Raw genomic sequence first — 72089 nt, 5'->3', positions numbered from 1 at the left:
TAAAAGCCACATGCATGCTTAATACATTGGTGATAGGTTGATAGGTGCAGCAAACCACCATGGCATACATTTGTCTATTTAAAAAATCTGCACATCCTGCACATGTATCTCAGAAATTAAAATTAAATCAAATTTTAAAAACAAGAAAAGAAAAATCCACAAGCTCATGCATGTTTATAGCAGCACTATTCACAATTGTAAAAATATAGAACCAGCTTAAATGCCCATCAACCAATGAAAATGTGGTATATATACACCAGATAATACTGCTCAGCCATAAAACGGAATGAAATAATGGCCTTTTCAGCAACTTGGATAGAGTTGAAGGCCATTATTCTCAGTAAGTTACTCAGGAATGGAAAAACAAGTATTGTATGTTCTCACTTGTAAGTGGGAGCTAGGCTGTGAGAATGCATAGGCATGAGAAAAATAAAATGGACTTTGGGTACTTGGAGGGGAAGTGTAGAAAGAGGGCAATGGATAAAAGACTACACATTGGGTACAGTTTACACTGCTCAGGTGATGGGTGCACCAAAATCTCAGAATCATCACTAAAGAACTTATCCATGTCACCAAAAGCCACCGTACCCCAAAATCTATTGAAATACAATAAAAAATTTTAAAAGTACCATTAAATGATTATTGAATATAGTCACCCTGTTGGGCTATCGAATATAAGATCTTATTCATTCATCCTATTTTTTTTTTTTGTACCTATTAACCATCTCCATTTTTGAACATCTCCCATTACCCTTCTTAGCCTTGGGTAACCATCATTGCTCTATCTCCATAGGTTCAATTGTTTTAATATTGAGCTCCCACAAATAAGTGAGTATATGTGGTTTGTCCTTCTGTGTTTAGTTTATTTCACTTTAAAAGTTGACTTCCAATTGCATCTATGTGGATGCTAATGGCTGGATTTTATTACTTTTTAGGGTTGAAGAGTACTCCATTGTTTATAGGTACCACATTTTATTTATTCATTCATCTGTTGATAGACATTTAGGTTGCTTACAAATCTTGAACATTGTGAATAGTACTGCCATAAATATGAGCATGCAGATATCATTTTGACACTAATTTTCTTTCTTTTGGGTATATACATAAGAGTACGATTGCTGGATTATATGGTATCTCTATTTTTTAGTTCCTTGAGAAATCTCCAAACTGTTCTCCATAGTGATTGTACTAATTTACATTTCCACAAACAGAGTCCAAGGGTTTCCTTTCATCACATCCTTGTCAGGATTAGTTACTGCCTATCTTTTGGATAAAAGTCGTTTTAACTGGGGTCAGATGATATCTCGTTGTAGTTTTGATTTGCATTTCTCTGATGATCAATAATGTTGAATACGTTTTTATATATCTATTTGCCATTTGTATGTCTTCTTTTGAGAAATGTCTATTCAGATCTTTTGCCCATTTTAATTAGATTATTACTTTGTTTTCTCCTATAGAGTTGTTTGAACATTTTTATATACTGCTTATCAATCCCTTGTCAGAAGGGTAGTTTGCAAATATTTTCTCCCATTCTGTGGGTTGTCTCTTCACTTTGTTGATTGTGTCCTTTGCTGTGTTGAAGCTTTTTAATCTGATGTGATTCTATTTGTCCACGTTCTTTCGGTTGTCTGTGCTTCTGGTATATTACTCAAGAAATCTTTGCTCAGACCAATATCCTGGAGAGTTTTCTCAGTTTTATATTGGCAGATCCATAGTTTGACGACCTAGATTTAAGATTATAATTCGTTTTCATTTGATATATATTTTTTTCTTATTATTATTATTATTATACTTTAAGTTCTGGGGCACATGTGCAGATCATGCAGATTTGTTACATGCGTATACATGTGCCATGGTGGTTTGCTACACCCATCTACCCATCATCTACATTAGGTATTTCTCCTAATGCTATCCCTTCCCCATCCTCCCACCCCCCGACAGGATCAGGTGTGTGATGTTCCCCTCACTGTGCCCATGTGTTTTCATTGTTCAAATCTCACTTATGAGTGAGAACATGTAGTGTTTGGTTTTCTCTTGTTGAGAATGATGGTTTTTAGCTTCATCCATGTCCCTGCAAAGGACATGAAATCATTTTTTTGTGTGTGTGTGGCTGCATAGTATTCCATGGTGTATATGTGCCACAATTTCTTTCTCCAGCCTATCATTGATGGGCATTTGGGTTGGTTTCAAGTCTTTGCCATTGTGAATATTGCCACAATAAACATACATGTGCATGTGTCTTTATAGTAGGATGATTTATAACCACTTGGGTATATATCCAGTAATGGGATTGCTGGGTCAAATGGTATTTCTAGTTCTAGATCCTTGGGGAATCACCACACTGTCTTCCACAATGGTTGAACTAATTTACACTCCCACCAACAGTGTAAAAGCATTTTTATTTCTCCACATCCTCTCCAGCATCTATTGTTTCTTGACTTTTTAATGATCACCATTCTAACTGGTGTGACATCGTATCTCATTGTGGTTTTGATTTGCATTTCTCTAATGACCAGTGATGATGAGCATTTTTTCATATATTTGTTGGTTGCATAAAAGTCTTCTTTTGAGAATCGTATGTTCATATACTTTGCCCACTTTTTGATGGGATTGTTTGTTTGTTTTTTCTTGTAAATTTGTTTAATTCCTTTATAGATTCTGGATATTAGCCCTTTGACAGATGGACAGATTACAAAAATTTTCTCCCGTTGTGTAGGTTGCCTGTTCACTTTGATGATAGTTTCTTTACTGTGCAGAGCTCTTTAGTTTAATTAGATCCCATTTGTCTATTTTGGCTTTTGTTGCTATTACTTTTGGTGTTTTAGTCATGAAGTCTTTGCCCATACCTATGACCTGAATGGTATTGCCTAGGTTTTCTCCTTTATGGTTTTAGGTCTCACATTTAAGTCTTTAATCACTCGAGTTAATTTTTGTGTAAGGTGTACGGAAGGGATCCAGTATCAGCTTTCTGCATATGGCTAGCCAGTTTTCCCAACATCGTTTATTAAATAGGGAATCCTTGCCCCATTGCTTGTTTTTGTCAGGCTACTCAAAGATCAGATCGTTGTAGATGTGTGGTATTATTTCTGAGGCCTCTGTTCTCTGTTCCATTGGTCTATACATCTGTTTTGGTACCAGTACCATGCTGTTTTGGTTGCTGTGGCCTTATAGTATAGTTTGAAGTCAGGTAGCATGATGCCTCCAGTTTTGTTCTTTTTGCTTAGGATTGTCTTGGCTATGAGGGCTCTTTTTTGGTAACATATGAACTTTAAAGCAGTTTTTTCCAATTCTCTGAAGAAACTCGTTGGTAGCTTGATGGGGATGGCATTGAATCTATAAATTACCTTGGGCAGTATGGCCATTTTCACGATATTGATTCTTCCTATCCATGAGCATGGTATGTTCTTCCATTTGTTTGTGTCCTCTTTTATTTCACTGAGCAGTGGTTTGTAGTTCTCCTTGAAGAGGTCCTTTATATTTCTTGTATGTTGTATTCCTAGGTATTTTATTATCCTTGTAGCAACTGTGAATGGGAATTCACTCATGATTTGGTTCTCTGTTTGTCTATTATTGATGTATAGGAATGCCTGTCATTTTTGCCCATTGATTTTGTATCCTGAGGCTCTGCTGAAGTTGCTTATCAGCTTAAGGAGATTTCAGGCTGAGGCAATGGGGTTTTCTAAATATACAATCATGTCATCTGCAAACAGGGACAATTTGACTTCCTCTTTTCCTATTTGAATAATCTTTATTTCTTTCTTTTGTCAGATTGCCCTGGTCAGAACTTCCAATACTATGTTGAGTAGGAGTGGTGAGAGAGGGGCTCCTTGTCTTGTGCTGGTTTCTAAAGGCAATGCTTTCAGCTTTTGCCCATTCATTGTGATGTTGGCTATGGGTTTGTCATAAATAGCTCTTATTTTTTGGAGATATGTTCCATCAATACCCAGTTTATTAAGAGCTTTTATCATGAAGGGATGTTGAATTTTATCAAAGGCTTTTTCTGTGTAAATGAGATAATTATGGGTTTTTTGTCATTGGTTCTGTTTACGTGATGGATTAAATTTATTGATTTGCATATGTTGAACAAGCCTTGCATACCAGGGATGAAGCCGAGTTGATCAAGGTAGATAAGCTTTTTGATGTGCTGTTGTTTTAGGTTTGCCTTTGAGGATTTCTGCATTGATGTTCATCAGGGTTTTTGTCCTAAAACTTTGCTTTTTTGTCGTGTCTCTGCCAGGTTTTGGTTTCAGGATGATTCTGGCATCATAAAATGAGTTTTGGAGAATTTTTCTTTTTCTACAGTTTGAAATACTTTCAGAAGGAATGATACCAGATCCTCTTTGTACCTCTGATAGAATTTGGCTGTGAATCCCTTATGTGCTGGGCTTTTTTGGGGTTGGTAGGCTATTAATTACTGCCTCAATTTCAGAACTTGTTTTTGGCCTATTCAGGAATTTCACTTCTTCCTGGTTTAGTCTTGGGAGGGTGTGTGTGTACAGGAATTTATCTATTTCTTCTAGATTTTCTAGTTTATTTTCATAGAGGTGTTTATAATGTTCTCTGAAGGTAGTTTCTATTTCTGTGGGATTGGTGGTGATATCCTCTTTATCATTTTTTATTGCATCTATTTGATTCTTCTCTCTTTTCTTCTTTATTAGTCTGACTAGTGGTTTATCTATTTTATTGATCTCTGAAAAAAGAAAAAAAAAACAATTCCTGGATTCACTGATTTTTTGAAGGGTTTTTCGTGTCTCTATTACCTTTGGTTCTGCCCTAATCTTCATTATTTCTTTTCTTATGCTAGCTTTTGGCTTCTCTAGTTCTTTTTATTTTGATGTTAAGGTGTTGATTTTAGATCTTTCCGCTTTCTCTTGTGAGCATTAAGTGCTATGAATTTCCATGTACACACTGTTTTAAATGTGTCCCAGAGATTCTGGTATGTTGTGTGTTTGTTCTCATTGGTTTCAAAGAACATCTTTATTTCTGCCTTCATTTCGTTATTTACCCAGTAGTCATTCAGGAGCAGGTTGTACAGTTTCCATGTAATGGTGTGATTTTGAGTGAGTTTCTTACTCCTGAGTTCTACTTTTATTGCACTGTGGTCTGAAAACCTGTTTGTTATTATTTCCATTATTTTGCATTTGCTGGGGAGTGTTTTACTTTCAATTATTCAGTCAATTTTAGAACAAGTCTGATGTAGTGCTGAGAAGAATGTATATTCTATTGATTTGGGGTGGAGAGTTCTGTAGATGTCTATTAGGTCCACTTGGTTTCGAGCTGAGTTCAAGCCCTGGATATCCTTGTTAATTTTCTGTCTCGTTGATCTGTCTAATATTGACAGTGGGGTGTTAAAGTCTCCTATTATTATTCTGTGGGAGTCTAAGTCTTTTTCTAGGTCTTTAAGAACTGGCTTTATGAAACTGGGTGCTCCTGTATTGGATGCATATATATTTAGGATTGTTAGCTCTTCTTGTTGCATTGATCTTTTTACCATTATGTATTGTCCTTCATTTTCTCTTTTGATCTTTGTTGGTTTAGTTTGTTTTATGAGAGACTAGGGTTGCAACTCCTGCCTTTTGCTTTCCATTTGCTTGGTAAATCTTCCTCCATCCCTTTATTTTGAACCCATATGTGTCTTTGTACATGAGATGGGTCTCCTGAATACAGCACATCGAAGGGTTTTGACTCTATCCAATTTGCCAGTCTGTGTCTTTTAATTGGGGCATTTATGGGTTAATATTGTTATGTGTGAATTTGATCCTGTCATTATGATGCTAGCTGGTTATTTTGCCCATTAGTTGATGTAGCTTCTTCATAGCCTCGATGGTACAATTTGGAATTTTTGGCTGTGGCTGGTGCTGGTGGTTCCTTTCCATGTTTAGTGTTTCCTTGAGGAGTTCTTGTAAGGCAGGCCTGGTGGTTACAAAATCTTTCAGTGTTTGCTTGTGTGTAAAGGATTTTATTTCTCCTTCGCTTATGTAACTTAGTTTGGCTGAATATAAAATTCTGGGTTGAAAATTCTTTTCTTTAAGGATGTTGAATATTAGCCCCCACTCTCTTCTGGCTTGTAGGGTTTCTCCAGAGATATCTGCTGTTAGGCTGATGGGCTTCTATTTATGGGTAACCCGACCTTCCTCTCTGATTGGGCTTAATATTTTTTCCTTCATTTCAACCTTGGTGAATCTGACGATTATGTGTCCAGGGGTTGTGCATCTTGAGGAATATCTTTGCGGTGTTCTCTGTATTTCCTGAATTTGAATGTTGGCCTGCCCTCCTAGGTTGGGGAAGTTCTCCTGGATAATATCCTGAAGAGTGTTTTCCAACTGGGTTCCATTCTCACCATCACTTTCAGGTACACCGGTCAAACATAGATTTGGTCTTTTCACATAGTCCTATATTTCTTGGAGGCTTTGTTTGTTTCTTTTCACTCTTTTTTTTTTTTCTCTAATCTTGTCTTCTCACTTCATTTTATTGAGTTGATCTTAAATCTCCAATATCCTTTCTTCCACTTGATTAATTCAGCTATTGATACTTGTGTATGCTTCATGAAGTTCTAGTGCTGTGTTTTTCAGTTCCATCAGGTCATTTATGTTCTTCTCTAAGCTGGTTATTCTAGTTAGCAATTTATCTAACCTCTTTTCATTGTTCTTATCTTCCTTGCATTGGGTTAGAACATGCTTCTTTAGCTCAGAGGAGTTTGTTATTACCCACCTACTGAAGCCAACTTCTGTTAATTCATCAAACTCATTCTCCATCCGTTTTTGTTCCCTTACTGGTGAGGAGTTGTGATCCTTTGGAGGAGAAGAGGGATTCCAGTTTTTGGAATTTTCAGCCTTCTTGTGCTGGCTTCTCCCTATCTTCATGGATTTACTTACCTTTGGTCTTTGATGCTGGTGATGTTGATACTATTCCTTTCTGTTTGTTAGTTTTCTTTTTAACAGTCAGGTCCCTCTGCTGCTGATCTGCTGGAGTTTGCTGGAGGTCCATTCCAGACCCTATTTGCATGGGTTTCACTAGTACAGGCTGCAGAACAACAAAGATTGCTCCCTGTTCCTACCTCTGGAAGCTTCATCCCAGAGGGGCACAGGCCAGATACCAGCCAGAGCTCTCCTGTATGAGGTGTCTGTTTGTCCCTACTGGATTGTGTCTCCCTGTCTGGATATATGAGGGTTCAGGGACCCACTTGAGGAGGTAGTCTGTCCCTTATCAGTGCTCAAACGCTGTGCTGGGAGAAAAACTGCTCTCTTCAGAGCTGTCAGGCAGAGACGTTTAAGTCTCCTGCAGTTGTGCCCACAGCCGCCCCTTCTCCCAGGGGCTCTGTCCCAGAGAGCTGAGGTGGGCTCTGCCCATTTCAAACTTCCCTACCGCTTAGTTTACGCTGTGAGGGTAAAACCGCCTACTTAAGCCTCAGCAATGATGGATGCCCCTTCCCCCACCAACTTGGAGCATCCCAGGTAGACCTCAGACTTCTGTTCTAGCAGCTAGAATTTCAAACCAGTGGATCTTAGCTTGCTGGGCTCTGTGGGGATGATCAAAGATCAGATGGTTGTAGATGTGTCATTATTTCTGAGGCCTCTGTTCTGTTCCATTGGTTTATATATCTGTTTTATTACCAGTACCATGCTGTTTTGGTTACTGTAGCCTTGTAGTATAGTTTGAAGTCAGGTCACATGGTGCCTCCAGCTAGGAAGAATCAATATTGTGAAAATGGCCATACTTCCCAAAGTAATTTATAGATTCAATGCTATCACCATGAAGTTACTCTTGACTTTCTTCACAGAACTAGAAAGAAACTACTTTAAATTTCATATGGAACCAAAAAAGAGCCCATGGTAGCCAAGACAATCCTAAGTATACCATCCTTTCTAAGAAGGCTTTCCAGTTATTTGGAAGGACCTGAGTTTTGTGATCTAAGTTTTTGGTCCCTACAGATGTATCCACATCATGGAGTATCCCAAGTTCAGTAGTGCTGTGGGTCTTGCAGACTCATTGAGATATTACATTGCAGGACTTGGATAAGATCCAGAAGAATTTTCTTGATTTCCAGGCAGAGACCCTTATTCTCTTCCCATACTTTTTTTTTTTTTTTTGAAATAAATGAAATCTCTCTCTCTCTCTCTCTCTGTGATGAGCTGCCTGGAGCTAGGGATAGACTGACACAAGCAATCCTATAGCCACTGTTACTGGGACTAGTCTGGGTGAAACCTGAACCCCGCATGCACTTGGTCTTGCTCAAGGTCTCCTTTGACCACTACCTGGCTACTGCTTATGTTTCTTCAAGGCACTATGGCTTTATAATCAGTAGGTGCCAGTGCCAGGCAGCCATGTGTCCTCCTCTTCAGAGAAGCAAGTTCTCTTCAGCCCTGGGTGGGTCCAAAGATTCTGTCTAGGAGCCATGGCCTAGAGTCAGAAATTTTAGAAATTTACTTGGTTCTCTAGTCTGTTGTGGCTGACCCCACATGTAAACCCCAGGATGAAGTCCTTTCCATTCTTTATGCTCCTTTATACAGGCAGAAGAGTCTCTTCCCATGGCCACCACCACTTCAGGCTCATGGGAAGTAATCCTAGGCTACCACAAATGTTCACTTAAGGCCCAAGACCTGTTCAGTCAGCTTGTGGTGAATGCTTCCAGGTCTGGAACGTGCCCTTCAGAGCAATGGGCTCCCCTATGGCATAGGGCAAGTTCAGAAATGCTTCCCAAGAGCCAAGGCCTGGAACTGGGAACCCCAAGAGCCTGCTTGATGCTTTACCCCATTGTGTTCAAGTTGTTACCTAAGCTTCAAGACAGAATCTCCTTTAATTTTCTCTCTACTTTTCTCAAGGAAAAGATGTCTCTCCCCATAGCCACCATGATTGGGAATGTGCTGAGTCACACATGAAGCCAGCACATCTCAGAGCCTTACCCAAGGCACATGACTTATACTACCTGGACCTCACTGTTGATTATTCAGTGAAAAAGGACTATTTTGTCAGCAAGTAATGAATGTTGCCAGCACTTGGTCCTTTCTCAGTTGATTTCCTGGCCTAGAATATGTCTAGAAATGGCATCCAGGAGCCAGTGCCTAAAATGAAGATCTCCCAACTCTTCCTGGTGCCAAATTTTACTGTGGCTGAGCAGGTATATAAGTTGCAAAACAAGCTTTTTTTCAAAAACATTATTTGTAATATTTATAAATTATTTTAAATTATTCCCTCTCCTTTAGCAGAAATGCCCTGACAGATCATGTGCCCCCTCAAGTTCCCTGGCTCTGAGATCAGCACAGCACTAGGATATACCTAGGAATTGCAGTCTTTGTGGCCTAGACTGAATTTCAGGTTTATTTAGGACCTCGAACTACTTTAGCGTGCAGTGGCTAGGCTTGCAGAAACTTAAGGTCTGACTGCTGAGATAGGCCATTTCCCTCTGGCTAGGGGTCCTATAAATGCTCCCTCTGTGGGCACTGGCTGAGTTCTGACTGGTTTCTTTTCACTGCAACAGGATAGCACTGTGTTCCAATGCAAAGTGTCGCAGTTAGTGTGCTCTCCCTCTCTCACATGCACAGATTCTCTCTCTGAGCCACACGGCTACTGCTGAGTGGGGAAGGAGTGGTGTTAGTAATTCAAGATTGGCTTTCCTACCCTTCTTTGTGCCTCTTTCAGTGATATGAAGTTAAAATCAGGTACAGATTGCTCACCTGATTTTTGGTTCTAATAGCGGTTCCTTTTTTGATGTAGATACTTGTTAATTTTGGTGTTCCTGTGGGGAGGATGATTGGCAGATGCTTCTATTTGGCTATCTTGTTCTGTCCCATAAAAAAATAATTTTTCTAATAGAGAAATTGTTTTGCTAGATACAAGATTATGTCTTCTGCAAAGAGAGACACAAATATTTTCTTGCCTCATTGCCTTAGCTAGAACTTCTAGTACAATGTTGAATAGAAAGGACAATAGAGGGCATTTTTTTCTTATTCCTGATCTTCTTCAGTCTTAGCATGCGAGTTAATTTTGTTGGCTATCAGTTTTTCATAGATACATTTTCCCAAGTTGAGAAATTGTATTTCTTTTTTTTTTTTTAACTTTTAAAACTTAAATTTATTTAAAAAGGAAACGCCACGTTCCTGACATGAATGGAGAAATCCATGCTATTTTTCCTTCTTCTTCTTCCATGAGCATCAGTGATTCTTTTTTTTTAAATTTTTTTATTTTTTAAATTTATTTATTATTATTATACTTTAAGTTGTAGGGTACATGTGCATAACGTGCAGGTTTGTTACATATGTATACTTGTGCCATGTTGGTGTGCTGCACCCATCAACTCGTCATTTACATCAGGTATAACTCCCAATGCAATCCCTCCCCCCTCCCCCCTCCCCATGTTAGGCCCCTGTGTGTGATGTTCCCCTTCCTGAGTCCAAGTGATCTTATTGTTCACTTCCCACCTATGAGTGAGAACATGCGGTGTTTGGTTTTCTGTTCTTGTGATAGTTTGCTAAGAATGATGGTTTCCAGCTGCATCCATGTCCCTACAAAGGACACAAACTCATCCTTTTTGATGGCTGCATAGTATTCCATGGTGTATATGTGCCACATTTTCTTAATCCAATCTGTCACTGATGGACATTTGGGTTGATTCCAAGTCTTTGCTATTGTGAATAGTGCCACAATAAACATACGTGTGCATGTGTCTTTATAGCAGCATAATTTATAATCCTTTGGGTATATACACAGTAATGGGATGGCTGGGTCATATGGTACATCTAGTTCTACATCCTTGAGGAATCGCTATACTGTTTTCCATAATGGTTGAACTAGTTTACAATCCCACCAACAGTGTAACAGTGTTCCTATTTCTCCACATCCTCTCCAGCACCTGTTGTTTCCTGACTTTTTAATGATCGCCATTCTAACTGGTGTGAGATGGTATCTCATTGTGGTTTTGATTTGCATTTCTCTGATGGCCAGTGATGATGAGCATTTTTTCATGTGTCTGTTGGCTGTATGAATGTCTTCTTTTGAGAAATATCTGTTCATATCCTTTGCCCACTTTTTGATGGGGTTGTTTTTTTTTTTTCTTGTAAATTTGTTTGAGTTCTTTGTAGGTTCTGGATATTAGCTCTTTGTCAGATGAGTAGATTGCAAAAATTTTCTCCCATTCTGTAGGTTGCCTGTTCACTCTGCTGGTAGTTTCTTTTGCTGTGCAGAAGCTCTTTAGTTTAATGAGATCCCATTTGTCAATTTTGGCTTTTGCTACTGTTGCTTTTGGTGTTTTAGACATGAAGTCTTTGCTCATGCCTATGTCCTGAATGCTACTACCTAGGTTTTCCTCTAGGATTTTTATGGTATTAGGTCTAACATTTAAGTCTCTAATCCATCTTGAATTAATTTTCGTATAAGGAGTAAGGAAAGGATCCAGTTTCAGCTTTCTACTTATGGCTAGCCAATTTTCCCAGCACCATTTATTAAATAGGGAATCCTTTCCCCATTTCTTGTTTTAGTCAGGTTTGTCAAAGATCAGATGGCTGAAGATGTGTGGTATTATTTCTGAGGACTCTGTTCTGTTCCATTGGTCTATATCTCTGTTTTGGTACCAGTACCATGCTGTTTTGGTTACTGTAGCCTTGTAGTATAGTTTGAAGTCAGGTAGCGTGATGCCTCCAGCTTTGTTCTTTTGACTTAGGATTGTCTTGGAGATGCGGGCTCTTTTTTGGTTCCATATGAACTTTAAAGTAGTTTTTTCCAATTCTGTGAAGAAACTCATTGGTAGCTTGATGGGGATGGCATTGAATCTATAAATTACCTTGGGCAGTATGGCCATTTTCACGATATTGATTCTTCCTATCCATGAGCATGGCATGTTCGTCCATTTGTTTGTGTCCTCTTTTATTTCACTGAGCAGTGGTTTGTAGTTCTCCTTGAAGAGGTCCTTTACATCCCTTGTAAGTTGGATTCCTAGGTATTTGATTCTCTTTGAAGCAATTGTGAATGGAAGTTCATTCCTGATTTGGCTCTCTGTTTGTCTGTTACTTGTGTATAAGAATGCTTGTGATTTTTGCACATTAATTTTGTATCCTGAGACTTTGCTGAAGTTGCTTATCAGCTTAAGGAGATTTTGGGCTGAGACAATGGGGTTTTCTAAATATACAATCATGTCATCTGCAAACAGGGACAGTTTGACTTCTTCTTTTCCTAACTGAATACCCTTGATTTCTTTCTCTTGCCTAATTGCCCTAGCCAGAACTTCCAACACTATGTTGAATAGGAGTGGTGAGAGAGGGCATCCCTGTCTTGTGCCAGTTTTCAAAGGGAATTTTTCCAGTTTTTGCCCATTCAGTATGATAATGGCTGTGGGTTTGTCATAAATAGCTCTTATTATTTTGAGGTACGTTCCATCAATACCGAATTTATTGAGCATTTTTAGCATGAAGGGCTGTTGAATTTTGTCAAAAGCCTTTTCTGCATCTATTGAGATAATCATGTGGTTCTTGTCTTTGGTTCTGTTTATATGCTGGATTATGTTTACTGATTTGCGAATGTTGAACCAGCCTTGCATCCCAGGGATGAAGCCCACTTGATCATGGTGGATAAGCTTTTTGATGTGTTACTGGATCCGGTTTGCCAGTATTTTATTGAGGATTTTTGCATCGATGTTCATCAGGGATATTGGTCTAAAATTCTCTTTTTTTGTTGTGTCTCTGCCAGGCTTTGGTATCAGGATGATGTTGGCCTCATAAAATGAGTTAGGGAGGATTCCCTCTTTTTCTATTGATTGGAATAGTTTCAGAAGGAATGGTACCAACTCCTCCTTGTACCTCTGGTAGAATTCAGCTGTGAATCCATCTGGTCCTGGACTTTTATGGTTGGTAGGCTATTAATTATTGCCTCAATTTCAGAGCCTGCTATTGGTCTATTCAGGGATTCAACTTCTTCCTGGTTTAGTCTTGGAAGAGTGTAAGTGTCCGGGAAATTATCCATTTCTTCTAGATTTTCCAGTTTATTTGCGTAGAGGTGTTTATAGTATTCTCTGATGGTAGTTTGTATTTCTGTGGGGTCGGTGGTGATATCCCCTTTATCATTTTTAATTGCGTCGATTTCATTCTTCTCTCTTTTCTTCTTTATTAGTCTTGCTAGTGGTCTGTCAATTTTGTTGATCTTTTCAGAAAACCAACTCGTGGATTCATTGATTTTTTGGAGAGTTTTTTGTGTCTCTATCTCCTCCAGTTCTGCTCTGATCTTAGTTATTTCTTGCCTTCTGCTAGCTTTCGAATGTGTTTGCTCTTGCTTCTCTAGTTCTTTTAATTGCGATGTTAGAGTGTCAATTTTAGATCTTTCCTGCTTTCTCTTGTGGGCATTTAGTGCTATAAATTTCCCTCTACACACTGCTTTAAATGTGTTCCAGAGATTCTGGTATGTTGTATCTTTGTTCTCATTGGTTTCAAAGAACATCTTTATTTCTGCCTTCATTTCGTGATGTACCCAGTAGTCATTCAGGAGCAGGTTGTTCAGTTTCCAGGTAGTTGAGCGGTTTTGATTGAGTTTCTTAGTCCTGAGTTCTAGTTTGATTGCACTGTGGTCTGAGAGACAGTTTGTTATAATTTCTGTTCTTGTACATTTGCTGAGGAGTGCTTTACTTCCAATTATGTGGTCGATTTTGGAGTAAGTACGATGTGGTGCTGAGAAGAATGTATATTCTGTTGATTTGGGGTGGAGAGTTCTATAGATGTCTATTAGGTCTGCTTGCTGCAGAGATGAGTTCAATTCCTGGATATCCTTGTTAACTTTCTGTCTCGTTGATCTGTCTAATGTTGACAGTGGAGTGTTGAAGTCTCCCATTATTATTGTATGGGAGTCTAAGTCTCTTTGTAAGTCTCTAAGGACTTGCTTTATGAATCTGGGTGCTCCTGTATTGGGTGCATATATATTTAGGATAGTTAGCTCTTCCTGTTGAATTGATCCCTTTACCATTATGTAATGGCCTTCTTTGTCTCTTTTGATCTTTGATGGTTTAAAGTCTGTTTTATCAGAGATTAGTATTGCAACCCCTGCTTTTTTTTGTTCTCCATTTGCTTGGTAAATCTTCCTCCATCCCTTTATTTTGAGCCTATGTATGTCTCTGCGTGTGAGATGGGTCTCCTGAATACAGCAGACTGAAGGGTCTTGACTCTTTATCCAGTTTGCCAGTCTGTGTCTTTTAATTGGAGCATTTAGTCCATTTACATTTAAGGTTAAGATTGTTATGTGTGAACTTGATCCTGCCATTATGATATTAACTGGTTATTTTGCTTGTTCGTTGATGCAGTTTCTTCCTAGCCTCAATGGTCTTTACATTTTGGCATGTTTTTGCAATGGCTAGTACCGGTTGTTCCTTTCCATGTTTAGTGCTTCCTTCAGGGTCTCTTGTAAGGCAGGCCTAGTGGTGACAAAATCTCTAAGCATTTGCTTATCTGTAAAGGATTTTATTTCTCCTTCACTTATGAAACTTAGTTTGGCTGGATATGAAATTCTGGGTTGAAAATTCTTTTCTTTAAGAATGTTGAATATTGGCCCCCACTCTCTTCTGGCTTGTAGAGTTTCTGCCTAGAGATCTGCTGTTAGTCTGATGGGCTTCCGTTTGTGGGTAACCTGACCTTTCTCTCTGGCTGCCCTTAAGACTTTTTCCTTCATTTCAACTTTGGTGAATCTGGCAATTATGTGTCTTGGAGTTGCTTTTCTCGAGGAGTATCTTTGTGGCGTTCTCTGTATTTCCTGGATTTGAATGTTGACCTGCCCTACTAGGTTGGGGAAGTTCTCCTGGATGATATCCTGAAGAGTGTTTTCCAACTTGGTTCCATTTTCCCCCTCACTTTCAGGCACCCCAATCAGACGTAGATTTCATCTTTTTACATAATCCCATACGTCTTGCAGGCTTTGTTCATTTCTTTTTCTTCTTTTTTCTTTTGGTTTCTCTTCTTGCTTCATTTCATTCATTTGATCCTCAATCGCAGATACTCTTTCTTCCAGTTGATCGAGTCGGTTACTGAAGCTTGTGCATTTGTCACGTATTTCTCGTGTCATGGTTTTCATATCATTCATTTCATTTATGACCTTCTCTGCATTAATTACTCTAGCCATCAATTCTTCCACTTTTTTTTCAAGATTTTTAGTTTCTTTGTGCTGGGTACGTAATTCCTCCTTTAGCTCTGAGAAGTTTGATGGACTGAAGCCTTCTTCTCTCATCTAGTCAAAGTCTTTCTCTGTCCAGCTTTGATCCGTTGCTGGCGATGAGCTGCGCTCCTTTGCCAGGGGAGATGCGCTCTTATTTTTTGAATTTCTAGCTTTTCTGCCCTGCTTTTTCCCCATATTTGTGGTTTTATCTGCCTCTGGTCTTGATGATGGTGATGTACTGATGGGGTTTTGGTGTAGGTGTCCTTCCTGTTTGATAGTTTTCCTTCTAACAGTCAGGACCCTCAGCTGTAGGTCTGTTGGAGATTGCTTGAGGTCCACTCCAGACCCTGTTTGCCTGGGTATCAGCAGCAGAGGCTGCAGAAGATAGAATATTTCTGAACAGCGAGTGTACCTGTCTGATTCTTGCTTTGGAAGCTTCCTCTCAGGGGTGTACTCCACCCTTTGAGGTGTGGGGTGTCAGACTGCCCCTAGTGGGGGATGTCTCCCATTTAGGCTACTCAGGGTTCAGGGACCCACTTGAGCAGGGAGTCTGTCCCTTCTCAGATCTCAACCTCCATGTTGGGAGATCCACTGCTCTCTTCAAAGCTGTCAGACAGAGTCGTTTGCGTCTGCAGAGGTTTCGGCTGCGTTTGTTATTGCCCTGTCCCCAGAGGTGGAGTCTACAGAGACAGGCAGTTTTCCTTGAGCTGCTGTGAGCTCCACCCAGTTCGAGCTTCCCAGCAGCTTTGTTTACCTACTTAAGCCTCAGTAATGGCGGGCGCCCCTCCCCCAGCCTCGCTGCTGCCTTGCCGGTAGATCACAGACTGCTGTGCTAGCAATGAGGGAGGCTCCTTGGGTGTGGGACTCTCCCGGCCGGGTTTGAGATATGATTTCCTGTTGTGCCTGTTTGCTTAAAGCACAGTATTGGGGTGGGAGTTACCTGATTTTCCAGGTGTTGTGTGTCTCAGTCCCCCTGGCTAGGAAAAGGGATTCCCTTCCCCCTTGCGCTCCCCAGGTGAGGCAATGCCTCGCCCTGCTTCAGCTCTCGCTGGTTGGGCTGCAGCAGCTGACCAGCACCGATCGTCCGGCACGCCCCAGTGAGATGAACCCAGTACCTCAGTTGAAAATGCAGAAATCACTGGTCTTCTGTGTCGCTCGCGCTGGGAGTTGGAGACTGGAGCTGTTCCTATTCGGCCATCTTGCTCCGCCCCGAGAAATTGTATTTCTATTCACAGTTTAAGGTTTTTTAAAAACTATAAATTATGCAGAGGTATTGGTTTTGGTCAGGTATTTTTCTGCATCTGTTTAGGTGGTTATGTGGTTGTATTCTTTATTCTACTGTTGTAGTGTATTACATTAATTGACTTTTGTATGTTAGTCCAATCTTACCTTCCTAGGATCAACCTCATTTGTCAATGGTGTATAATATTTCAAATAAATTGCTGTATTTAGTTTTGTAATTTAAAAATTTTTTTTCCTCTTCATCAGGAATTGAACTCTGGTCTCCTGTATAGCAAGTTTGCTAGTATTTTTTTTTGAGGATTTCAGGATTTTGGTGTCTATATTCATAAAATATGTTGGTCCTAAATTAGCTATTCTTGTCATGTCTTTGTCTAGATTTAGGATGTATGTAAGATTGGTCTCATTGGGTAAGTTGAGTGGTGTTCTTCCCTTTCTGTATTATGGAAGAGTTTGTGAAGATTGATATTAATTCTTCAAATATTTAATAATAACTTTTTAGCGAATCCACCTGGTTCTGGACTTTTTTGTGTGGTTAAGGTTTTCTAATCACTAATTCAATCTCCTTACTTGTTTCAAGTCTCTTCATGATTGTCAGTTGCTTCTTGAGTCAGTTTTGATACTTGCACCTTTTTAGAATTTGAGAATTTTATTTAAGTTATATAATATGCTAGTATATAGCTAATAGTATTCCCTTATAATTCATTATATTTTTGTAAAGTTAATGATATGCTAGTTATGTAATTTATAATTTTTATAATTTGAATCTTATCTTTTGTTTTGTGTTTTGGAGTTTCTTTTTGGTAACTCTAGCTAATGATTGCCAATTTTGTTAATCTTTTTGATGAGTTAACTTTTGAATTCACAGATTTTCATTTTTGCTTTTTTATTCTCTATTTTATTAACTTGTGCTCTAATCTATATTGGTTTCTTTCTTCTTGTTATTTTGAGATTAGTTTTCTCTTCTTGTTCTAGTGTCTTAAGGGGAAAATTTAGGTTATTGGCTTGATTTCCTTTCTTGAGGTAGATATTTGCCTATGTAAATTTTCCTTTGAGTGCTAGTTTTGCTGTACCCCATTTTGTTTCCTAAATCTCTCATGTTTTTTTTTTCAACTTTTCTTCTGTTTTCTTTTGCTTTAAGTAAATATATTCTAGTGTAACATGTGCATTCTTTTAATAATTACTTCTCACTATACATTTTAAAAGTTATTTTTTAGTGGTTGCTCTAGAATTACCATATTAATTTTAATTTTTTCATATTGAGCATTTTTATATTAGCTTAATTCTAATGTTATAAAATAATCCTCCTATGAAGATTTGTTTCTTTTTTGTGTTATTATTCTTATACTTTTTATAAATACTGTATTATTTATTTTTATTACTATTATTTTTATTTTAACACATTTTTGTGGGTACATAGTAGATGTATATATTTCTGAGGTACATTAGATGTTTTGATAAAGGCATTCAATGTGAAATAAGGACATCATAGGGAATGTATTCATCCTGCCAAGCATTTCTTTTTTTGTGTTACAAATGATCCAATTACACTTTTCAAGTTAGTTAAAAATGTACAATTTGAGTCATTATTGACTATAGTTGCCCTATTGTGCTATCAAACAGTAGGTCTTATTAAATTTTTGTAGCTTTTTTTATTCTTTATCCCTACCGCCTTCCTGACTCACCACTACCTTTACCAGAGGCTAACAATTCTTCAACTCTCTATATCCATGAGTTCAATTGTTTTGATTTTTAGATCCCAAAAATAAGTAAGAACATGTGATGTTTGTCTTTCTGTGACTGGTTTATTTTACTTAACATAATGATCCCCGGTTTCACCCATATTGTTGGAAATGACTGAATCTCATTCCTTTTTATGAATAGTACTCTATTGTGTATATGACCAAACTTTCTCTATTTATCTGTTGACAGACACTTAGGTTGCTACTAAATCTTAGTTTTTGCAAGCAGTGCTGCAACAAACATAGAAGTACACATATCTCTTTGATATACTGATTTAGTTTTTTGGGGGTATATACCGAGCAATAGAATTGCTGGATCACTGGTAGTTCTATTTGTAGTTTGTTGAGGCACCTCCAAACTGTTCTCCATAGTGGTTGTATTAATTTACACTTCCATCAATGGTGTACAAGGCTTCCTTTTCTCCACATGCTTTGCCAGCATTTGTTTTTGTCTGTCTTTTGGATGTAAGTCATTTTTACTGGAGAGAGAAGATATTTTGTTGCAGTTTTGGATTTGCACTTCTCTGATGATCAGTGATGTTGAGCACCTTTCCATGTGCCTGTTTGCCATTTGTATACCATCTTTTGAGAAATGTCTGTTTAAATCTTTTCCCCATCTTGTATTACTTTTTTCTTGTTTTTTGTTTATTCTTTAACCATCCCTACCTCTTTCTTGGCTCATCACTACCTTTACCAGAGGTAAAGCTAAAAAAATTTATAAGATTTTAATTTTTTTCTACAGATTTGTTGAATTTCTTTTATATTCTGATTTTTAATCCTTGGTCAGATGGGTACTGTGCAAATGTTTTCTCCCATTCTGTGGATTGTCTCTTCACATTGTTGCTGGAATCCTCTGCTGTGCAGAAGCTTCTTTACTTGATGTGATTCCATTTGCCCATTTTTGCTTTGGTTGTCTTTACTTGTGGAGTATTACTCAAGAAATCTTTATCCAGACCAATGTCCTAGGGGGTTTCATCAATTTTCTTGTAGTAGTTTCATAGTTTGAGGTCTTAGGTTTAAGTATTTAATTCATTTTGATTTTATTTTTGTATATCATGATAGATAGGAGTCTGGTTTTATTCTTCTGCATACAAATATCCGATTTTCCCAGCACCATTTATTGAAGAGACTATCTTTTTCCCAGTGTAAGTTCTATCTTGTTACCTTTGTCAAAAATGAGTTCACTGTGAGTGTGTGAATTTGTTTTTGGGTTATCTATTTTGTTCTGTTTATTTATGTGTCTGGTTTATGCCTGTACCATGATGTCTTAGTTACTGTATCTCTGTAGCATAATTTGATGTCAAGAAATGTGATTCCTCCAGTTTTGTTATTTTTGGTTAGAATAGCCCTGACTATTTTTGGTCTTTTGTGTTTCTATGTATATTTTAGCACTTTTTTTTTTTTTTTGTGAAGAATGTCATTTATATTTGGATAGGTTTGCATTGAATTTGTGGATTTCTTTGGGTAGTATGGACATTTTAACAATATTGATTCTTCCAATTTGTAAATATGGCATATTATTCCATATTCTGGTGTCCTCTTCAATTTTTTATCAGTGTTTTATAATTTTCATTATAGAGATCTTTTATTTCTTTGGTTAAGCTAATTGATAAGTATTTAATTTATATTTGGGAATTGTAAATAGGATTACAATTTTTATTTTTTCACATTGCTCACTATTGTTACATAGAAATGCTACTGATTTTTTTATGTTGATTTTGTGTCTTTCTACTTTATTAAATTTTTTTATCAGTTCTTATAGTTTTCCTGTGGAGTCTTTAGTTTTTTTCAAATATAAGATTATATCACCTACAAAGAATAATTAGACGATTCCTTTTCTAAATTAATGTCCTTTTTTTTCTCTTCTCCAATTGCTCTAGGTGGAACTTCCAGTACTATGTTGAATAACAGTGGTGAAAGTGGGCATTCTCATGTGTTTTAAATCTTAGAGAAAAACTTTTCAATTTTTCTCCATTTAGTATGATACTAGTTGTGGGTCTGGTGTATATGTCTTTTATTATCTAAACTTTCTTCTAGGCCAGTTACTTGAGAGTTTGTATAATGAAGAAAAGTTGAATTTTATTCAATGATTTTTTTCAGCTTCAAATGAAATAATCCTATGGTTTATATCCTCATTTTGTTGATATGACGTATCAAATCATTTTATTTGCCTATCGTGAACCATCCTTGCATCCCAGGAATAAATCCCACTTGGTGTGTATGAATGATCTTTCTAATGTATTGTTGAATTCAGATTGCTAATATTGCGTTGAGAATTTATGCATCAATTTTTATCAGATATATTGGTCAGTGGTTTTCTTTCTTTGATGTGTCTATCTGATTTTGGTATCATGTTAATACAGTCTTAATAAGGTGAATTTGGAAGTGTTCCCTCCTCTTCTATTTTGTGAAATAATTTGAGGTGGATGGATATTAATTTTTCTATCGATGGTTGGAAAAATTCAGCAGTAAAGCCATCAGGTCCTGGGCTTTTCTTTACTGGGTGAGATTGATAAGCTTCAATCTCATTACTTGTTATTGGTCTGTTTAGGCTTTGAAATTATTTTTGGTTTAATCTTTGTAGGTTGTGTGTATCTAGGAATTTGTCCATTTCTTCTAGATTTTTCAATTTATTGGCATATTGTTGCTCATAGTAGCCACTAATGATCCTTTGAATTTCTGCAGTATCAGTCATAATATCCCTTTTTATCATTTGTGATTTTATTAATTTGGATCTTATCTCTAGTTTTCTTAGTCTGACTAAAGGTTTGTAAATTTTTTTTAACTTTTCAAAAAAACAACTTCTCATTTTATCAATCTTGTTTTGTTGTTTTCATTTTAATTTCACTGATTTCTGCTCCTACTTACATTATTTGTTTTATTCTAGTAATTTTGAGGTTGGTTTGGTCTTCCTTTTATAGTTCTTTAAGATTCATTGTTAGATTGTTAATTTAAAGTCTTTCTTTTTTGACGTAGGTATTTATAGTTATAAACTTCCATTTTAGTACTTCTTTTCCTGTTTTCCATAGGTTTTGGTATGTCATGTTTCCATTATCATTTGTTTCCAGAAATGTTTCATTTTCCTTCTTAATTTCTTCATAGACCTCCTGGTCATTCAGGAGCATAGTGTTTAATTTCAATATATTTCTACAGTTTTCAAAATTCCTGTTGTTATTAATTTTTAGTTTTACTCCATTGTAGTCATAGAAGATTCTTGATATAATTTCAATTATTTGAATATTTTAAGACTTGCGACCTAATATATGATCTGTCCTTGAGAATAATCCATGTGCCAAGAAAAAAATGTGTATTCTGCAGCTCTTGGATGAAATGTTCTGTAAATATATATTAGATCTATTTGGTATATAGTGCAAATTATATCTGATGACGTAAATTATTTCTTTCTTGATTTTCTGTTTGGAAGATCTGACCAACACTGAAAGCAGAATGTTGAATTCTCCAGCTATTATTGTATTGGGACTCATCTCTCTGTAGCTCTAATAACATTTTCTTTATATATCTGGGTACTCCAGTGTTGGGTGCATACATGTTTGATATTACTATGTCCTCTTGCTGAAGTCATTCATTCATCATTATGTAGTGAGTTTCTTTTTCATTCACCATTATGTAGTGACCTTCTTTTTAGTCTTTTATAGTTTTATCTTGAAAGTTATTTTTCTGATATAAATACAGCAACTCCTGCTATTTTTGGTTTCCATTGGCATGAAGTAAGTTTTTCCATCTTTTTACTTTTCAGTTTCTCTATGTCTTTATTGTGATTTATGTTTCTTGTAGGCAACAGAACTATGAGTCTTGTTTTTTCATGTATTCATTCAGTCTATTTCTTTTGAATGGAGAATTTAATCCATGTACCCTCAATGTTTTTATTGATAAGTAAGGACTTACTTCTGCCATTTTCTTATTATTTTCTGGTTATTTTGCAGCCTTCTCTTTCTTCTTTCTTTCCTGTCTTTCTCTAGTGAAGATGATTTTTCTCTGGTGATATAATTTAGTTTCCTGATTTTTCATTTTTTCTTTAAAATTTTATTTTAGGTTTGGGGGTACATGTGAAGGTTTGTTACATAGATGAACACGTGTCACTTGGGATTGTTGTACATATTACTACATCACTCAGTTATTAAGCTCAGTACTCAATTGTTATGTTGTGGTGTGCTTACATGTGCCCCACATTTATCTGAGGCTGTGATAACTTGTCTTTATTTTATTATTTCTATGTTTTATGGATTGCATAATAGCTATTAATATATCTTGAATTTTGCTCATTCTCTTGCTTTTTCAAATCTACTGCTGACGTCTTGTAATAAATTTTTAGTTTGGTTGTTGTAATTTTCAACTCCAGAATTTCCATGTTATTCTTTTTCAGTTATATTTTATCACTTATATTACATCTTTTCACTTATATATGTGATGAGACCTTCTCTTTATATCTTACTTTTCTTAATTAAGCACAGTTTCCTTTAGTTCTTTAATCATATTTATAATGGTTACATTGAAATTTTTGTTAAATCTGACATCTCTTTCTTCTTACAGATAGTTTCTATTGCCTATGTTTTTTTCCTTTGCATGGGACACATATTTCTGTTTCTTTGCGAGTTTTGAACTTTTGATAGCAACAGGAGGCAGACAAATGTCTAGGCATATAGGGGTGGGTGCCTGGTTAAACCCAACCTCCAAGTCAAAGACAGTTTAAAACTTGAAAGCCAAGCTACAAGTCAAAGACAGTTTAAAACTTGAAAGCCAAGCTACAAGTCAAATCCATGGACGAGATTGAAAACCTGCCTTCCTGTTTTCTGTTTGTTTGTTTGTTTGTTTCCTTTTTTGATGTAGACGTTTATTGCTATAAACTCCTTTTTTTATTATTATTATTATACTTTAAGTTCTAGGGTACATGTGCATATTCCTGTTTTGCATGCTTTTCTTTGATTGATCCCCCTCTTCACCTATTTTACACGTATCTACCCTTTCCTAATTGGTTTTGTACACTGCAATGTCCACCTTATGTGATGACTTTGCTTTAGCCTTTCTTTGCATACTTACAAACCAGTCAGCATGCACATCTGTATTCTGAGCCCATAAAAGCCTCAACGGCAGGGGTGAGGGGACAGCTCTTCATTCCTTCTCAACTGAGAGCTGCTCTGTCAATCAATTTAAATGCTCCTCTGCTCCCTTCACCCTTTGAATTGTCACTGTATCCTCATTCTTCTTGGATACAGGACAAGACATCAGGAACTAATGAACATAGTTCATAGGTACAAGTCATAAAATACCTTCATAGGTACAAGCCACAATGCAGCCAGGCCAAGTGGGTGGGGTGCCTCCAGTGGCAGGCCCAGGGTTGAGTGAGGCCTGGGGGAGTGGAGTGTGTCACTGGACATGAAGTTCCCCAGTTGGCAAAATGGCTGAGAAAAATTCTGTGTCTTTTTTTTTCCCCTTAAAACCTGGAATTTTTATGTAGTATATTGTAGTAACCTTGGATACTAATTCTCCCATACCTCTTTGTGGCTTATTTTGTTATTCACTTTTTGTTTCTTTGCTAAAGTATTCTAGTAAATTTAGGAAAATCTTTTTGCTCCATATTGAGAAGGAAACAGTGTCATTTTGGTGTCATTTTTCAAATCCTACAATCTTCAGTGTGTTTTGTGTTACCTTAGGATGCCAGTGATATTAGAATGGACTTCTTAGAATCTATTTTCCTAATCTCTCTGTTAAGTTGTATTCTTCATTTGGTAATGCATCCTGCCAGTCAGACCCTGTCAATTACCAGTTGATTGCTCTATTGTTTTTGACAATTCTCTCATTGCATAAACTGCTTAGAAGTCTGATTCAATTAAATTCAGTTGAAGATGTTTTTGAGACTGGTTTTTGATATTTATTCTGACACCAGAAGGACTCTTGACTGTCTCTTTCTCTGGGTCTTTTTGGTGAAATTGCTGGCCTATAGTTTTGCTTCTGCCCTTAACTAAGAATAACTATTTTTTTCTTCAAGAATGGCTTTAAGATTCAACTTCCTCACTATGTGCTTCAAATAAAGTTAATTATGTTTGAGAGAAATTAGGAACTCTCTTTTCTTATAGACTGCTTTTCCCTCAGGACAAACTCTCTAAGCAATAGGTTTGGTGGTATACCCTCTGGTAATCTCAGTTGCATTTATAAATAAGGTCATGCAAGGGAAGTCAAAGCTTTATTATACTGGCCATCCATGCTTCTGGTAGAGCCTCTATCATTTAGATAAGGGCTGGGCGGAGGAAGGGAGACTCCTACCACTTTGCCATACTCACCAAAAATTTAGTGTCTTCTACTTAAAATTGAAGGGAATGAGAAATTTTGGCAGACTTTCCTTCCTGATGATATATGGTAACCACTAATTTTGTTTTCTTAGAAGTTCCATAATGTTGAGTTGGACAAGGTGAGAAAGAATGAATTGTGGCTCAAATTCTTTTGATTCTGGGCGTTATTGCTGATTTTTAGTATATTTTCTTGAATAGATGTTTTCTACTTTGCTCTTTGCACTTTAGTCCATTTCCAAACATTTGAAATTGTTCTTCATAATATTTTGACCAGTTTTGCTTGTTTTGCTGGGTATAGGGTTCATGGAATTCCTCAGGCTGTAATCCAAAAGAGGAATACTCTTTGTGATTTTAATATTAATTTCCCTAACGACTAAAGATGTTGAGCATTCTTATGTTCTTAGTAGCCATTTGTTTATGTATTTTGGAGAAATGTCTATTGATAACCTTTGCCCAACTGAATGAGGTATTTTCTGTTTTTATTTTAATTACAGAGTTGTAAGCATTTCTTATATATTCTGGATACAAATCCCTTACCACATAAATAACCTGGAAATATTTTCCTCCATTCTGTGAATTGTCTTTTTATTTTTTCAGTGCTGTACTTTCAAGTACAAAAGTTTTTAATTTTTTTGCATTTATAATACTTTTGTTAAGTCTGAACTCTCTGATGTTGAGTAGGATGTGAGCAGATATTAATGACTTTTCATATTCTTTATATTTGTAAAGATTTTTTCAAGCACAAATGATCTCCTGTGCAATAAAGTGTGAGCATTGGTTAAAAGTTTTGCCACATTCTTCACACTTGTACAAGTTTTTTTTGTATGAATTATCTTATGTATAATCAACTGTAACAACCATTTAAAAACTTTGTTACATTCTTCACATTTCTAAGATTTGCTCACCAGTACAATTTCTTTTATGTTTAGAAAAGTTTGAGGTGTTGTCAAAATCACTGTTATATCTTTTAGGTTTGTAGAGTTTCTCACAAATATGAATTTTCTTATGTCCTGCAAGGCTTCAGTATTGGTTAAAATCTTTGACACATTCTTCACATTGGTACGGTTTCTCTCCAGTATGATTTCTCTTATCTAGTAAGGTGTGAGGACTGATTAAAGACTTTCCCACATTTCTCACATTGGTAGGATTTCTCTGCAGTATGAATTATCTTATGTGTAGAAAGGTGTGAGAAATGGTTAAAGACTTTGCCACATTCTTCATATGTGTACAGTTTCTCTCCAGTATGAATTTGCTTGTGTTCAGTAAGTTTTCAAGATCGATAAAAAGCTTTGCCATATTTTCAACATTGATAGGGTTTCTCTTTAGTATGAATGCTCTTATGTCTAGTAAGGTGTGAGGACTTGTTAAAGGCTTTGTCACATTCTTCATATTTGCAGGTTTTCTCTCCAGTATGAATTATCTTATGTGTAATAGGGTGTGGGGACTGCCTAAAGGCTGTGCAATATTCTTCACATTTGTAGAGTATCTCTGTAGTATGAATTATCTTATGTCTGGTAAGGTGTGAGGACTGGTTAAAAGCCTCGCCACATTCTACACCCTTGGAGAGTTTCTCTCTAGTATGAATTTTCTCATGTTCACTAATGTATGCGGGTTTGTTAAAATCTTTGCCACATTCTTTATATTTGTTGAATTTTTCTCTGGTATGAATTATCTTGTGTAGTAAGGATTGAGGACTGGTTGAAGACTTTGCCACATTCTTCAAATTTGCAGGGTTTCTCTCCAGTGTGAATTATTTGATGTGTAGTAAAATATGAGGAAAGATCAAATGCTTTGCCACATTTTTCACATTTATAGGGTTTCTCTCTAGTATAAATTACCTTATGTATAGTAAGGTTTGAGAACTGATTAATGGTGTTGCCACATTCTTCACATTTGTACGGTTCCTCTCCAATATGAATTCTTTTATGTTTACTAAAGATTGAGGACGCATTAAAAGCTTTTCCGTAGTCTTCACATTTGTAGAAATTTACTCTAGTATAAATTAGTTTATGTTGAGTTAGGTTTGAAAACATGCAAAATAATTTGTCACATTCTTCACATTTAAAAGGTTTTTTTTTCCAGTATGTCTTATCTTATGTCCATTTAAATTTGAAGATTTATGAAACATTTTCACATATTTATCACATTCAAATACTTCACACTGGGTAGTGAGTAAACATTGATCAAGTCCATTATAACCTCTTTTTGGCACCTTGCAATCATTCACACATTTACCATGTTTTCTTAACTGTAAATTCTCATGTTTGCATTTTCCATATCCTCTCAATGTCACTTTTTGGAAAGAATCTTTTATGATCTGCTCTGGCCAAAAGTCTTGGGAAAAATGAGAACACATAACTGGGGATTTGGCTATCATCTCTTGTCTCTTTGTAGTCCAAGACTCTTTTTCTTGCTCCAGACAGGTAATCAGGTCTGGCTTAGAGACAGCAATACCAAGGAAAACCAGGTTTCTGTAATTCTCTAACATCACATTACTATATAAATTCCACTGTGCAGTGTCCGGGCATTGTGACTCCACCAGAGAGAATTCTATGACCACATCCCTAAATTTCAATTTTTCCTTAGAGTCACATTGGGCACTTTATTAAAATGACATGGATGCTTCTGCCCAGAACATCAAATAGAACAATTCCTAGGCTTCCAGGGGGCCCTGGCATCTTAGCTGTGTATCTCCCAACACTTGCAGGTTAGAGGGTCGCAGAAACTGGACCTCTAGGAGCAGAGAACACAGAGAAATAAAGACAAGACTTGGAGCTACAGCTGCAGAGAGACTAAAAGATTTTAATTTTCATGAAATCCAATTTATTTATTTTATTTTATAGCTTGTGAATTATTATTGTATATTAGAAACAACTGCCTAATGCAAGTGTACAAAGAATTACTGCTATATTTTCTTCTAATAGTTTTATATATTTATCTTATTCATTATGTCTCTGAACCATTTGGAGTTAATTTTTAAATATGGTGAGAGAAAGCAGTCTAACTACATACTTTTTTTCATATAGTCTTATTGAAAAGAGTTTTTATTTCATTGAACAGTTTTGAAACTTTGTAAAAAACTAATTTTGTATAAAAGTTAGAGTTTATTTCAGGATTCACAATTCTGTTTTACTTATGTATATGCTAATCCATATATCACTGTCACATTGTTCAAATGACTGTAGTTTGGTAGTAAGGTTTTGAATTAGGTAGTGTTCTTTTTAAAATTTATTTTTGACTATTCTGAGTTTCTTTAAATTACATATGGATTTTAAATCAGCTTGCCAAATTTCTGAAAATGGGAGTCTGAAATTTTGATAGAAATTGCTTTAAATATGTAGATCAATTTGGAAATTATTGTTATCTTAAAATATCATCTGCCAATCCATGAATATGTTTCTTTCATTTTATTTAAATTTCCTTTTGTTCCTTCAACAATGTTTTTCAATTTACAAGTTTTGCACTACTTTGAAAAGTTCATTTCAATGTTTTTTAGTCTTTTTGATGCATTTTAAATAACATTTTTTTTTTTTTTTTTTTTGAGATGGAGTCTTGCTCCGTCACCCGGGCTGGAGTACAGTGGCCGGATCTCAGCTCACTGCAGGCTCCGCCTCCCGGGTTTACGCCATTCTCCTGCCTCAGCCTCCGGAGTAGCTGGGACTACAGGCGCCCGCCACCTCGCCCAGCTAGTTTTTTGTATTTTTAGTAGAGACGGGATTTCACCGTGTTAGCCAGGATGGTTTCGATCTCCTCACCTCGTGATCTGCCTGTCTCAGCCTCCCAAAGTGCTGGGATTACAGGCTTGAGCCACTGCACCCGGCCTAAATAATTTTTTTTTTATTGCTAATGTATGTAAATACAATTGATGTTTGCACGTTGACCTATTATCCTGAAAACTTGTTGAAATCTAGGTGGTATGGTATTGTTTTTATATATATACAGACACACATATATATTTTCTGCATCTTGTTCTTACCATGATCAAGTTGTGATATTGACATCTTTATTATTGCTTAATTATTTATTTCTTACTTCAATTATGTTCAGTTTTGCCTTATTTATTTTGGGAATTTGTTATTAGGTGCATGTATATTTATAGTTGTTATATTTTTCTGATAACTATTTTTACTATGATAAAAAATTTTGTCTTAAAAACTATTTTGTCTGATATTATTATAGCCACTTTAGCGTTCGTTTAGTTATTGCTTTCATGACTTATCTTTTCCATCCTTTATTTTAAACTCTGACAGAATTTGGCACATCTATTGTAGACACTATGAAAAATAAGGATCATCTTTTATTCATTCTGCCACTATTTGCCTTTTTATTGGAGCATTTATGTCAGTTACATTTCATACAATTTCTGTAAAAGTAGGATTTATTTTGCCATTATGCTATTTGTTTTTGATGCATCTTATGTTATTTTCCTCTTTTTCTCCATTATGCCTTTGTTTTGTAATAAATGTATATTCCCTTATAAATTACTTATTTTAAAATAATTTTTATTTTACTTTATGCAGTTTTAAAATAATTTATTAATGACAATTACAGTAAACCTTTTAAAATAATCTAGTTCAGTTTAATACTAAATAAGCTATATGGAATTAAAAACTTTGCTCCACTATAGGTCAATTTCTTTCTCCCTCTTCAAGTTATTATTGTGAAAATATATCATTACATATTAAAAACCTGTCCAAAAGATTTATGATTATTGCTTTATGCAGTTTCTTTCAAATCAGATCAGACAAAAAAAGTTACAAGAAAAACATTTATACTAATTTTTATATTTACCTCTGTCGTTACCTTTATCAATGTAGTTACCTCTACCAATGCACTTTATTACTAATGTGTTTAAAGGTGCTCTTAATTTAATAGCTAAAATGTTTCTAGGTCCCATGAGTCCCTGAAGCTGTGCTTATTTTTCTTTATTCTTTTTTTATTCTGTTTCTCAGTCTGAATAATTTAAATTAATTTATTCTCAAGTTTGTGGGTTAGCTTCCTGTTTCATACCTGCTATTCAGCTCATCTAATAGATTTTTTAAATTTAGGTTGTTATTTTAATGCTGGATTTCTATTTTGTTCTTTGTAATAATTTATTCCTCTATCTTTGTATTCTCTATTAGGTGAGAAACAATTCTTATAATTTCTTTTACTTTTTATCCATGATTTGTTTCAGTTCTTTGAGAAACTTTGTAATACCTTGTGTAAAGTCTTTGTGTTGTGAGTCCAAAATCTAGGCTACCTCCCAGTGAGTTTCTATTGACTGTTTTTTTCTCTTTGTTTTGCCCATAATTTCCTATTTCATTGCATACTCTTTAGTATTTTAGTTGAAAATCAGATATTTTAAATAATATAATATTGCAAATGTGGAAATCAGATTCTTTTATCCCCAGTATTTTCTTGTTATTTATTTGTTTAGTAACTTTCCTGAATTAGTTCTATACATCCGTATTCCATATCATTTGTATCCACTGAAGTCTGCTTAACTAGCTTAATTTTCAGCCAACAATTGGACAGAGATTTTCTTAAATGTTTTGAAACAATAAATCTTCAACAATTGGACAGATATCTTCTTAAATATTTTGAAACAATAAATCTTCAATCCTTTGCTAACTATGTGTGTGGCGGGTGGGGAGAGAGAGGAGAGAATATCTGTGTTTTGTGGCATGCACTCAATATGTTAGCAATATACAATTTTGCCTTAAAGTTCACTTTCTTCTTGCATGGAGCCTCAGGTCTAGCTAGAACTAGAAGAGTGGGTCTCTGTCACATCTCTCTTGAGCATGTGCACATGTGCATGGCCTATCAGATTACAAGGAATATGTAGGATCTTTCCCACTCCCCCATGTACATTTTATTAATTTTCTTTTATTTTTTTGCCAGCCTTTTTGTTAACCAAACTTGAATCACCACCTCAGGTAGCTGCAACATTAAATGATTACCAGTGATTATTTTTGCCAAATTCCATGGATGTATGCCTTTTTGTATGAAACAGGCTTTGAGTCAAATCAAATGACAAGACCCATTGAAAGGGACTCTCTAGAGAGTTTCCAGACAAGTCAAATAGTGAAAATTTTATGGGGATGGGTATTTTTGAGATGTTCTTAACCTGGTCTCCACTTCTCAGTGGTTGCTAGGCTGCTGATTTTTACAGTTACTTTAGGTACATATATTTATTGGCAGTGTTGTCAATAATTTTATGGAGAAGAAGGTTTTGGAAAGTCTCCGCCTTTCCTCTTCTTCTATATTAGATTTTCAGAAAATTTTACAGGTAATTTTTCATAAACAAATGCTTAATCAAACAATTTATCATCAATGTCCAAGATACATTCTTCATTTCTGCTTTGTCATCTTCAGTTTCTTTGTTTTTGTCCTTAGGTTGGCCCTCTATGTTCATAAAATGGCTGCAGAAAACCCAAGCATCACATTCTCACACAATAGAAACCAAGGGCAGACAGAAAAAGAAATACCTTTGTGTGTCTTTTTTTGAGTGGGGAAGCTTTTTCCAGAATTCCTCTCTCTCCATGCACACACTGGTAGCTTTTTCCTCACATCTAGTTATCCAGATTGCACTGCTTACCCATTTGTAAACCAATCATTGGCTAGGAGAATGGGATTATTATTAGTTTCTCAGACTAATTAGATTTACCCTCTGCAGCTTGGGAAAAACCCTAAAGTTTTTCCTTTAACTTTTATTTTAAGTTAACTTTTATTTTAAGCCCACCACTACGCCTGGGTAATTTTTGTATTTTTAGTAGAGACGGGGTTTTATCATGTTAGTCAGGCTGGTCTCGAACTCCTGACCTCAGGAGATCCACCCACCTCGGCCTCCCAAAGTGCTGGGATATAGGCGTGAGCCACCGTGCCCAGCCAAAACAGACTATTTTTTCTCTTGAGTCTTATAAATTATATTAGGCAGCTGAAGCAAAAATTATAAAATTGATGTTATTTTCAATGTATTTGGAGGAAATATTTAACTTGGAGAATGTTTCCTGTGCACTTGAGAAAGATGTGCAGTCTGATGTTTTTGAGTGAGTTTCTGTATATGTCTGCTAAATCTAATTGGTTTATGGTGAGTTTTCTATCTGTTATTGAAATTGGTGTATTGAAGTTCCTGGGCAGCAGAGCAAGATGGCTGAATAGGAACAGCTCCAGTTTCCAGCTCCCAGAGCGAGCGACACAGAAGACAGGTGATTTCTGCATTTACAACTGAGACTCCACCTCTGGGGACAGGGCACAGCTAAACAACAACAACAACTACAACAAAAAGCAGCAGAAACCTCTGCAGATGCAAACGACTCTGTCTGACAGCTTTGAAGAGAGAAGTGGATCTCCCAACACGGAGGTTGAGATCTGAAAACGGACAGACTGCCTGCTCAAGTGGGTCCCTGACCCCTGAGTAGCCTAACTGGGAGACATCCCCCACTAGGGGCAGACCGAAACCCCACACCTCACACGGTGGAGTACACCACGAGATGAAGCTTCCAGAGCAAGAATCCGACAGCAACACTCGCTGTTCAGCAATATTCTATCTTCTGCAGCCTCTGCTGCTGATACCCAGGCAAACAGGGTCTGGAGTGGACCTCAAACAATCTCCAACAGACCTAGAGCTGAGGGTCCTGACTGTTAGAAGGAAAACTAACAAACAGGAAGGACATCCACACCAAAACCCCATCAGTACATCATCATCATCAAAGACCAGAGGCAGATAAAACCACAAAGATGGGGAAAAAGCAGTGCAGAAAAGCTGGAAATTCAAAAAATAAGAGCGCATCTCCCCCTGCAAAGGAATGCAGCTCATGGAAACTGCAATAACCTCCTCCTGAATGACTACTGGGTACATAATGAAATGAAAGCGAAAATAAAGATGTTCTTTGAAACCAATGAGAACAAAGATACAACATACCAGAATCTCTGGGACACATTTAAAGCAGTGTGTAGAGGGAAATTTATAGCACTAAATGCCCACAAGAGAAAGCTGGAAAGATCTAAAATTGACACTCTAACGTCACAATTAAAAGAACTAGAGAAGCAAGAGCAAACACATTCCAAAGCTAGAAGAAGGCAAGAAATAACTAAGATCAGAGCAGAACTGAAGGAGATAGAGACACAAAAAACCCTCCAGAAAAATCAATGAATCCAACAGTTGGTTTTTTGAAAAGATCAACAAAATTGATAGACTGCTAACAAGACCAATAAAGAAGAAAAGAGAGAAGAATCAAATAGATGCAATAAAAAAAGATAAAGGGGATATCACCACCGACCCCACAGAAATACAAACTACCATCAGAGAATACTATAAACACTTCTACGCAAATAAACTAGAAAATCTAGAAGAAATGGATAACTTCCCGGACACTTACACTCTCCCAAGACTAAACCAGGAAGAAGTTGAATTCCTGAATAGACCAATAGCAGGCTCTGAAATTGAGGCAATAATTAATAGCTTACCAAGCAAAAAAAGTCCAGGACCAGATGGATTCACAGCTGAATTCTACCAGAGGTACAAGGAGAAGCTGGTACATTTTCTTCTGAAACTATTCCAATCAATAGAAAAAGAGGGAATCCTCCCTAACTCATTTTATGAGGCCAACATCATCCTGATACCAAAGCCTGGCAGAGACACACACAAAGAAAGAGAATTTTAGACCAATATCCCTGATGAACATCGATGCAAAAATCCTCAATAAAATACTGGCAAACCGGATCCAGCAGCACATCAAAAAGCTTATCCACCATGATCAAGTGGGCTTCATCCCTGGGATGCAAGGCTGGTTCAACATACGCAAATTGATAAACATAATCCAGCATATAAACAGAACCAAAGACAAAAACCACATGATTATCTCAATAGATGCAGAAAAGGCCTTTGACAAAATTCAACAGCCCTTCATGCTAAAAACGCTCAATAAATTCGGTACTGATGGAATGTATCTCAAAATAATAAGAGCTATTTATGACAAATCCACAGCCAATATCATACTGAATGGGCAAAAACTGGAAAAATTCCCTTTGAAAACTGGCACAAGACAGGGATGCCCTCTCTCACCACTCCTATTCAACATAGTGTTGGAAGTTCTGGCTAGGGCAATCAGGCAAGAGAAAGAAATGAAGGATATTCAGTTAGGAAAGGAAGAAGTCAAATTGTCCCTGTTTGCAGATGGCATGATTGTATATTTAGAAAACCCCATAGTTTCAGCCCAAAATCTCCTTAAGCTGATAAGAAACTTCAGCAAAATCTCAGGATATAAAATTAATGTGCAAAAATCACAAGCATTCTTATACACCAGTAACAGACAAACAGAGAGCCAAATCATGAATGAACTTCCATTCACAATTGCTTCAAAGAGAATCAAATACCTAGGAATCCAACTTACAAGGGATGTAAAGGACCTCTTCAAGGAGAACTACAAACCACTGCTCAGTGAAATCAAAGAGGACACAAACAAATGGAAGAACATACCATGCTCTTGGATAGGAAGAATCAATATCGTGAAAATGGCCATACTGCCCAAGGTAATTTACAGATTCAAAGTCATCCCCATCAAGCTACCATTATTTCTTCACAGAATTGGAAAAAACTGCGTTAAAGTTCATATGGAACCAAAAAAGACCCCGCATTGCCAAGACAATCCTAAGTCAAAAGAACAAAACTGGAGGCATCACGCTACCTGACTTCAAACTATACTACAAGGCTACAGTAACCAAAACAGCATGGTACTGGTACCAAAACAGAGATATAGACCAATGGAACAGAACAGAGTCCTCAGAAATAATACCACACATCTTCAGCCATCTGATCTTTGACAAACCTGAGCGAAACAAGAAATGGGGAAAGGATTCCCTATTTAATAAATGGTGCTGGGAAAATTGGCTAGCCATAAGTAGAAAGCTGAAACTGGATCCTTTCCTTACTCCTTATACAAAAATTAATTCAAGATGGATTAGAGACTTAAATGTTAGACCTAATACCATAAAAACCCTAGAAGAAAACCTAGGTAATACCATTCAGGACATAGGCATGGGCAAGGACTTCATGTCTAAAACACCAAAAGTAATGGCAACAAAAACCAAAATTGACAAATGGTATCTAATTAAACTAAAGAGCTTCTGCACAGCAAAAGAAACTACCATCAGAGTGAACAGGCAACCTACAGAATGGGAGAAAATGTTTGCAATCTACTCATCTGACAAAAGGCTACTATCCAGAACCTGCAAAGAATTCAAACAAATTTACAAGAAAAAAACAAACAACCCCATCACAAAGTGGGCAAAGGATGTGAACAGACATTTCTCAAAAGAAGACATTCATACAGCCAACAGACACATGAAAAAATGCTCATCATCACTGGCCATCAAAGGATTGCAAATCAAAACCACAATGAGATACCATCTCACACCAGTTAGAATGGCGATCATTAAAAAGTCAAGAAACAACAGGTGCTGGAGAGGATGTGGAGAAATAGGAACACTTTTACACTGTTGGTGGGATTGTAAACTAGTTCAACCATTATGGAAAACAGTATGGAGATTCCTCAAGAATCTATTACTAGAAATACCATATGACCCAGCCATCCCATTACTGGATATATACCCAAAGTATTATAAATCATGCTGCTATAAAGACACATGCACACATATGTTTATTGCGGCACTATTCACAATAGCAAAGACTTGGAATCAACCCAAATGTCCATCAGTGACAGACTGGATTAAGAAAATGTGGCACATATACACCGTGGAATACTATGCAGCCATAAAAAAGGATGAGTTCTTGTCCTTTGTAGGGACATGGATGCAACTGGAAACCATCATTCTCAGCAAACTATCGCAAGAACAGAAAACCAAACATCGTATGCTCTCACTCATAGGTGGGAACTGCACAATGAGATCACTTGGACTCCGGAAGGGGAACATCACACACCGGGGCCTATCATGGGGAGGGGGGAGGAGGGAGGAGGGAGGGATTGCATTGGGAGTTATACCTGATGTAAATGACGAGTTGATGTGTGCTGATGAGTTGATGGGTGCAGCACACCAACATGGCACAAGTATACATATGTAACAAACCTGCACATTATGCACATGTACCCTAGAACTTAAAGTATAATAAAAAAAAAAAAAGTGCTGAGTGCTCCAAACTATCAATATATACATGTGTAATAACGAAAATAAATGCTAGATTAAAAAAAAAGAAGAAGAAGAAAAAGTTCCCTACTATTCATGTATAAGTGTATTATTTCCCTCTAATTCTGTCAATTAAAAAATATTTGCCTCATGTTTTGGAACATTAATTTCAATGTGTATGTGTTTATAATTTTCCTATCTACTTAATTAATTGACCTTATTATTGTTATATAATATCAGATTTTTCTATACTAACAGTTTTTTACTCAAAGTCTATTTTGTCTGATATTAGTAAAGGCAACCCAGCTTTCTTTTGATTATTGTTAACATGGATATCTTTTTTCATCCTTTCATTTCAGCCTATTTGTATTATTATATCTAAACTGACACTCTTGTACATCCAACTATACAGGGTTTGTTAATGTCTTCATGTAATTCTCTTTGCGTTTATCCTAGTTTTTGGTAAATTCATGTCTTTGCTCAAATTTGAGAATTTTTTTTTCATTATTCTTTCTTCACACAATCTTTTTGCCTATTTCTCTCTCTCTTCTTCTAGGAGTCCCATTATATGTATGTTTGTCTGCTTGATGGTGTCTCTCAAGTCCTGCAAGTTCTGTTAACTTTTCTATATTCAATTTTTTTCTCTGCTCCTCTGAATTTCTAATTTAAATTTTATTTTCTTCAAGTACACTGATTGTTTTTCTGCCTATTCAAATCTTCTGTTGAAAGACAGAAACTTCACAGCCAGTCAGACTAGGGTTAGAATCCTAGTTTTGTCACTTACTAGAGAATAGTCATTAGGCAAATTACTTCATCTCTTTGAGTTTTAGTTTCCAAATCTGAAAAAAAAACCACCTGTATCAGAGACTGCTAATTATCCTCTTACAGTTATATTCTCTGATTACATGGCAATAAAAATTTTAGCTGGTATGCAGTCACTCAGCGAAATTTTGGATTTTTGATCCTCCATTGGATGTTGGTATGGCTATATGACTAATGATTGGCAAATAGATATGAATAGAAATGACATAAATAGCTTCTCAGCAGCTCCCTCTTTTGCTGGGTAGAATACAGATGACATGGTGCGAACTGGGGCAGTTGCCTTGAACCATGATTAAAGTCCTCACTCTACTGAATACTTGGCAAGTAATTTTCCGTTTCCTTTTCTTTTTTAATTATATATTAAGTTCTGAAATACACGTGAGGAACACGCAGGTTTGTTACATCGGTATACGTGCCATGGTGGTTTGCTGCACCCATCAACCCATCATACATATTAGGTATTTCTCCTAATGCTATCCCTCCCTTTGACCCACCCCTCAGCAGGCCCTGGTGTGTGATGTTCCCCTCCGTGCATCCATACGTTCTCATTGTTCTACTCCCACCTACGAGTGAGTACATGTGGTGTTTGGGTTTCTGTTACTGTGTTAGTTTGCTGAGAATGATGGTTTCCAGCTTCACCCATATCCCTGCAAAGCACATTAACTCAATGTTTTCTCTGGCTGCATAGTATTCCATGGTATACGTGCCACATTTCTTTATCCAGTCTATCATTGATGGGCATTTGGGTTAGCTCCAAGTCTTTGCTATTGTGAATAGTGCTTCAATAAACATATGTGAGCATGTGTCTTTACAGTAGAATGATGTATAATCCTTTGGGTACGTGCCCAGTAATGGGGTTGCTGGGTTAAATGGAATTTCTGGTTCTACATACTTGAGGAATCACCACACTGTGTTCCACAATTGTTGGACTAATTTACACTCACAGAAACAGTGTAAAAGTGTTCCTATTTCTCCACATCCTCTCCAGCATCTGTTGTTTCCTGACTTTTTAGTGGTTGCCATTCTAACTGGCGTAATATGGTATCTCATTGAGGTTTTGATTTGCATTTCTCTTACGACCAGGCATGATGAGCTGTTTTTCATGTATTTGTTGGCCACATAAATGTCTTCTTTTGAGAAGTGTCTGCTCATATACTTTACCCACTTTTTGATGGGTTGTTTGTTTTTTTCTTGTAAATTTGTTTAAGTTCCTTGTAAATTCTGAATATTAGCCTTTTGTCAGATAAATCAATTACAAAAAATTTCTCCCATTCTGTAGATTGCCTGTTCAATCTGATAAGAGTTTGTTCTGCTGTGCAGAAGATCTTTAGTTTAATTAGATCCCATTTATGAATTTTGGCTTTTGTTGCCATTCCTTTTGGTGTTTTAGTCATGAAGTCTTTGTCCATGCTTATGTCATGAATGGTATTGCCTAGGTTTTCCTCTAGGGTTTTCATGGTTTTAATTCTTACATTTAAATATTTAATCTATATTTAGTTAATTTTTGTGCAAGATGTAAGGAAGGGGTCCAGTTTCAGTTTTCTGCATATGACTACCCAGTTTTTCCAAAACCATTTATTAAATAGGAAGTCCTTTCACCATTGATTGTTTTTGTCAGTTTTGTCAAAGATTAGATTGTTGTAGATGTTTGGTGTTACTTCTGAGACCTTTGTTCTGTTCTATTGATCCATATATATGTTTGGGTACCAGTACCCTGCTATTTTAGTTACGGTAATTTTGTAGTATGTCTGAAGTCAGGTAGCATGTTGCCTCCAGCTTTGTTCTTTTAGATTAGGATTGTCTTGGCTATACAAACTGTTTGCTGGTCCCATATGAAATTTAAAGTAGATTTTCTAGTTCTGTGAAGAAAGTCAATGGTAGCTTGATGGGAATAGCAGTGAATCTATAAATTACTTTGGGCAGTATGACCATTTTATGATATTGATTTTTCCTATCCATGAGCATGGAATGTTTCTCCATTTCTTTGTGTTCTCTATTATTTCCTTCAGCAATGGTTTGTAGTTCTCCTTGAAGAGGTCCTTCACATACCTTGTATGTTGTATTCCTAGTTATTTTATTCTCTTTGTAGCAATTGTGAATAACAGTTCACTCATGATTTGGCTCTCTGCTTGTCTCTTATTCGTGTATAGGAATGCTTGTAATTTTTTCATATTGATTTTGTATCCTGAGACTTTGCTGAAGTTGCTCATCAGCTTAAGGAGTCTTTGTGCTGAGATGATGGAGTTTTCGAAATATAGAATCATGTCTTCTGCATAAAGAGACAATTTGACTTCCTCTTTTCCTATTTGAATACCCTTTATTTCTTTATCTTGCCAGATTGTCCTGGCCAGAACTTCCAATACTATTTTGAATAGGAGTGGTGAGAGAGGGCATCCTTGTCTTGTGCCAGTTTTCAAAGGGAATGCTTCCAGCTTTTGCCCATTCGGTATGATATTGGCTGTGGGTTTTTCATAAATAGCTCTTATTAATTTGAGATACTTTCCATCAATACCTAGTTCATTGAGTGTTTATAGCATGAAGCGGTGTTGAATTTTATCGAAGGCCTTTTCTGCATCTATTAAGATAATCAAGATGTTTTTATCATTGGTTCTGTTTATGTGATGAATTAAGTTTATTGATTTGTGTATGTTGAACCAGCCTTGCATCACAGGAATGCAGCCACCTTGATCTTGGTGAATAAACTTTATAATGTGCTGCTGGAATTGATTTTCCAGTATTTTGTTGAGGATTTTCACATCAATGTTCATCAGGAATACTGGCGTGAAATTTTTTGTTGTCGATGTGGTGTGTCTGTTAGGTTTTGATATCAGGATGATGCTGGCCTTGTCAAATGATTTAGGAAAAATCTCCTCTTTTTCTATTGTTTAAAATAGTTTTAGAAGAAAAGGTTTCAGCTCTTCTTTGTACCTCTGGTAGAATTTGGCTGTGAATCTGTCTTATCCTGGGATTTTTTTGGTTGGTAGTCTATTAATTACTGACTCAATATCAGAACTTGTTTTTGGTCTATTCAGGGATTCGACTTCTTCCTGGTTTAGTCTTTGGAGGGTGTATTTTTCCCAGAATTTATCTATTTCTTCTACATTTTCTGGTTTATTTGCATAGAGGTGTTTATAGTATTCTCTGATGGTCGTTTGTATTTCCGTGTGATCAGTGGTGATATTTCCTTTATCATTTTTTGTTGTGTCTATTTGATTCTTCTCTCTTGTCTTCTTTATTATTCTGGCTAGCAGTCTATGTATCTTGTTAATCTTTTCAAAAAACCAGCTCCTGGATTCCTTGATTTTGGAAGGGTGTGTGTGTGTGTGTGTGTGTGTGTGTGTATCTTCTTCAGTTATGCTCTGATCTTAGTTATTTCTTGTCTTCTGCTAGCTTTTGAATTTGTTTGCTCTTGCTTTTCTAGTTCTTTTAATTGTGATGTCAGGGTGCCAATTTTAGATCTTTCCTGCTTTCTCATGTGGGCAGTTAGTGTTATCAATTTCCCTTTAAACACTGCTTTACCTGTGTCCCAGCGATTCTGGCACATTGTGTTTTTGTTCTCATTGGTTTCAAAGAACTTATTTATTTCAACCTTAACTTCATTTTTTACCCAGTAGTCATTCAAGAGCAGGTTGCTCAGTTTCCTTGTAGTTGTGCAATTTTGAGTGAGATTTTTTCCTTTTTTTCCCCAGCAATTTAATACTTCATTTATTTATTTATGTTATACTTTAAGTTCTGGGATACATGTACAGAACGTGCAGGTTTGTTACATAGGTATACACGTTCCATGGCGGTTTACTGTACCCATCAACATGTCCAATATACATTAGGCATTTCTCCTAACACTTTCCCTCCCCTAGTCCCACACCCCCTAACAGTCCCTGGTGTGAGATGGTCCCCTCCCTGGGTCCATGTGTTCTCATTGTTCAACTCCCACTTATGAGTGAGAACATGTGGTGTTTGGTTTTCTGTCCTTGTGATATTTTGCTGAGAATGATGGTTTCCAGCTTCATCCATGTCCCTGCAAGAACATAAACACATCCTTTTTTATGGCTGCATAGTATTCCATGGTGTATATGTGCCACATTTTCTTTATCCAGTCTATCATTGATGGACATTTAGGTTGGTCCCAAGTCTTTGCCATTGTGAACAGTGCCACAATGCATGTGTCTTTAGAGTAGAATGGTTTATAATCCCTTGGGTATATACCCAGTAATGGGATTTCTGGGTCAAATAGTATTCTTGGTTCTAGATCCTTGAGGAATTGCCACACTGTCTTCCACAATGGTTGAACTAATTTGCACTCCCCTCAACAATGTAAAAGCATTCCTATTTCTTCACATGCTCTATAGCCTCTGTTGTTTTCTGACTTTTTAATGATCACCATTCTAACTGGAACGAGATGCTATCTCAGTGTGGTTTTGATGTACATTTCTCTAATGATCAGTAATGATGAGCTTTTTATTAAATGGTTGTTGGCTGCATAAATGTCTTCTTTTGAGAAGTCTCTGTTCATATACTGCACCCACTTTTTGATGGAGTTGGTGTTTTTGTAAATTTGTTTAAGCTCTTTGTAGATTCTGGATATTAGCCCTTTGTCATATGAATAGATTGCAAAAATTTTCTCCCATTCTGTAGGTTGCCCGTTCAATCTGATGATAGTTTCTTCTGCTTTGCAGAAGCTCTTTAGTTTAAATAGATGCCATTTGTCAATTTTGGCTTTTGTAGCCATGGCTTTTGGTGTTTTTGTCATGAAGTCTTTGCCCCTGCCTATTTCCTGAATGATATTGCCTAGGTTTTCTTCTAGAGTTTTGTGGTTTTATGTCTTACATTTAAATCTTTAAATTAGCTTGAGTTAATTTTTGTATAAGGTGTAAGGAAGGGGTCCAGTTTAAGTGAGTTTCCTAATCCTGAGTTCTAATTTGATTGCACTGTGGTCTGAGAGACTGTTTGCTACAATTTCCATTCTTTTGCATTTGATGAGGAGTATTTTACTTCCAATTGTGCCATCAATTTTAGAATAAATGCTATGTGATGCTGCAAAAAAAATGTATATTCTGTTGATTTTGGGTGGATATTTCTGTAAATCTCTATTAAGTTTGCTTGGTCTAGAGCTGAGATCAAGTCCTGAATATCCTTAATTTTCTATCTCTTTGATCTGTCTAATATTGACAGTGGGGTGTTAAAATCTCCTACTCTTGTTGTGCTGGAGTCTAAGTCTCTTGGTAGGTCTCTAAGAACTTGCTTTATCAATCTGGGTGCTCCTGTATTGGGTGTATATATATTTAGATTACTTAACTCTTCTTGTTGTATTGATCCCTTTACCATTATGTAATGCTCTTCTTTGTCTTTTTTGATTTTTGTTGGGTTAAAGTCTGTTTTATCAGAGAGTAGGATTGCAACCTCTGCTGTTTTTTGCTTTTCATTTGCTTGGTTAATCTTCTTCTATCCCTTTATTTTGAGCCTATGTGTGTCTTTGTATGTGAGATGGGTCTCCTGAATACCACACACTGATGGATCTTAACTGTTTATCCAATTTGCTAGTGTGTGCCTTTTTATTGGGGGCATTTAATCCATTTATATTTAAGGTTAATATTGTTATGTGTAAATTTTATGTTGTCATTATGATTCTAGCTGGTTATTTTGCTTATTAGTTGAAGTTCTTTCTTCATAGTATCAATGGTTTTTACATTTTGGTATCTTCTTGCAGTGGCTACTACAGGTTTTTCCTTTCCATATTTGGTGCTTCCTTCAGGAACTCTTGTAAGGTAGGCCTGGTGGTGACACAATTCCTCAGCATTTTCTAGTCTGTAAAAGGTTTTATTTCTCCTTCACTTATGAAACTTAGCTTGGCTGGGTATGACAGTTGGTGTTGAAAATTCTTTTCTTTAAGGTTGAATATTGACCCTCACCCTCTTCTGGCTCGTAGGCTTTCTGCAGAGAGATCTGCTGTTATTCTGATGGGCTTCCCTTTTTGGTTAACCAGAGTTTTCTCTCTGGCTGCCTTTAACATTTTTTCCTTCCTTTCAACCTTGGTGAATCTGACAATTATGTGTCTTGGAGTTGCTCTTCTCGAGGAGTATCTTTGTGGTGTCCTCTGTATTTCCTGAACTTGAATGTTGGCCTTTCTTGCTAGGTTGGGGAAGTTCTCCTGGATAATATCCTGAAGTGTTTTTTCCAACTTGGTTCTATCCTCCTCATCACTTTCAGGTACACCAATCAAATGTAGGTTTGGTCTTTTCACGTAGTCACATATTTCTCAGAGGCTTTGTTCTTTTCTTTTCATTCCTTTTCCTCTAATCTTGTCTTCATGCTTTATTTCATTAAGTTGATCTTCAATCTCTGATACCCTTTCTTCTTCTTGATTGATTTAGCTATTGGCACTTGTGTATGCTTCACAAAGTTCTCGTGCTGTGTTTTTCAGCTCCATCAGGTCATTTACATTCTTCTCTATACTGGTTATTCTAGTTAGCATTTCCTATAACCCTTTATCAAGGTTCTTTGCTTCCTTGTATTGGGTTAGAACATGCTCCTTTAACTCAGAGGATTTTGCTATTACCCACCTTCCAAAGCCTACTTCTGTCAATTCGTCAAACTCATTCTTCATCCAGTTTTTTTTTTTTTTTTTTTTTTTTTTTCCCTTGCTGGTGAGGAGTTGTGTTCCTTTAGAGGAAAAGAGGCATTATGATTTTTGAAATTTTCAGCCTTTTTGTACTGTTTTTTCCTCATCTTCGTGGGTTTATCTAACTTTGGTCTTTGATGTTGGTGATCTTCAAATGGGTTTTTTGCCTGGTCATCCTATGTTTTTATGCTGATGCTATTGCTTTCTCTTTGCTAATTTTCCTTTAATAGTTGGGCCCCTCTTCTGCAGGTCTGCTGGAGTTTGCTGGAGGTCCATTGTAGACCCTGTTTGCCTGGGTATCACCAGCAGAGGCTGCAGAACAGCAAATATTGCTGCCTGCTCCTTTCTCTGGAAGCTTCATCCCAGAGAGGCACCCACTAGACGCCAGTTGGAGCTCTATATGAGATGTCTGTCAACCCCTGCTGGGAGGTGTCTCCCGGTCAGGAGGCTCAAGGTCCAGCAACCCACTTGAGGAGGCAGTCTATCCCTTAGCAGAGCTCAAGCACTGTGCTGGAAGATCTGCTGCTCTCTACAGAGCCAGCAAACAGGAATGTTTAAGTCTGCTGCAGCTATGCCCACAGCCACCCCTTCCCCCAAGTGCTCTTTCCCAGGAAGTTTGAAATTTTATCTATAAGCCTCTCACTGGGGCTGTTGCCTTTCTTCCAGAGATGCCCTGCCCAGAGAGGAGGAATCTAGAGACACAGTCTGGCTACAGAGGCTTTGCTGTGCTGTGTTGGGCTCCGCCCAGTTCGAAATTCCTGGTTGCTTTGTTTACACTGTGAGGGGAAAACTGCCTACTCAAGCTTCAAAAGTGGTGGATGCCCCTCCCCCGACTAACCTCGAGCATCCCAGGTTGACTTCAGACTGCTGTGCTGGCAGCGAGAATTTCAAGCAAGTGGATCTTGGTTTGCTGGGATCCTAGAGGGGTGGCATCCACTGAGCAAGACCACTCAGCTCCCTGGCTTCAGCCCTCTTTCCAGAGAAGTGAACAGTTTTGTCTCACTGGCATTCCAGGTGCCACTGGGGTATGAGAAAAAACTCCTGCATCTGCCCAAACAGCCACCCAGTTTTGTGCTTGAAGTCCAGGGCCCTGGTGGTATAGGCCCCCAAGAGAATCTCCTGGTCTGTGGGTTGTGAAGATTGTGGGAAAAGCATAGTATCTGGGTCAGATAGCACTATCCCCCATGGCACAGTCCCTCACAGCTTCCCTTGGCTAGGGGAGGGAGTTCCCTGACTCCTTGCACTTTTTGGGTGAGATGACACCTTACCCTGCTTCTGCTCACCCTCCATGGGCTGCACTCACTGTCTAACCAGTCCCAATGAGATGAACTGGGTACCTCAGTTGGAAATGCAGAAATCACTCGCCTTCTGCATTGGTCTCACCTGGATCTGCAAACCAGAGCTGTTCCTATTCAACCATCTTGCCTAGGAATCAATTTTCCATTTTCTGCACGTGTAAAATGGCAACAATATTGACCTTTTAGAGATGTTGGTAATGTTCAGTGAGAGAAGGATTTCAAACATACATTGGAGATGGTCAAGTAATTATGATTATTTTTAGGAATAAAATACGACCTGAATATATGGAAGGAGACTTCAGATTTAAAAATCATTAGGGTCTAATTTCATCTCAGTCACTTATAAATTGTGTCATACTATGTAGAGTCCATAAAATTTCTCAGCATCATTTTTTCAACTGTAAGATGGGAAAAATCATACTTCCTCTTAAAGATACAGAAATAAGTCATTGACATAGTTTCTGTGAAAGTGTTTGGCACATAGTAAGTGCTCAGTATTATTTTTTGTTTTTCCTTCTTTTCTTTTATAGACATCTACTGTACACAACCCTGTCTGGGTAAAGACACTCATGGACATCATGAAGACAATTAGGTCATGGTGGAGAAGTGAGAAATTTGGTAACATTGGAAGATGAACGAAAAGCAATTTGAACATTGGCCCATTCTGTTTTATTTTGTATAATTCCCCTTGAGCATTTGTTTTGTTCTCCTTAGCATGAACTGAGCATTAACGTAGTAGGTCATTACTGCAGTTACTTTGCAACATAGACACTTTTGGCAGTCTGATAAAGTGTACTGACCTTTCTTAGAATAATACTTTGAATGGATAAAATAAAATATAGAAGATTACAATGAAAACAAATTGTGTTTAAAAGTACTTATCAAATTATACAAAACAAAGTTTGTGATAAATAAATATATATATTTCTTTATTAGTACACTAAATAGCAATATCTAATTACAGGTTTAATAACCACCATAATTTCAAAGTAGTGATGAGCATACATGATATTCCAAGATATGCAACAACAGTTGTGTGATGTGAGCATTTTGTGATGTCTACTGGTTGTAGAACTCAGACATTATCAAAACTACTCTGGTTTGTTGTGTACATTCATAATTGAAGGGAAAGCTAAGTTTCAGTTAAACGTTAGTGAAAGTAAAAATGTACATGTTTTCATTTATGTTTACAGATATCTGCCTTAACCTCCACATGAGAGAGCCTTTACGACAAATATTTTATAATATGGAAAAATACGACTGACAGGTAAAATTAAAAATGAAAAAAATCCCTTGAACATATTTGGTACTACATATACCAAACTGATTGATAGAAAGCAGGATTAAACTTGTAGGAGATCTTAGAAGCTATTTATTATATCTACTCTATTTCATAGCTTATGGATGCAGAAGTGAAATGAGTTGTTTATGGTTGCACAATTAGATAGTGGTAACAAACCAGAACACAGATCTCTTCAGTCCCAGATCAATGTTTTAATTACATGAAATTAATTTTGAAGTATAGATATGTGACAGTTTTGCAATCTCAGAATGGTAAGTGATCAACAACACGAGGCAGCAATGTACTCTCTATGCATTTTATACTGGACTTAAGTCACTGATTTTATTACTCAGACTACCAGACTAAAAGTTTAATATAATCACTTGCTTAGAAGGTATCTCAATTTTGGCCTAGTGTTTGGCAAAGTATCTAAGGATATTTCTATTGATATGATTGAGAAAAAAATGCACTTGACAGTGCAGTGAAGATTTGTGAATGGCTAAAGCCTCATAACCAAGTAGAGTCAATTCAGTCAACCCAGTTGGAGTTTTTTAAAGTGTGCTGCAGGTGTCGGTCCTTAACTCCGACTCAAAAATTTTTAAATAACTTTTGTTGAGGACTTTAATAGCATATAACAATTGCAGATGATAAAAAGCTGGGTCAGGGAGTGTAGAATAAATGAATTAGGAGATAAAGTCAGGATCCTAGAAGATGTCCACAGGCTACACAATGACAGATTAGGTAGAACCAGATGGAATTGAAGAGAGGTTTGTGTGAAGCTGCCATTTGGTCTTGAAAATTGCACAGACACAGAAAGGGAAATTCTGGGGTGGCATTGGTATGTGAGGAAAAGTAAGAGAAGGTGTTTCAGCAAAGCTCAGCAGTGGAAAGTGTAGCTATAAAAGCTATTGTGTGTGTGTTTAGCTAAGGTAACAAAACTGCTTTGAATAATAATTCTAAAACCTCAGTCACTTAACACAGTGATTTTTTTCACCAATAGAAAGTTTAATAAGTGGCAACAGAGAAAGGTACTGATCTTCACGCAGTTACTGATCTTCATTCAGACTGACTGGAGGTTCTGCCATGTTCAAAGTGTGACTCTCAAGATCTTTAATGGGAGTTAATACCCAGCTGGGAGTTTAGAAAAAAAGTATAGAAGTATTTACATGCCAGGGCTAGAAGTGGTGAGTATCACTTCTACCTATATTCCATTTCCTAGTATTCAGTTAAATGGCTACACGCGGCAACAAGAGCGGTTAGAAAATGTAGTTAAATGTGTGACAAGCAGTAAAGTAAAACATGTTAAATGAACATCCAGTCTGTCTTTGCCTTAGGCCAAAATGGCTAAAAGTGGGTTATGATGGTTCTGATCTCTTCTACCCTGACTGTGAACTTTAAAGGAGAAACAGACTAACTGTATAGGAGTAAGTAGGCTGGGGACAAAGCTGAATTTCAGATTCCAGAAATAGTGGTTGAAAGGAGCTGGGGCAGCATGTCTAGAGAAGAGAAGGTTCAGAAATGTGGTCTCTGTCTTCAGACCTCTGAAGAGCTGTCATTGTAAAGAAGAAGATGAGGTCTGCTGTGGCCTGAATGTGTCCTTCCGAATTCATGTGCTAAAACATAATGGCCAATGTGATAGTATTCAAAGGTGGAGCTTTTAGGGGATAAAATTAAGTCATGAGGGCAGAACTCTCATGGCTGAGATTAGGGATCTTAAGGAAGGAAGGCCTTGGGAGAGCAGGTTTGTTCTCCTCTGCTCTTCAGTATGTGAGAGCACAGCATTTATCCCCCTTTTGCCTTAAAAAAATTATTTCCACCATATGGGGATGCAGCAAGAATGCCGTCACTAGGCACTAAATGCCAGCAACTTGATATTTGACTTCCCAGGTTCCACAGCTGTAAGAAATGAATTTCTTTTGTTTATAAATTACCCATTCTATGGTATTTTGTGATAGCAGCATGAATGGACTAAGACAGGAACTGTGTGATTACAGGTTGTAGAGCTCGGACTTGTGGGTGAAAGCCACAGGGAGGTTGGTTTCAGCTCAATAGGCGGAAGAATTGTCATCAGATGAAAGAAGCTGCTTTTGGAAATAGTGAGCTGTTCAACACCAGAGATATGCAAAGGTTGGATGATGCATCTCACAGGGATAATGTTGAAATGATTCCGCTATTGTGTGGAAGATTGCACTACTAGATCTAAGACTCTTTACACTTCTGAGATGCTGTAATTGTACATTTTTCCCTTCTGTAGTTTTAGGCTTATTTGTCTCTTTCTAGTATGTGAAGAAGAATACTAGCTGAAGAAAATGAATAAAAATAAAAGTTTATGAAAAAAAATCAAGACAAAAGGCAGTATTAGCTCACTGTCAAACTATGGATGAATTGCACTTATCAACTATGACTAACAATAGAAAAATTGTGTCTTTTAAAGCAGAGCTTCATTGCAAATTTTAAGATAGAAATATCCAAGTGACTAATCTTTGAACAATTTGCTAATTTCAGGTCTATATTCATACCAAGTGGCTACTGGAGGATGTAACTAATTCTGAGTGCCAGATCTGAGATATCTATTGGATTTAAGCTGGCAGTTTCTAGTATACTTTATCCAGAAAAATTCAGTGATTGCAGAAGCTTACCCTAAGCAATAATATTAGAGAAATGAGTCCCTATCACATTACCAAAAGAAATAGTAAAATGGCTGCAGTAAAATGATTAGTAGAAGCCTCTGAAGTTGCATTTTATGGCATGTCAGGACTGCATACAAGTTCAGACAGTCATGCAAGGAATCCAACCCCTTAAACATAAACATAAAGACTCAAAGGGAGATGACTTTTGGCAGGAGAATCAGGGGCACCTTTATAGAAAGGGTGACATTTAGCTTCAGTATAAAAGATGGGTATAATTTTCTCAGGTAATAAGAAGGCATATTTATTCAGTTCTTTATTCATTTAATAATACAACAAACATTTATCCACCAGACATTGGTAGGCTCCAGGGACACAGCTTGTCTTTGTCCTTGTGAAGCTTACATTGTAGAGAAGTAGATAGGTGAGAAATAAACAAAGAATTTCCAATGGTAATACATGCTTTGAAAAAGAATAAGGTAGAGTAATGCGTCAGGGACTATATCAGGTGGGATTTTGTAGACCACAGAAAAGAACTTAGTTATTGCTCTAAATGGGAAGGTATTGAAGGATTTTAAGAAATATTACACTTAACTGCTATTTTAAAATGTATGTTGGAGAAGGGCAAATTACAAGTGGAGGGACCAGTTGGAATACTGCAGGAGTAGGCCTGGGAGGTGGACTAATTCTGAATACAGAAATTTCTATCACTCCAGCTCTTTTTAGAATAGCCACTCAGCTCCCCAAGAGGTAGCTGAATTCAGTTTCTTAACTGTTGGAGCTCTCCAGTTTACGTAATCTATGTGACACTAAGGGCACAACCTAGCAGCTATCGTCCCAGATGTCAACTCAGGAAATACACTCAAATAAGTGTATTTGGTTTATTTCAAAGAATTCAGGGTGTAGCTGGGAGAAAACTTGCCTCAGATTACTTGGTCATTAGCAGGGAAGCATATGTGAATAAGGAGAAATGCAAGTATTAGGGCTCTGCAAGTCTCTGTGGGCTCCCACAGTTCCCGGACCTCCCCTCTGAGGACATTGATCACACCATTTGGTTTTTGAATGGTTTTTAGCCTGCCTTGCCTCACTAAAGGGTAAGCCTCCCCTCAGCAGGAACTAATTTGCAAATATTTGTTGAGGGAATGCATACAACTATAAAAGAACCTTGAAATTTAACCTGTCACTTCTGCTTTGTATTATATCTACACCAGCATGATTTTTATTTATTTATTTATTATTATTATACTTTAAGTTGTAGGGTACATGTGCATAACGTGCAGATTTGTTACATATGTATACTTGTGCCATGTTGCTGTGCTGCACCCATCAACTCGTCATTTACATCAGGTATAACTCCCAATGCAATCCCTCCCCCCTCCCCTCTCCCCATGATAGGCCCCGGTGTGTGATGTTCCCCTTCCCGAGTCCAAGTGATCTCATTGTTCAGTTCCCACCTATGAGTGAGAACATGCGGTGTTTGGTTTTCTGTTCTTGTGATAGTTTGCTAAGAATGATGGATTCCAGCTGCATCCAAGTCCCTACAAAGGACTCAAACTCATCCTTTTTGATGGCTGCATAGTATTCCATGGTGTATATGTGCCACATTTTCTTAATCCAATCTGTCACTGATGGACATTTGGGTTGATTCCAAGTCTTTGCTATTGTGAATAGTGCTGCAATAAACATACGTGTGCATGTGTCTTTATAGCAGCATAATTTATACTCCTTTGGGTATATACCCAGTAATGGGATGGCTGGGTCATATGGTACATCCAGTTCTAGATCCTTGAGGAATCGCCATACTGTTTTCCATAATGGTTGAACTAGTTTACAATCCCACCAACAGTGTAAAAGGGTTCCTATTTCTCCACATCCTCTCCAGCACCTGTTGTTTCCTGACTTTTTAATGATTGCCATTCTAACTGGTGTGAGATGGTATCTCATTGTGGTTTTGATTTGCATTTCTCTGATGGCCAGTGATGATGAGCATTTTTTCATGTGTCTGTTGGCTGTATGAATGTCTTCTTTTGAGAAATGTCTGTTCATATCCTTTGCCCACTTTTTGATGGGGTTGTTTGTTTTTTTCTTGTACATTTGTTTGAGTTCTTTGTAGGTTCTGGATATTAGCCCTTTGTCAGATGAGTAGATTGCAAAAATTTTCTCCCATTCTGTAGGTTGCCTGTTCACTCTGATGGTAGTTTCTTTTGCTGTGCAGAAGCTCTTTAGTTTAATGAGATCCCATTTGTCAATTTTGGCTTTTGCTACCGTTGCTTTTGGTGTTTTAGACATGAAGTCTTTGCCCATGCCTATGTCCTGAATGGTACTACCTAGGTTTTCCTCTAGGATTTTTATGGTATTAGGTCTAACATTTAACTCTCTAATCCATCTTGAATTAATTTTCGTATAAGGAGTAAGGAAAGGATCCAGTTTCAGCTTTCTACTTATGGCTAGCCAATTTTCCCAGCACCATTTATTAAATAGGGAATCCTTTCCCCATTTCTTGTTTCTCTCAGGTTTGTCAAAGATCAAATGGCTGTAGATGTGTGGTATTATTTCTGAGGACTCTGTTCTGTTCCATTGGTCTATATCTCTATTTTGGTACCAGTACCATGCTGTTTTGGTTACTGTAGCCTTGTAGTATAGTTTGAAGTCAGGTAGCGTGATGCCTCCAGCTTTGTTCTTTTGACTTAGGATTGTCTTGGAGATGCGGGCTCTTTTTTGGTTCCATATGAACTTTAAAGCAGTTTTTTCCAATTCTGTGAAGAAACTCATTGGTAGCTTGATGGGGATGGCATTGAATCTATAAATTACCTTGGGCAGTATGGCCATTTTCATGATATTGATTCTTCCTATCCAAGAGCATGGTATGTTCTTCCATTTGTTTGTGTCCTCTTTGATTTCACTGAGCAGTGGTTTGTAGTTCTCCTTGAAGAGGTCCTTTACATCCCTTGTAAGTTGGATTCCTTGGTATTTGATTCTCTTTGAAGCAATTGTGAATGGAAGTTCATTCCTGATTTGGCTCTGTTTGTCTGTTACTGGTGTATAAGAATGCTTGTGATTTTTGCACATTAATTTTGTATCCTGAGACTTTGCTGAAGTTTCTTATCAGCTTAAGGAGATTTTGGGCTGAGACAATGGGGTTTTCTAAATATACAATCATGTCATCTGCAAAGAGGGACAATTTGACTTCTTCTTTTCCTAACTGAATACCCTTGATTTCTTTCTCTTGCCTGATTGCCCTAGCCAGAACTTCCAACACTATGTTGAATAGGAGTGGTGAGAGAGGGCATCCCTGTCTTGTGCCAGTTTTCAAAGGGAATTTTTCCAGTTTTTGCCCATTCAGTATGATATTGGCTGTGGGTTTGTCATAAATAGCTCTTATTATTTTGAGGTACGTTCCATCAATACCGAATTTATTGAGCGTTTTTAGCATGAAGGGCTGTTGAATTTTGTCAAAAGCCTTTTCTGCATCAATTGAGATAATCATGTGGTTCTTGTCTTTGGTTCTGTTTATATGCTGGATTATGTTTATTGATTTGCGAATGTTGAACCAGCCTTGCATCCCAGGGATGAAGCCCACTTGATCATGGTGGATAAGCTTTTTGATGTGTTGCTGAATCCGGTTTGCCAGTATTTTATTGAGGATTTTTGCATCGATGTTCATCAGGGATATTGGTCTAAAATTCTCTTTTTTTGTTGTGTCTCTGCCAGGCTTTGGTATCAGGATGATGTTGGCCTCATAAAATGAGTTAGGGAGGATTCCCTCTTTTTCTATTGATTGGAATAGTTTCAGAAGGAATGGTACCAACTCCTCCTTGTACCTCTGGTAGAATTCAGCTGTGAATCCATCTGGTCCTGGACTTTTTTTGGTTGGTAGGCTATTAATTATTGCCTCAATTTCAGAGCCTGCTATTGGTCTATTCAGGGATTCAACTTCTTCCTGGTTTAGTCTTGGAAGAGTGTAAGTGTCCAGGAAATTATCCATTTCTTCTAGATTTTCCAGTTTATTTGCATAGAGGTGTTTATAGTATTCTCTGATGGTAGTTTGTATTTCTGTGGGGTCGGTGGTGATATCCCCTTTATCATTTTTAATTGCGTCGATTTGATTCTTCTCTCTTTTCTTCTTTATTAGTCTGGCTAGTGGTCTGTCAATTTTGTTGATCTTTTCAAAAAACCAACTCGTGGATTCATTGATTTTTTGGAGGGTTTTTTGTGTCTCTATCTCCTTCAGTTCTGCTCTGATCTTAGTTATTTCTTGCCTTCTGCTAGCTTTCGAATGTGTTTGCTCTTGCTTCTCTAGTTCTTTTAATTGCGATGTTAGAGTGTCAATTTTAGATCTTTCCTGCTTTCTCTTGTGGGCATTTAGTGCTATAAATTTCCCTCTACACACTGCTTTAAATGTGTCCCAGAGATTCTGGTATGTTGTATCTTTGTTCTCATTGGTTCAAAGAACATCTTTATTTCTGCCTTCATTTCGTTATGTACCCAGTAGTCATTCAGGAGCAGGTTGTTCAGTTTCCATGTAGTTGAGCGGTTTTGATTGAGTTTCTTAGTCCTGAGTTCTAGTTTGATTGCACTGTGGTCTGAGAGACAGTTTGTTATAATTTCTGTTCTTGTACATTTGCTGAGGAGTGCTTTACTTCCAATTATGTGGTCAATTTTGGAGTAAGTATGATGTGGTGCTGAGAAGAAAGTATATTCTGTTGATTTGGGGTGGAGAGTTCTATAGATGTCTATTAGGTCTGCTTGCTGCAGAGATGAGTTCAATTCCTGGATATCCTTGTTAACTTTCTGTCTCATTGATCTGTCTAATGTTGACAGTGGAGTGTTGAAGTCTCCCATTATTATTGTATGGGAGTCTAAGTCTCTTTGTAAGTCTCTAAGGACTTGCTTTATGAATCTGGGTGCTCCTGTATTGGGTGCATATATATTTAGGATAGTTAGCTCTTCCTGTTGAATTGATCCCTTTACCATTATGTAATGGCCTTCTTTGTCTCTTTTGATCTTTGATGGTTTAAAGTCTGTTTTATCAGACACTAGTATTGCAACCCCTGCTTTTTTTTGTTCTCCATTTGCTTGGTAAATCTTCCTCCATCCCTTTATTTTGAGCCTATGTATGTCTCTGCGTGTGAGACGGGTCTCCTGAATACAGCACACTGAACTGTCTTGACTCTTTATCCAGTTTGCCAGTCTGTGTCTTTTAATTGGAGCATTTAGTCCATTTACATTTAAGGTTAAGATTGTTATGTGTGAACTTGATCCTGTCATTATGATATTAACTGGTTATTTTGCTCATTCGTTGATGCAGTTTCTTCCTAGCCTCAATGGTCTTTACATTTTGGCATGTTTTTGCAATGGCTGGTACCGGTTGTTCCTTTCCATGTTTAGTGCTTCCTTCAGGGTCTCTTGTAAGGCAGGCCTAGTGGTGACAAAATCTCTAAGCATTTGCTTATCTGTAAAGGATTTTATTTCTCCTTCACTTATGAAACTTAGTTTGGCTGGATATGAAATTCTGGGTTGAAAATTCTTTTCTTTAAGAATGTTGAATATTGGCCCCCACTCTCTTCTGGCTTGTAGAGTTTCTGCCTAGAGATCTGCTGTTAGTCTGATGGGCTTCCGTTTGTGGGTAACCTGACCTTTCTCTCTGGCTGCCCTTAAGACTTTTTCCTTCATTTCAACTTTGGTGAATCTGGCAATTATGTGTCTTGGAGTTGCTTTTCTCGAGGAGTATCTTTGTGGCGTTCTCTGTATTTCCTGGATTTGAATGTTGACCTGCCCTACTAGGTTGGGGAAGTTCTCCTGGATGATATCCTGAAGAGTGTTTTCCAACTTGGTTCCATTTTCCCCCTCACTTTAAGGCACCCCAATCAGACGTAGATTTGGTCTTTTTACATAATCCCATACTTCTTGCAGGCTTTGTTCATTTCTTTTTCTTCTTTGTTCTTTTGGTTTCTCTTCTCGCTTCATTTCATTCATTTGATCCTCAATCGCTGATACTCTTTCTTCCAGTTGATCGAGTCGGTTACTGAAGCTTGTGCATTTGTCACGTATTTCTCGTGTCATGGTTTTCATCTCTTTCATTTCGTTTAGGACCTTCTCTGCATTAATTACTCTAGCCATGAATTCTTCCACTTTTTTTTCAAGATTTTTAGTTTCTTTGCTCTGGGTACGTAATTCCTCCTTTAGCTCTGAGAAATTTGATGGACTGAAGCCTTCTTCTCTCATCTCGTCAAAGTCATTCTCCGTCCAGCTTTGATCCGTTGCTGGCGATGAGCTGCACTCCTTTGCCGGGGGAGATGAGCTCTTATTTTTTGAATTTCCAGCTTTTCTGCCCTGCTTTTTCCCCATCTTTGTGGTTTTATGTGCCTCTGGTCTTTGATGATGGTGATGTACTGATGGGGTTTTGGTGTGGATGTCCTTCCTGTTTGTTAGTTTTCCTTCTAACAGTCAGGACCCTCAGCTGTAGGTCTGTTGGAGATTGCTTGAGGTCCACTCCAGACCCTGTTTGCCTGGTTATCAGCAGCAGAGGCTGCAGAAGATAGAATATTTCTGAACAGCGAGTGTACCTGTCTGATTCTTGCTTTGGAAGCTTCCTCTCAGGGGTGTACTCCTCCCTGTGAGGTGTGGGTGTCAGACTGCCCCTAGTGGGGGATGTCTCCCAGTTAGGCTACTCAGGGATCAGGGACCCACTTGAGCAGGGAGTCTGTCCCTTCCCAGATCTCAACCTCCGTGTTGGGAGATCCAGTGCTCTCTTCAAAGCTGTCAGACAGAGTCGTTTGCGTCTGCAGAGGTGTCTGCTTCGTTTGTTTAGTTTACTTTGCCCTGTCCCCAGAGGTGGAGTCTACAGAGACAGGCAGGTTTCCTTGAGCTGCTGTGAGCTCCACCCAGTTCGAGCTTCCCAGCAGCTTTGTTTACCTACTTAAGCCTCAGCAATGGCGGGCGCCCCTCCCCCAGCCTCGCTGCTGCCTTGCCGGTAGATCACAGACTGCTGCGCTAGCAATGAGGGAGGCTCCATGGGTGTGGGACCCTCCCGGCCAGGTGTGGGATATGATCTCCTGGTGTGCCTGTTTGCTTAAAGCGCAGTATTGGGGTAGGAGTTACCCGATTTTCCAGTTGTTGTGTGTCTCAGTTCCCCTGGCTAGGAAAAGGGACTCCCTTCCCCCTTGCGCTTCCCAGGTGAGGCAATGCCTCACCCTGCTTCAGCTCTTGCTGGTCGGGCTGCAGCAGCTGACCGGCACTCTCCAGTGAGATGAACCCAGTACCTCAGTTGAAAATGCAGAAATCACCATTCTTCTGTGTCACTCGCGCTGGGAGTTGGAGACTGGAGCTGCTCCTATTCGGCCATCTTGCTCCGCCCACACCAGCATGATTTGTAAAGTTGTGTAACAACTTTGCAAATTTGGCCATTCAGTGTTCTATCATACTACAACTGTTTCCTCAGCTTCCCAACTCTTTAGCAAAATGTCAAATATATTATCTTTTTACTAATCAGCATTGCCTTGCTAGAGTAGCCTATTTACAAACCAACTCATTTCCCTTTTCCTCCTGCTTATCCCCATTAAAACATTCATTAGCCTCTACTTTAATTGTCTGGTTATTTGTTATTTTTACTGCTTGACTTGTGAGAACTTGTAGACTTTCCATTCTGCTTGAGATCTGGGATCACACCATTCATTTGCACATCTCTAAAGGCTTAATGGCCTAGAGAAGATAAGGCATGTTTGAACATTCTCATACCATGCTGAGCTATATCTTCTGATATTCACCCCCATTTCCTCCAGTGTCATCACATTTTCTCCTCACAATAACACTTAGTTCTCTGTCTTCACTATGGTTACCTCCTCTATGTTAGGCAGACATCATAGTTCCTCTTTTTGTTGCCTAACTTCAAGGAGAAGCCTTAACTTGATGCCTCTATTTTCCATTACTGTGCTTTTCCTGTTATACAGTCTAGCTTTGAACTCCACCAGTGCACTGAACCTCCATCCTTGAAGACTGTGTTTAAATATTTCTTGTTAAGTCCAGTGTCCTGTTTTGATCACCTTTTTCTCCTAGTCTTTTGCAGTACTTGACAGTGTTAATAACCCTTGTTCCTTAAAATCTCCTGTAATATAAAAATTTAACATGACTTAGTAAACCTTAGCCACACTGAATGTTTGGTTATAAGGCTTAAATTAAATCATATATGTGCACAGTCACTGGCAGAAAAGATTCATTTTCTCTAACAGCATTAGGGCCTAGGGCAAGGATAACAAATAGAGGCCCACAAATTATTTGCTTAAATATTTAGAAGTCAATCAAGTCGACTAACTGTTAAATAAGATGTTAGCTTCCTACCTTGACAAATACATTTTTCTAACAACTTTGAAGACCATATTTAAATGTAGAATTCTTGGACGCATTTGAGTGCCATGCCAAAATGTGTTGGTATGTGGGAAAGCTATCCCTTAGCCTGCAGTTCATCCATGTTCTCTTCCCATGACTGGCTCTGCCCAAGACGAGAGAAATTTTCCATAGACATGTGTAGATCCCTGCAATGTGGCCTGAAAACAGAAGTGTAGACTCTTAATGGGCATGTTCCTAGGGTTTATGAACTCTTCACCCTATGGATAGAAGCACAGTTAGAGGAGGGTTAGGATAGGGCTTCAAAACTTGGATAATCTTGTCTGACTCATTGTAGATATTCAGTACATGGTTGTTTACTTTTAATGCAGCACACATATTAGTCATCTTTTCTCCCTATCTGTTCTCCCTCCAAGTTTCTTTATTTTTGACAATAACAGCACCACTCTATCATTTAGACTAGAAATTCTGGAGTTTGTTGGGAATCATTCATTTTCTTCATTGTCTGTATCTTTTCAGTCTTTAATTCCAGTCCATTGTATCTTCTACCTGTAGACTCTTGTTTGGCCATCTTACTCTTAGCCTTCTCATCCAGCTGATTCATTGCCTCAAATCAGAATTATTTTAATGAGTGTACCTAGAATTTTCTGTTTATTTGGCATCCCTTCCACTTGGCTGGGAACCACTTGAGATGAAGAGCCATGACATTCATGTCAATATTCTTAGAAGTTGTCTGGACACCTTTAGCCTATTCGGATATATTTTGAAGTATCCAGAGTGCTGGTGGAGTTTCTTGACAAGGGTCTCATTCCAAGAAAAATTAAGAAGCTTTATGAAAAGCAAAAGTGACTGACTACTTCTGGGGCTGATAGCCAGACCTCGTGGATAAGAACTTTCAAATATCAGGTTCATAGGTCACCCCTGTGTCTTCCCCTGGCCCCATACCTCCTCCCAAGCTAAGACCTTGGCATAAAAGTAATTTACCTTTTTGAGAAGGTGAAGTACACAAGTTAGGGATTGAAAGATCATATACTGCAATAGAGAGAAGGTACTATTGGCTATTTCATGTTGAACTGTTCCTTTTGAATCAGTTTCAGTTCCCTCAAGAAAGAGGGTACTGACCATAAGCAAATGACGTAAAAGATGCCTCATTTAATTATCTACATGAAACAGAAAGGATGCTGCTGTTGTTTGTCGCCTCAAAAATTTATGTTGAAATTTAATTGCCATTGTAACAATAATAACAGGTGGGACTTTTGAGAGGGGATTAGTCCATGAGGACTCTGCCTTTATGGGTGGAATTAATGCCATCATGACAGGATTAGTTACTTCTGCCATTTTTTCCCTCTTGCCTTCTCTTGCCCTTCTGCTATGTTAGGACACAGCAACAAGGTGCCATCTTGGAACAAGGTGACATCTTGGTACTGATCAAGGAATCAGCAGCTTCAATGTCTGAAGAGAAGATTCAGACATTGAAGCTGATGATTTCTTGATCTTGGACTTTTCAGCTCTCAGAACTGTGAGGAATCATTTGCTTTTTTTAATAGGTTACCCAATCTCAAGTATTCTATTATATTAACAGAAACAGACAAGACAGATGGCAGGCATGGTTTTATGGTTGGATGTCAAGTGTTCGATTTCAGCGTTGGAGCTGTTAAAGGGGAAAGAAAGGCCTATGAATTGTATACAAAAATAACATTTTTCCATATTATGTGGCTTCTTTCAGTACTGGACGGGGTGCTAGATTGGCAACAATAGCAGCATGTCATGCTACTGAATACCTAAATATCTTGCAGGCCATGTAAGGACCTGAAGAAAGAAAGTGTCTTGTCAGACTAGGTAAGAAGTATGATAATTTAGCTTCAAGTAGTAGAAAGCAAAATGAAAGAGACTTAATTAAATACTTCTATTGGTTTGTACCAATATAAACCCTAGTCCTTTCAGCAGAAATATAATAAGGTTGGCTTCTGGATTGGCTGTATCCAATCTTTGGTAGTGCCCTTAAACCAATATATTAACTTAATTTATATAATAATTATTTATTCAAATTCAACCTATCCCAAGTCCTATTGACCATCCTTTGTTCAAACCTATCCAACTTCTACTATTCCCATTTTTGCAACTGACAACACCAATCACCCCACCACTTCAGTTGAAAACTTTGGAGTCTTCTTGTAATCTTTTCTGTTTCTGTATTTCTGCAGGTTCCTTGGTTGTTTCACCTCTGCATGTTGATATTTCCTTCAGTCTGGATTTTTTTGTGGAAGCAAAATGGTTGTAGCACTTCCAGGCCCATAATGTCCACAAAAAGAAAGGGTATAGCCATTGTTTGATTTTTTTTTTCCTACAAAAGTCTCCATCAAAACTTTTCTCACATTGTGTTGACATGAATTGAGTCACATGATCATTCCTGAGCCAACTGTTAATGGTTAGGAGAATGCCACTCATTTGTCTTCCTAAGCCTGGAGCTCTGAACTGACTATTGGTGCAAGGGGGATAACACCCACAGACTAGTTTACCCTGGCCCTAGTACTGAGGTTAAGGCTGAGGGGAGAACTCAGGTTGGACTAAATTTCCCCGAAGCACAGGAATGCTTAGAGGGAGAGGTGGATACTGAAAGAACATCAGAGGCATAGAAAGTGAGAAAAAGATGCCAGGTAGACAACCAACAATGTTTGCTACAGGCCCGTTGATCCAGAGAAACAGTTGTCAACAGAATGGGTTTTCTAGAGATCTGGATCTAGATCAGTTGCTTTGTTATGGGTTTCTTTGTGTGTGTGCATGTGATAAGTTTGTTCTCAAGTGTAAAAGTCTTTAAAGCTAGCAGAAGGTTGTCTAAGAAGGTGGGACTCCTGGCCTTCCAAGACTCTATACCACTACAGAATAATTTCTCTGCAAATTCATGGACTTTTCCTCCAAAATTATCTCTGCTAGCTTGAATCATGTATTTTCTCCTTTAGAATCGTATTTTGGTTTCTTCCTAATTCTTGTTCAGAATTGGGCTTTTGCCTCATGACTTGATGCCTAATCTCAGCTCTCCTCTTGTTTCTGCTCTCACTCAGCTGGCTAAGATTTGCCATCTTGACTATTGTCTTCTGATATCTGGCTGGGCTCAGTTTACCTCATATTTACCATCTCATTACTATTGTCATGGCCTTGAGCTCCATGGAACCCCATCCTGCTATATATTGTAATAAATGCCACAGGGTTGGGCCAGTTTGAGTGAAGGGAACAATTACTGTGAACTCAATTTCAGCTTCTTAAATAACAAATAACAGCCACATCTGTCTGAAATGCATATTAAACTTTTAAAATATTTTCAGGTCTTAAGCTTCACAGAATCATTCTACTATATTATCACAGAGTTTAGATTACATTACAATTAAAATTTGAGATAGATAGACTATTCATCTACTCAACAACATCAATTGAGCAAGACTCTGTCTAAAAAAAAAAAAAAAAAAAAAAAAAAATTAAGTTCAGTGTTTTCCCAGACAGCTATCTTCCATTAATTTTGTAGGGAATCAGTCTTTCTCAATGTTTTCTCCATTCACATAACCTGTGTAATCGTCCCACTTTCCTTGGGCTAGCAAAGTCAATTACATGTCTAGGCCCCAAGTGTTTTGTAACTTGTGCTACATCTACTGTAGAAAAACTATGTAGGCTTCACCACTCTGAATTCAGAGCCTAGAGGCACAGGAAGCCCAGTCAGTTAGAATGAAGCTTCCAAATTAGCTCCAAGTGACCTAGAGCTGCTCTAGGCATAAACTTTGCTCCCAATTCAGACCACATCTATTTCACCTGCAAGAAGGGAGGCCAATTTATATAGAAATGAGTTTTTCTACTTGAGCCCAAGCCATGCAAAGACTCTAAATAGGGGAAGTCATGGGGTATCTGTTTCTTATCTCAGATGACAAGGTAAAACAAGAATGCAGTCTTGAGGAACTCCTTAGTTACAAGGTAGGGAATATGTTGCCTGTCACTGTGAAGACATGAGTTGAGGACACAATGACCTTAGGAAGACTCTCCTGAGTCTTTTTATCAATACTTATTAAATGAGCTGGTCATCTGTGACTTCTTTAGCTTTGTACTAGTCACTGTGGCATTGTACTAGTCACTGTGGTGGGGAAGTAGAGATGAACAAGATACAATACTTTAGGAAACTCACATCATGAAATGTATCATTAAGAGCCAATTATGATAAGACTAGGGAAAGGGTGGTCAGGGAGAGCTTCAGGGCTTCCTACAGGAGGTTGTGTTTGAGTTATATCTTGAAAGAAGAGTTAGTGTTTAGAGATGTGGGGAAAATAACTGCAAAGAATGGTGGGAGCAAAGGTGCCTAGGTGAGAGTGGGCACTGTAGTGACCAAGCCAAGGTGGCATAGGTGTGTGGAGAGTAGGGAAAATAGCCATTTTTGGAAGGCTGACTAGGTTGTAGATGTCCACTCCTTGATCAGAGAACACCCTTGGCCAAAAGGTAAAAGTCTAAGAGGGGCCATGAGAAGAAGAACTGTATTTTCCAGATCAAATAAACATAAACTTAAAAATCAGGCTAAACATCTTAGAAAAGCAGAGACCCTTGGACAAAAGGTAAGAACCAAAGAGAGACATGGGCCCTTGGAAACACTTTCAGGCTCTCCTAGGTTCAGAGGGGGACGAGGTGGTATCACATATGCTTAAGACAATGAGTTTTCTATTGAAATGTCCAAAGTTTATATTCCAGCTCTTCTGTATTCTGTGGGACCTCTCTGTGCCTTGGTTTTCTCATATATAAAAAGGAGGATAAAAATAGTTTCTTTCTTATAGGCTGTTCTGAGGCTTATATTACAGAATGCACATAACAAAGCACTTAGCTCATGCTTGTCCTATAAGAAGTACTTGGTAAATTGTGGCTCCTATTAGTTTTTTTTTTAAATTGATATTATGCTCAAGTTTATATAGTGGCCTGGCCACAGAGATGACTCTCAAATACATGCTTTTTAAAGTTTGGTACAATACTAAGGTATTTATCCTGAGAATACCCCAGGGCACACATCCACAATTTCTCCCTGGTGACTCATTCCCTGGCTGACTGATGGTGGGGAAAACATATCTCAGTATTCAATTAGATGATTATTGTGATTGTCTGGCTCTGACAGGACCCATGAAATTTCTAATACACTCAGTTTATAATAACTGCTATTTCCAAAGTTTTTCACTGTTTGCAAAATCCTTTTATCTCTGTCATTTCATGTGGATTTGAAAAACTGGGCCATACGATGGTCAGGGACAGGTGGCTTTACTTTACAAATCAAAAACTGAAGCTCAGAGACATAAAGTGATTCACCCAAGGCCACACAGCATGAGGTGACTCTCAAACTCAGATCTTTTGATTCTATTTCAGTGCTCTTTCCCTTAAAGGACCTTGACTAAATCCTCCAGGATTAAATGAAGACTCAAATTGAGCCTTTAACTTGTCAAGTTGCCCAGGCAATGTGTGTGTGTGTAGGAGAGCAGAGTTTGGTAGAGAGAGAAATCAGGAACCTAGTCTGGACTTGGGAGTGAGGAAGGTTTGAACCCACCTATCTAGATTGGACCCAAACAAAAAAGAAAATTTACATCCTTTTAATCTATTTTGTGAAGAAGAGAGAAGACGAGGCTAAAAAGAGCACCATGAGATATGCAATAGGCCAAACATTAGAGCAACTACAATAGATTCCCCTATCCTTGAAGGAGGCCATGGATGGGTGTTTGGGATCTTTGGTGTGGCACAGTGAAAGCTCTATCTCCCCTCTCTCTTCTGCTTCCCCAGCTGTACCATCAGCACCCATGTATTCTATCAGGCTTTATATTACTCTCAACAAGTTTATTGCATTGGTACTCCAAGTTCAAGAGTCCAGGCTTGAAAAGGTATTGAGGTTGGGCCAGTGCCTTCACACACTTTTGTACTTAGGCAGATTAAAGACAAGGGAATTCCCAGCACATCTATTAGATAGAGACACTTAAGCCTGAACAAGTCATGTCTCCATTCCCCTGCCCTTTGCTTGTCAATTAAGGCCTGTCTCTAGTGTGTCAGGCCAAAAAAGAATCAGCACACTGGGGGATGCTTCTTCTGGTACAATCTGAGTCTTACTACATACTGGGCTTCTGCTTCCTAGTGAGGTAGAAGGCAGGGCTCAACTTTAGAGGCAAGGCTTAGACACTGGGCCAGATTGGGGACTAGGTAAAATGGCAGGGGAGGAAGCAGTTTTCAATGAAACATGCCCACCAGCATGCCATGTCAATTTACCTTTGCCATGGCAAAACTCAGGAGCTACTGCCCCTTTCCATGACAATGACCCAATGATCCAAAAGTTACTTCCCCTTCTGTGGAAATTTCTGCACAAAACATCCCTTGATCTGCATGCAATTAAAGTAGGTATAAATATGACTGCAAAACTGCCTTGAGCCCCACTCTTTGCCTAAGGGGTAGCCTTTCTCTGGTACAGTCACAGAGCTTTAACACTGCTGGAACTGTAACACTGCCTCTTCAATAAAGCTGTTTTCTTCTACTTCTAGCTTGCCCTTGGATTCTTTCCTGGGCAAAGGCAAGAACTCTCATGGGCTAAGCTCCACTTTAGGGCTTGCCTGCCATACATCGCCAGGAGAAGGCCTCTGGGTGGACCAGAGAGTCCTGACTTGGCAGTCCACTTTGCTTCTGACCATGAACTTCTGAAGTTCCAAGAGCAGGAAGGAAAGAGCTGAGTGCTAGCTTTTCCCTGAAGCCTGGCACAGAATTCAGGCGACTCCCAGTGTCTTGGCATAGCCATGTGGGACAAAGTCAACCGTGCAGGACGTATTTGGTGGCTTCACATGAATTACTGTTGTATAATAAATATACAAGAACAGAGCTCAATTGGTCTTTTAACCATAGCATTAAAGTTTTTCTCATACCTTGGTCATCCTTCTGCTTGGGCTGGGATCTCGTTTATAAGCCCACTAAAGGTTTGCAGGAATCAAGGAAAGCCAATCTTTCTGATATCATCTTTCCAGTGGTAAGTAAAAGGCAGGAGTGATCACTCCACTGAAGCCAATTAGGAATGTTTTATTTGTTTTAAATCTTCCAAATTTCTTTGTTCTCTTGACAAATGGGCATGGCCCTTTTGGACAGGTCGACTTGGCCAAAATTCCTCAGAAGGTTATCTGTATTATTAATTTTTGTTAAATGATGTGAGATAAGTTCTGATGAATTGTGATTCTTACTTTAGTCCCCATTATCAACCAGCCCTATATTGATAATACCTGGATAAGTCTTGAATCCCTGACCCTATTATTTGTACCAGAACAGAAAGCACATCGCTCATGTTGAAAGGGCAAGTAGGAAAAAACTTAAATGTCAAGGTCTCTAAAAGCCTTCAGTCCCATCCTCATAAAAATTCATCATGACTTGCTCTCAGTAGCGATCACGAAACAATTCTTTTTTGCGGAGGGCGGAGGGCGGGGGGAGCGGGGGGCGACGAGGTGGTCCTTATGTGAGAAAAGACAGTGGTTCCAGCATCCCAAACACTCTTTTATTGAGGAATTGGCTCTTTCATTTTCATTACTCAGCCTGAGCTCTTCTCAGTTGAAACCTACGAGATGCTTGGGTTTTTATACTGTAGAAAAAGATAGTTTTTTTCTTAATCAGGCAAATGGAGTGGGGATAGGTAGTAGGGAAATCCTGTCAAGAGAGAAGAATGGATAACTTAAGAACTGGGGATATATCCTTTGGGATTTTTAAATTAAACTATTTAAGATCAAGAAGGCAGAAAATGTCACAGTCCTGGGTTGTACTTCAGATCCTTCACATGGAACTAGTGCAATTCACAGAGGTGTATTGCTATGGGAACTTGAAACTTCATGGAATATATTTTTTGTAGTGTACAACTGATGTGTTTCAGCTAGTTACTTTGGGCTCTAGGCTCCTTCAGCCAATTGGTGGCTTTCAAGAAGTAACTAAAAATCTCTCCTCACCACTTCTCTGTCCCCCTCGGAAGATCAGAATCCTAGCCAGCACCAGCGTTTTGGCCAGGCATGAATTCTGTAATCCAGCACAGGAGAATAGGAAGCTCACGTGATTGCTCTGAATCATTGTGTGCATCATTCATTTCTATATTTCCAGTGTCTAGAATACTACCTTGCATATAATAGGTGCTCGTGAAATGTTTATTGAGTAAATTAAATGCTTAAATAAATATTTCTAAGTACTGCTTCTGCCAAGAACAAAAGACTAATCTTTTCTCAGAGTACTTTCCCATTTCCCACCTCAACTTTTCATGTGCTAAATTCTTCCCAGTTATATCAATGAAGAATGGACTTATGGATAAAAGTGGAAGAAGATGTGGATGGGCCATAATGAGCTCCAACTCAGAGTAATTCAACTAGTTAATTAGAACATTTGTACAGTATAAATTTCCCACTAGTGAGAAAAAGTCTTACTTTGCTCTTTCTGAAGTATTTAACAGAAGGAAAATACCCTCAAAACCAAAATCTTGAGGTTCTACCTAAATATCTTACATTCCCCAGATTTCCCAAAGGCTTAACAACTCATCCTTGGAGTCTGTTTCACTCTCTAGCCAAGTCTCACAGGCATACAAAGTATTCCATAAAGAATTGATTGCATAGAATGATCAAGTGTCAAAGCTGAAAGGTAATTTAGAAAAGTCAGAGCCCAATTCTTTCTTTTTATAAGTAGGGTACACTGGAACCCAGAGAGTGGAAGACATTGGAAGCTTGGTCTGCTGACCACCAGGTTAGTGTTTTTCTCATCATACCACATGATTTCCAAGTGTTGGCCAATTTTACAAAAGGACTACAACCCCCTCCCCTCCTTATAGGGTTATAGAATACAGGTTTCTAGGTTGGAAACACTACATGGACAGGAATAAGAGAGCCTGTGTTGCATTCAAGAACCACATTGACTGCAAATTGTAGGTTCACTTTGGCCCAGAATGTGCTATTGATGTGCTCCTATAGAAGGACCAGAATCCATGGGCTCTGTCTCCTCCCCCCAGTAAGCTAAGCCAGGTGTGCCAGGGCTTGTTGACACAGCACCCTCTCCCATGCATTGTTTTTCTGGAACACAGGCCTCAGGCCAAGTATATATTAATGCAGCTATGCATAGTATCTAGGGTTCTCAGTTCCAGAACTGGGAAGAAATGAGGCCAGGTAGAAAAGAAACCAGACTGTGAGGGAAGAAGATCTGTAATGAAAGATGAGAAAACAAGCCTCAAAGCAATTAAGAAAAGCACTGGGCTTCCAGGACTCACAATACTAATTTTGGCTGGCCCTAGTCAAGACACTTAACTTCTCTGATCTTGGTTTTCTCATCTGTATAGTGGAGGAAAATCAGATCTGGTTCAACTATTTGTATGGAACTATGAAAGTTATTTGGAAGTGATGGTGTTATGCAACAGTTCCTTGTGACTGGATCTGAACATTTTTAATCCTTTGAGTCAAGTAACTCCAGTAGAAGGTATCACTGCCTTTATTCAGATAAATGTTTGAAAGAAAATCATAGAATGGTTAATGAGTGATCGTGGGCTTACTTTGAAATTAAATATGGTGCAAAACACATGTTTCTAAACACACTGGTGTTCAGACAGGCTAAGAAGAATCACCAGGAAAATGTTTTAAAAATCCAGATGCTTAGGCTCTAACTTGGATCTGAGGTTCAGAATTGAAAAGGGAGGAAGTATGAGTTAGGCAGGACATCTGTATTTCCAACTATTAACCCCTAAAAGATAGTAATATTTAATCAATTTGGAAATCAATGATCCAGTAGACTGATTAAAGTGGTGAGATATAGGAGAAAGAGGCCAGGTTCTGGCTCCAGGCAGACAAAGTTCAAGTCTTGATCTGGAGTGAATCACATCCCTTCACAGAGCCTTCAATTTTGAATCAACAAAATAGAATTATGTACCCAGAGGTTACTGTGGGGATTGAAGGTGATAATGTAGGTAATGTAGCAGGCACTCAACAGTGTTCTCTCATTTATTGGCGTGTCCTTTCCTTATTTTGGCCTGGTTTGTTGTAAACTCCTACATGACATGGACCCCATCTGTTCAACTCATTCTGCATGATGCTCAAAGACGTAGGGTGAGAGTAGGCAGAGTTATGCAGAGGTAGCAGCTTCATAGCTGCTTTGTGATTGTTTTAGTCAGGGGCAGAGAACTTCAAGTAAAGGGGAGTTTATTACAAGCATATAGGAGACATGACATAGAAGAAGTTAACCTAAGAAGCTACAGAGACTTCAGCAACTAGGGGTCATAAATGGCTTTCATTAGTGTTATCCAGCTGTCCTCTGTTTCTTTCAATTCCCTTATCAACAGGATCTCCAATAACTTCAGTGTGAACACAATACAAGAACATTTTCTGCTCCAACTCAATCTGATGGCTTTCAGTTGAAGCACCTACTACTACTTGGTATTTTAAAAAATATGTCCTAGTTCCAATATGAGAGTCAGAGAGAATCTGATTGGCTCAGCTTATCTTTTTGTGACAAGAAAACTTATAGGTTCCAGGTCTGCTTAAATATTGGTTGCCCTTGGGTCGGATTCAGTTGGAGTGAGGTCATTTGGTGAAAAACCTGGCAGCCCAGGTTTTAAGAACAGTTTATCTTGGAGAGAGATATGGTTTGGGTAGGGACCATAAGATAGGATTGGCATAACATTGTCCTCTGGGGTGGAACAGTTGAGGAGACATGAACAGGGACTTGGCACTGCATGTATGCTTATTAGGTAATGCCATGACATCTCTGTTTTGGGTGGTAGTGTAGTAACCATTCTCTGGGATGTAACAAAGCTATCTATTTCCTGGAAATGGTATAGCTACCCATTCTCTGGGCTTTGTGTCTAAACCAGCAGCAGTAAAGACAAGGAGAATGTCTAAATAATGGAATCTAACTTCCAGACTGCACAGAATGATGATCCATCAATGTTTAATGAGGGTCTTGGTAGAAGGATGAATCCTTCCCCTTTCTGGTAAAGAAATTGAGTATAAAAAGAGAAGCATCTCAGAGCTAAGAGCTAGAAGTCAAACATGGTCTGGCTGTTTCTCAGTTCCATACTCTTTCCATTTTACCCAAGTTTGGTCTTCCTCATTATAAATCTGAGAAGCTACAATGACTTATGCTAGTTCCCATTTTACAGGTAGAGAAACTGGAGCATAAGGAAACGCCATGGCTGGATGTGCACTGAAAAATTAAGGTAGATAATTGACAGCTTTTTTTTGGAAAATTCAGATGAAGTTCCCACTTTCATTGCATTTACCTTAAGATACACTGGATTTCCTTGGAGGGCTTGTTAAATACAGATGGCTAGGCCCTACTTTCAGAGATTCAGATTCTGTAGGTCTGGGATGGAGACAGGGAATTTACATTTTTAACAAAATCCCAAGTAATGCTTATGCTGTTGATCCAGGAGCCACACTTCGAAAACTGCTGTTGTAAGCAATGTATTGGTTTAAATGACTGGCTTATGACATCAAGCTTTCATGCACCAGCCACTAGGATGAAGTAGTTAAAAAATATTTATATGCGAGATCCCAGGCCATCTCTGTTAAAGACATCTGATGCTATCCATGACCTTCTTTTCTATAGACTCTAGCAAACACAATGATGAGTACCTAGGCCTTGATGTCAGACAGATGGGGAACAATTTCCTAGCCATTTGACCTCAAAAATATTATATGACTTCTCTGAGTCTCAGGTTCTTCATTTTTAAAATGTGGGTAATGATGTTGCTACATAGGGCTGTTGTGAAGATCATAGAAACCAATGCATGTAAAATCCTTGAAGACAAGAAGGTTTTGCATCAGTTGAAAGACATTTTTAAAAAGAGTAACAGATTTCTTTTTCTGGACCACCTCCAATTCTTGGCATTTTAAGACTCCTTGGGTGCCTGTACTTTTGTTGCAGAAGGTGGCAGACAGGAATGTCTGTAAGTGGCTGTGGAGGAGCCATCCTAGATGCTGTGGGTGTTTATTCATTCCTATGAACACAGGGTAAATTCAGGTTTCCTATGTTCTTAGCCCTGGATCCTTTTAATATGATGCCTCCAAAAGCCAAGCTGCTGTTGTTCCAAAAGCCTGAGAAACGCAGATGGTCCTGTAAATCTTTTTTTTTTTTTTTTTTGAGATGGAGTCTTGCTCTGTCGCCCAGGCTAGAGTGCAGTGGCCGAATCTCAGCTCACTGCAAGCTCCGCCTCCCAGGTTTACACCATTCTCCTGCCTCAGCCTCCCGAGTAGCTGGGACTACAGGCGCCCGCCACCTCGCCTGGCTAGTTTTTTGTATTTTTTAGTAGAGACGGGGTTTCACCGTGTTAGCCAGGATGGTCTCGATCTCCTGACCTCGTGATCCGCCCGTCTCGGCCTCCCAAAGTGCTAGGATTACAGGCTTGAGTCACCGCGCCCGGCAGATGGTCCTGTAAATCTTATCATCCATTTTTCATTTTTAGAGGACTGACTGACTGGGAAAAAAAAGGGAATTCCTTAAAAGGTAGACAGAAGATATAGTCTTGTACAACTGTGTCCGATTGTTCTCTGTTAGAGAGTTAAGTGGAAAGGCAACCAGAGTCGGGAAATTTGGGTCCGAGAAAATGTTCTGCAACTGACTCACTGTGTGGCCTTGTATAAATCTCTCCTGCTTTTCAGGCCTCAATATTTTGTCTGTAAGATGAGGTACAGTACTCAGATTCAATGGTCTTGAAGGGCCCTGCAAGATCTAAATTCTAGATTCAGCAAGACAGAAAACTTGCTTCTAGCCATAGCTATATGTATGAGCTCATTATGTGACAGAAAATCCCTTCTCATCTCTGAGCATTAGTCTTCTCAGTTACAGACTTGGGAATAATTATAAACCGTGCCTTAAATCCCGTCAAATATTTATGCTATGAACCTAATACGTACTATTCAAAATATCTAGTATAATCTAATAAGAAGTTGATATTCAGAATATATGAAGAACTCCTACAACTCAACAATAGACAAACAAATTTACTAAAAATTTTTCCAGGAACTTGAATAGACATTTCTCCAAAAAAGATACACAAATGATGGACAAGCATATGGAAAAATGTTTGACACCATTGATGCAAATCAAAACCACAAGGAGATACCACCTCATATCCATTAAGATAGCTACTATGAAAACAAAACAGAAAATAACAAGTGTTGACAAGGATGTAGAGAAATTGGAATACTTGTGCATTGTTGGTAGTATTACAAAATGGTACAACTGCTATGAAAAGAGTATGACAGTTCCTTTAAAAGTTAACAATATAATTACTATATACAATCCAAAAATTCTACCTCTGGATATATACCAAAAGTGATTAAAAGCAGGCTCTCAAAGAGATATTTCCATACCCATGTTCATAGTGGCATTCAAAATAGCCAAAAGTGAAATCAACCCATGCCCACTGACACATGAGTGGATGAAGAAAATGTGGTATAGACGTATGAAGGAATAGTATAAAGTTTTTTTAAAAAGAAGAAAAGTCTGACACATGCTGCAGCATGAAAGAATCTTGAGGACATTACACTAAATGAAATAAGTCAGTCGCAAAAGGTCATATACAATATGATTCCCTTTATATGAGGAGCCTAGAGTAGTCAGATTCACAGAGGATGGGGGTAGTGGGGATTGAACTGTTACTGTTTAATGGATAGAGTTTCAGTTTTGCAAGATGAAGGGGCACTGGAGATAGATGGTGGTGATGGTTGCTCAACAATGTGAACGTACTTAACACCACTGAATTATACACTTAAAATAGTGAAGATAGTAACTTTTGTATTACATGTATTTTGCCATAATTAAAAATAATAGATTTCTTTGAAAACTGACAAGTGCTCTATAAATTTGGGAGTGTAGTTTGCTCATCAAGTTTATCAATTTTTTTTTGTTTTAGGAATATAACTTCACTTTCATTCATTTTATAATTCTTTTAAATTGAAGTATAACTGACATACCAAAAACTGTACATATTTAATGAATACATATCAATGAGTTTGAAAACACATATATAGCCATAAAACCATCATAAAAATGCCATAAACATATCTATGATCTGTAAAATTTCCATCCTCCCTCTTTTTTTTGTAACAAGGACATTTGACACACAATCTAACCTCTTTACAAATGTTTAAGTATACAATACATTATTGTTAATCACATGCATTGTGCTGTACAGTTGATCCCTAGGAGGTTTTCATCTTGCAAAACTGAAACTAGGTACTCTTTGACCAACATCTCATTTCCCCCAACTCCCAAATCCTGGCAACCACCATTCCACTCTCTGTTTCTATTAGTTTGACCGTCTCGGATTCCTGATACAAAAGGGATTATGTAGTGTTTGTTGTGTGTCTGGCTTATTTCACTTAACATAATTCCCTCCAAGTTGATCCATGTTGTCACAAATGGTAAAATTTCCTTTTTTATTTATTTTTTAATTTCATCTCAATAGTTTTGGGGGTACAGGTGGTTTTGGTTACATGGATACGTTCTTTAGAGGTGATTTCAAAGACTTTTTTTTGCACCTGTCGCCCAAGCACTGTACACTGTACCCAATATGTAGTCTTTTGTATTCTTCACCCCCCTCCCAACCTTCCCTCCTAAGTCTCCAAAGTCCATTATATCTTCCTTATGTTTTGCGTCCTCATGGCTTAGCTTCTGCTTATAAGTGAGAGCATATGTTGTTTAGTTTTCCATTCCTGATTTACTTAGAATAATGGCCTTTGGCTCCATCCAAGTTGCTGCAAAAGACGTTATTTTATTCCTTTTTATGGCTAAGTAGTTTTCCATGGTGCATATATACCACATCTTCTTTATTGACCCGTTGGTTGATGGATGCTTAGGTTGGGTTCATATATTTGCAATTGAGAATTGTGCTGCTATAAACATACATGTGCATGTGATCTTTTCATGTAATGACTTATTTTCCTTTGGATAGATACCCAGTAGGGGGATTGCTAGATTGAATGGTAGTTTTTTAGTTCTTTAAGGAATCTGCATACCATTTTCCATAGTGGTTGTACTAATTGACATTCCCACCAGCAGTGTAAAACTGTTCCTTCTTCACCACATTCATGCCAACATTAATTGTTTTTAAAATTTTTAATTATGGCAATTGTTGCAGAAGTAAGTTGGTATCTCATTGTCATATTAATTTGCACTTCCCTGATGATTAGTGATGTTGAGCATTTTTTCCATATATTTGTTGGGTGTTTGTATATCTTCTTTTGATAATTGTCTGTTAATGTCATTTGATTATGTCTAGATGGGATTTTTTTTTCTTGCTGATTTGTTTGAATTTCTTGTAGTTTCTGGATGTTAGTCATTTGTGAAATGCATAGATTGCAAATATTTTCTCCCATTCTGTGGGTTTACTCTGTTGATTATTTCTTTTGCTGTGCAGAAGCTTTTTAGTTTAGTTAGGTCCCATTTATTTGTGTTGCATTTGCTTTTGGGTGCTAAGTCATGAAGTCTTTGCCTAAGCCAATGTCTAGAAGAGTTTTTCAATGTTATCTGCTATAATTTTTATGGTTTCAGGTCTTAGACTTAAGTCTTT

This window comes from Macaca mulatta, chromosome X, assembly GCF_049350105.2.
Source record: "Macaca mulatta isolate MMU2019108-1 chromosome X, T2T-MMU8v2.0, whole genome shotgun sequence".
Taxonomy (NCBI): Eukaryota; Metazoa; Chordata; class Mammalia; order Primates; family Cercopithecidae; genus Macaca; species Macaca mulatta.
This window is presented reverse-complemented; position numbering follows the sequence as displayed.